A 60,948-nucleotide genomic window follows, 5' to 3' on the forward strand; every position below is an offset into this window, starting at 1 on the left:
GCAGTTATTTTCAAAATTACCTTCTTAGTCCTTGCTAAACTTCTAGAACTATTTTAATATTTCTAAAACGGGGCGGGAGGGTAGAGGTTTTATGACTGCGATTTCAGCTTACGTGTCCTTCTCACCCTTGTCTAGAAGCCCCTTACACAGAGCTCGGCCTACGTGGGGTTGTCCACACTCCAGAGAATTGTCTCTCTACCTACCAGACAGAATTAGAATTCTCTGACCCAGTGCCGAACCCCCCTTAACATCCTTGGCATCTCAGAAAGGCCCCGGGATTCCAGGGTTTTTTTTTTTATTTTTTAATTTTTACTCGTAGAAAAACACACATAGCACGAAATTCACACTCGCATTGCCGTGCGACTGATCTGCAGAACACTGCCGTCTTTCCAAAGCGAAAGCCTGTCCCCACGAAACACTAACTCCCCGGCCTCTGCTGCCCCTTCCTTCATTCCGCCTCTGTGAATCTGGCGACCGTAGGAGCCTCACATAAATGGAATCTTACACTGTTTATCCTTTTGTGACTGGCCGATTCCACCTGGCATCACGTCCGTCCGGTCCGTCCGCACGGTACCAGCTGTCGGAAGGCCCCTCCTGCTCCAGGCTGCGTAAACTCCATTGCGTGGACAGACCCTCATCCGATGGTAGACACCCGGCTTGCTTCTGTGTTTCAGCTCTTGTGACCTGCCACTGTGAACACAGGTGTGCAAACGTCAGCCCCGGTCCCTCATTTAGGGAACCAACCTGCCTGCCTCCCTCCCTCATTCATTCATTCATTCATTCAATCACTCATTCCTCGGGTAGGGAAAGCAGACACACAAACTCATACCTACAGACAAGGTGACCAGTGGTTCGACAGGACCTGTGGAGCCCCGTGGAGGACAGCTCCCAAGTTGGGGGGAGGGGGTGGGCCCGGCCGGCCCCCCCTCCAGCTCGTGAAGGAGAAGGTGGCTCCGGGGAAGGAGGGTGACGCAGGGGTCCCCCGGACGCTGGGGACCCACGGGGGGCCGAGCACACAGGTCCTGAAAGCCCCGCCTGAGAACCTGGGTCTTGTCCCTTCCATGATGGAATCAGGAGAGGGATGGGAACAGTCTTGCTTTTATAAAACTTTAGAGGAAATGGAAATGTTTTTCCAGGAGAACGCCCAAGAGGGCCCGAAGCTGGCAAAGTTACGAGCTGTGTCACTCGGCGGGCTGAGATCCTGGGGCAGGTGGGCATCAGCACGGCGGTGCCCCCCTCCCCCCCCCCCGTCTCCCTCCCCCATGGTGGTCAAGCCCACTGAGCCCAGGAAACAATCTGGTCTCTTCAGGGACCTCACCCTGCAGGGCCATCCCACCCACAGGACAGACCCCGCTCTTCAAAGGCAAACTGTCCCCACAGCCCCGAGCCCTCCCACCCAGCCCCCCATCCTGGCGTCCGAACAAGGCGGCCCGGCTGCCCTATCTCAGGACCCGACCTCCCTGCACGCCAGGAGGGAGGCCTGGGGGGAGGGGACAGCCTGCGAGGGAGGGGAGCACCCCGCGTCCCCAGGGAGCACTGCTAACCCACAGCACATAATCCTGTTAAAATATTAATCCTCATTTAGCTGGAGGCGCGGTGGCCGCTGCGATAAAGCTCCCGAGTGGTAATAAAAGGCAGCAGCAATTGATAAAGTGGATTGTGGCACTAATAAAATACTGCTGTCGTGAAGGTCGGGTCAGGCCCCAGTCATCGGGCACAACCAGCAGTGGGCAGGTCCCACCCGCAGCGGGCAGGGTGGGGAGCGCCTCCCACGACAGCGGGGGTGCTCGTCGTGGGGGCGGGGGCCTCTCCAGCAGACGGATGGAGGGAGGCTGCTCCGCTCAGCTCCTCTTCCCCACGGTGCCCCCGGATGGCGGCGGCCCTTTGGGAAGGAATCGCCAGGCTCGAGCCACCGTCTCTCCCGGCAGGACCGCCACCAAGGTCACAAAGTTTGTGGTGCCCCCTGGCGGCACACCTGCTGAGCCCAGGCCTGTCTGTGTGTGGCTCCTGATGGCCTCCCACTGCCCGCCAGACGTTTGTCCCAGGCTCAACGGCTCAGCCTCCCCCCCCCCCCCGCCCCCGGACACGAGGAAGAAGCACCCCATCCGGCCCCAAGCCCGGAGGGTCACAGGGCCTCCCAAGATGGCACAGGTTCAGGGACCCTGTCTGGGAAGGGTGCTCGGCCACGCCCCCGAGTCAAATTTTCATTCGTCTCCTTCCTGATGGCAACGCTCCTCTCCAGCTTAACTGCACAATCGGGTCATTCTTTGTCTCGTGTCCCCGAGAGCACGCAATGTGTCAGCAACACCCCCGCTTTCCCTCCACAGGGCGTGGACTGGGCGTGGGGAGACCTGTTAGAGCCCGGTTAGCCGCTTGTCACTGTGGAGAGTGGGGAGGGTGGACGCGTGACTTCCACACTTCTCCACGGAGGGGACAGCCCACTGTCGCGCCCACCCCGTCACCGGGCGTCCGGGGCCCCCTGGCGGCAGCAGCCCAGGAGTACGTGGCGGCCGGACAGGGAGACGGCGATTCCTGGTTTCAAGACATCGCTCCAACGGCCGCGCGGAGACAGAGGAGGAGCGAGGACATCCGTCAGGGGTCCAGACTCTGCCTGCGCCACCCACGCCTTCTTTCCTTCACCCCCACTGTGTGCCGGGCACTGCAGCCGTGTCCCTAAGCTGCACATCCACCTGACAGAGCCGGGGAGCCTGGGCTTCCGGGACAGCTGGATTACGACTTTAAAAGTAGTTTCTCGACACCCTGCAGCAGGGGCACAACCACACCCAGCCCGGGGTCTCTAACATCACCTGCCGATAAAAGGAACCAGGCTCCCTGAGAAATGCCTGATTGTAGGACGGGGGCAGGAAATACATGAGATGTGGTTGCCAGGGGGCAGGAAGCGCTCAGAGAAAGTGATGGGCACGCCAAAGGGACACCGGAGGTGTGAAAGAGCTCCTAGCGGCCTGGGACGGACTAGCAAAAATCAATCAGGCAGCAGTGGGTTATAATCCACAGTGTGAAACAAACATCCGCGAGTCTACACGGGTATGAATTATTGAACAGATTAATACATGGGGAGAAGAGACAAACGTCCTGCTCAAAATTCCAAATAATTTCTGTAGATACTCTGTCCCCAAGGAGGTGGAGCGCAGCCTCTCAGTCCTCAAGTGTGGGTAGCACACGGTGGCCTTCCTTCCAAAGAGCAGAGCAGGCAAAGAGAAAGAAGAAAGTGGAGACACCTGGAGATTCTATCTTGGCCAGGTGATCAAGGTCACAGCACCGTGATGAGTCACATTGATAGGATGTACCCTTGATAGGACATAATGGGAATGACACTTTATCTCTGCGCCCTTCCTCCCAAAAACCCATAACCCCTGTCTAATCAAGAGATAAACGACAGATAATCCCAACGGAGGGAAATTCTACAAAACACCTGACCAGCACTCCTCAAAACCGCCAATGTCATCAAAAGCAAGGGAAGTCCGAGAAACTATCACACCTGAGAGGAACACAGGATCTAGGACGATGACACAATGGGACCCCGGTACAGAGGTGGGACAATAGGGCAAGCACTGAGGAAATCCGAGAATACAGAGTTGTCGGTACTGAATCGAACAATAACTTATGAACATTGCTCATGTGTTATGCAAATATACCGCAGAATATAAAATGTTACTAACAGAGAAAACCAGGCATAGGGTATGTGGGAAGTCGATCTTTGCGAGGTTTCCATAAGCCTAAAATTGCCGTCAAAGAGTTTATCGTAAAAAATGTTCTCCCTAACCAAAAACATGACAGATATTTGCATACGTTTTCCCTCCACGCATATTTATTCATCCAACAAATACGGGTTCAGTGCCTCCTCTGGGCTGGCTGGGGCCAAGGCTCTGGGGATACAACCATGAAAAATATGGCCAGGCCTGCCTTCAGGGGGCTCCGGGTCGACCGTCTGCCTGAGAAATGACCGGTGCGCAAGACAGCGGGGAAAGTTACAAGAGGTAAATACAACTGGTCAGTACCTATGAAAAGTAGATTCCAGAATATACGTTCCAAGACACATACGTTGAAAGATACAAAAAAAAAAAAACAAACAAACAAAACTGATGAAGCCCTAAGATCCAATGACCTTGAGCAGTGGTCAGAGGTGACGAATAAACTGCACGTGGGAGCAGACAGAAGAAACTGTGACTTGGAAAATCTCGTCACACGCCCGTTAAGCACACAAAAGGAACACAAAATAAAACCCAGTGGAGACAGTGGGGCAGAGGAGTCACCACTCGTGGCTGGTGGGAGCGGCAGCTGAGAGCTCAGCCGTTCTGACCGCGACGCAACTGTTAAGGCCCAAGCAGCCGCATCCCAGGACCCCTTCCCAGGTAGCGGCCGGAGGAAACACCGCGAAAGTAGAAGGGGAAGTCAGCGATGTCACCATAGTCACAGCTGCACTATTTTTAAAAGCAGCCAACAGCCCCAAAGCCCGAGACAGGGTCCCAAGTGGCTGGTGCACCCACGGCCCCGTAGACGTGGTTCAAAGCAGGGTTGTCGAGCCTGGCTTCAAGGACCGGCTCCTCCGTCTGCTGAGCGACCTGAAACCTCGCTCTGCCTCAGTTTCCCCACACATAAAGTGAGGATATTACGAACTCCTGCCTTCCAGAACTATCTCCACACTTGAATGAGATCCTGGGTAAGTAAAGCCAGTGCCCTGTCACTTCTGGTTCCCGTCAGCTAGCACACCATCTTTTTGCTGAAGTGTTCTAGGAGACCACGGAAGGAAAAGGAAACTGAATGAAGGGTGACCCATGAGATCCAGGAAGGGAAAAAAAAAAAAAAAAAAAAGCCTGCCGAGACGTTGAGACGACAGGGAGCAGACCTTTTCCGCCATCTCCAGGCCAGACCCAGGCAGGCAGCATTGGGTGAACAGGAGCCTTGAATCCACACCCCCGCCCCCCCTCCCCCGGACGGGGATCAGCAGAAGAAAGTGCCCTGTGACAACAGGTCCTCGAGACCTCCGTCGCTCGCACCCCGCACGCACCCGCCGCCAGGACCAGCGCTGGCCCCAAGCCCCCCCCAATGTCCCGGGCCGGATCCCTGAACCCCCGCGTCGGGCCCACTTCCCTCCCGCCTCCCCCCCTGCCCACGCAGCAGCCTGCATTTCAGGTCACCTCCCGGCTCAGACCCAGCAAGGCCGCCCAGAGCCTGGGAATGGATCCTGCTGAGCCCGACAGAAAACCAAACAAGGAAACAGAAGCAAGACAGGTTGTGCGCACGACTCGCAGCGAGGACGCAGGCGACAGGCCACGCGACCCAGGACTCCCACGCGCCCCCCGGGAGACCCTCGGCGCCGGCCGCGGGAGGAGCGCTCCAGAGAGAAGAGGCTGGGGCTGTCACATGACATTTTGCTTTCATCCTATTGGCCATAACGGGGGTCACATGGTCGGATCTCGCTGAAGGGGATGCTGGGAAGTGTAGTCTTTATTCTTGGCAGCCATCTTACTCTGGAGGTCTGGAAGAACAGAACGTTGAAAGACAGCTACCCCAAAACCCGGGCTCCTCCGTGGCCTGCCCCTCTAGCCTCCAGCCCGACCTCGCCCCTCCTCCCCCTCTCCGCCCTTGGGAGCCCCGGCGCTTCTTCCCCTGCACGCCTGCCCCCCACCTGGAAGGCAGGCTTTCCTGCTCACTCTGCGGCCTGGATGTCAGACCCACAGAGCAGCCCTCCTGGGCCTGACCCCACACGGGTGTAAATGAGGCCCCGCTGTTCTCTCCCAGGGCACCTGCACCCACTCACACACAGCTGCCGCCTCCATCCCTGGAGCTGGGGCCCCGCGCCACACTCCCTGCACCTGCTCTGGCCTGGCCCACCACTTGGCAGGCCGCCGGTCGGCGCTGGTTGTAGGAGTCCGTGCGGTGCGCCTGTCCGGGATTCCCAGACTCCGGCAGACGGGAGAACCTCCAAGGCCGGTTGCTGTGTGGGGATTCCTCCCCAGCGTGTGTTTCAGTAGGGTTCGGGGGGCGGGGGAGGGTCCTGGTATCTGCCCCCGTGGTCCCTGGGCCGCACCGCGGAGGAGGCTCCGATGGCCTCTGTGGTGGTGAGCTGGGCATCGCTTGACGAGAACATCTTGCTGCAGCCGTCATAAGTCAGGCCTGCTGTTGACAGGTTTGTAGGTGAAGAAAATTTAAATCAGGACGTACTACCCACCGGACACCTCCACTCGGGCTGCCCGCGGGCACCCCCAACACGGGGTGGCTGAAATGGAAAGCCGGTTTCCCTCCACCCGCCATCTCCCCCACGTGCAGTCAGCCAGCAAGGCCTCCGTACTCCCCTGGCATCCGTCACCGCCACAGCAGCCGCCCTGGTCCGGGCCACCACCCCCTCCTGCCCAGACACTGGCAGGCACCTCCCTGCACGGATCCCAGCCCCCCGCCCCCCTCAGGCCTACCCTCCTGCAGGGGGAACACCTTGTTTCTTTAAAAACCATCAGGTCAGGGGCGCCTGGGAGGGGGCTCAGTCGGTTGGGCGCCCGACTTCAGCTCGGGTCACGATCTCGCCGTTCGTGGGTTCGAGCCCCACGTCGGGCTCTGTGCTGACAGCTCGGAGCCTGGAGCCCACTCTGGATCCTGTGTCTCCCTCTCTCTCTCTCTGCCCCTCCCCCGCTTGTGGTCCGTCTCTCTCTGGCTCTCAAAAATTAAAAAAAAAAAAAATTAGATCAGTTTTGTCCTTCCCTTGGCTTCGCCCTGACCTGCACAAGAATGCCCGACTCGGTACCACCACAGCCCGCCAGTCCCCAGGCCCCGCCACGCCGCCCTCTGACCTGCCCCTGGCTCCTACCCACGCCACCCTCTGGTGCGGCCCTGGCCGGCCACCTGTTCTGCTGCCCCTCCCCAGCCATGGGCTCCGTCTCACCCTCCTGCCTGCTTTCTTTCCGAGAACCTCACTGTTTTACTGGTCTACCTGCCCAGTCATTGTCTTTTGTGTGTCCCCAACCAGAATGAGAGGAGCCAGGAACAGGTCTGTCTCCTTCACTCTGTGTCCGCAGAACGGAGAACCGTGCCCGGCTCATAGAACGTGCTTCGTAGGTACGGAGAGAGGGAGAGAGAGAGAGACAGAGACAGAAACAGGGACAGAGAAGGGGGCTGCACACTGAACTCAGGGGTCCCTCTCCCGCGTGCACCCACCCCCGTGAGCACAGGTAACGAGGGAGCCCCCTCTTGCGAGTGCTCTGGGGTCAGGGCGAGCAGGGCACCGGGGCCGAGAGCGCCTAGGAGAGGTGGAGTGGGGACACAGGCCTTCTGGAGGGAGTGGCCCCCTCTGCAATCCAGGCCTTCGGGACCGGTCCCCATCCTCCCTGTGAGGACACACGGGCACGAGGTGGGAGGAGCACCCAGCCCAGGAGCTGTGCTGGCCATAAAAGCGGATGCCGCGTGAGGGCTGGGCCCGGGTGGCAGGTGCGGTGACCAGGGCCGCTTTCCGAGACGCAGGTATGTGCACGGTCTTGTGTTCAAAGAGGCACAGGATAGATCGGCCCGGCTGACCCTGGGACTTTGCTCTGCTCCTCAGCAGGAACGAGCCCGGAGGCTTTCCTGTCTGAAAAACCCATCATGGGACGCTCGGCTGTCCTCCTGGCCGTGGCCCTGGCCACCCTCCTGGCTCCGGGGACAGGGGCTCCCGTCGGCAGGAAGGTCTCCCGGAATAAGCTGCTGCTGGTGTCCTTTGACGGCTTCCGCTGGGACTACGACCAGGACGTACCCACCCCCAACCTGGACGCCATGGCACTCGACGGGGTGAAAGCACGCTACATGACCCCGGCCTTCGTCACCATGACCAGCCCCTGCCACTTCACCCTGGTCACTGGTGAGCGTTGGCCTCGGGTGGGGCCCGGGGCTGGGGAGGGGGCTGAGCAACCAGGGGGAACCAACAGAAGGCACCCAGTGTATGCACAGAGCCCTGTCCCCCCGGGGGGCCGCACAGGGACAAAGGGGACCCCCAGGAGGGGATGCTGTCACTGGGGAGACACAGCACGGCCGGTGACAACCGAGACAAGGCACAAAACTCCCCAGCCGTCTCGTTTTAAACAGTGACCCCCAACCAAGGTGGCGACCTGGGAGGGCTTCTGGAGGTGGTGAGTGTGGCTGGGTTTCAGACAGGCAGGCAGGAGAGATGAGCCTGAGGCTCCCTGCTGTCCCCGCCCCCGAGGTCCCCTCGAACCCACCGTCGCCCTATTTAGGCTGGGAGTCTAGAATTCAGGTGTCAGCAGGGAGACTCAGGGGGCCCTTCCTGCCGCTCCCCGCTTCCTGCCCGTCGGTCCAGCCCCAGCCGCCCCTCCCGCCTGTGCCTCCCCTCATCTCGTGAGGATGCTTGCCCATAGACTCAGGGCCCACCCTGACCCAGACTGCCCTCATCTTGACCTCACTAGTCGCATCTGCAAAGACCCCATCCCCAAGCAAGGTGACACGCTGGGGCTCTGGGGGGACGTGACCTTGGAGGGGGGACCCCCTTCCTTACGGATGGTTCATCCTGGTGCCAGCATTCTGTGACCACGGCTCCCACTGCAAACCCCTGCACGTCACCTGAGTCCTCAGTAGATCGCGGACGGGGGTGCGGGGGAAGGGGGCACACTCTTCATCGTCCCTCCTCTTGTGCCTTCTGAGCGCACGTGCGCGTGTGTCCCGTGCAGAAAGTGAACTTTAGAAAATACCTCGTGGATAGAGCTCCGCTGGGAGTTCATTTAAATTTCTGCCCGGGGTTCTGTGTTATGACCGGGCCGTGACTGATTAATTAGTTCCCTCCTGAGAGCCATCTGGGTCCCTCCCGGGCTTTGCCAAGACCCAGAGGCTACGAATGACGTCCCCGCACGGGTGGGGCTGCGCTGTGTGCACACTGAGCTGCAGGAAACGTCACCGGCACCGCGGATAGAACCTCTGGGTTGGGGAGGATGTGCCTGGGACCCCAAACCGGGGCTCCTGGGGGGCGGCACGTGAGAAAGCCCGCCCACCTCCCACCTCCCCTCTGCTGCCTCCTCCCCACAGGCAAATACATCGAGAACCACGGCGTGGTTCACAACATGTACTACAACACCACCAGCAAGGTGAAGCTGCCCTACCACGCCACGCTGGGCGTCCAGATGTGGTGGGACAATGGCAGCTTACCCATCTGGATCACAGCCCAGAGGCAGGTAATGCCCCCACGGACGGCAGTCGGGAGAGAGGGGAAGGAAGGACCAGGCCCAGAAAGACCTTTCGAGACCCACGCTGGCCCGCTCCCCGCCCTGGAGTCCTGGGCTCCCGGCATAGAGGGGCCTTGGGGGCGGTGGGTACCGCCCTGCCCAGTCCTCCCTGGAGCCCTGGGACCGAGCAGGGCGGCTCCGTCCTCCCGCCGGGGGGGGGGGGGGGAATACTGCACCCCTGGACCCCTGGCAGTGGCAGAGGGGTCCCCGCGGGAAAAATAATGTCACTCGACCAAAAGGCACATAACAATGAAACAGCCTGATGCCTTTCCCCTTCCCGACTCCTCTCAGGGCTGGGCGGCTAAGTTCCAGAGGGAGGAAGACAAAGTAGGAGGTGGGTTGTAGGGTTGAGCTCGGGGAGCTCACCATCCTGCAACGTCCTGGGAGCCTCCTGGCCCCACCACAGGCGTGGTTTCTAGTCAACAAGGCCCAACGGATGTTTGCAAGATGAGCCCAGGATGAACTTCGGAGCCTACACCCACCTTCTAGGCCGGGTGTCCACGCAGGTCGGAGTCCCTCCGCTCTGGAAGGAGCTACCCGGATGCCAGGCTCACTCACAGAAAGCAGGGGCTGAGAGCCTGGCCTCTCGCGGCGCTCCATCCAAACAGAAGGGCGCAGGGGGAGCGGGCAACCGCGGGCACGCGGTTGGGGGGCCAGATGGATCTGCAAATAAAGCAGCCATCGATTTATGGAGAGGCGGATGGGTGGCCAGGTTGAAGGCTGCAAGGGCAGGCCAGAGGACGCGGGGGAAGGACCTGGACAAGAATCCTGCGGGGAGGGGCCGGGCTCCAGGCCAGAAGGGGAGGGCCGTCCGGACAGCTCAGCCTCGGGGCAAGGGCCTAGGGCCGTAGTGACGATGAGGACGCTGCGTATCTGGGGACATGTCTATATCCATTATCGCACTAGTGCCGAGTCCACGGGGCACCTGCTGTCTCCTCTATAAAACCGGCATCGGCCCGGGAACATAAGATAAGAGTTGTAAAAGGGCTTCCCCCAAAGAAAGGCCCACGCCTGCAGCAGGTGCAGGGCGGAGCGAGCGGGCAGAGGGGAGGGCAGGGGAGGGCGCAGGCAGGGGCCGAGCCCCAGGAGGCCCGCGGCTCCCACGCCACCTTCCCTGGCAGGGCCTAAAGACCGGCTCCTTCTTCTACCCTGGCGGGAACGTCACCTACCAAAACGTGGCCGTGACGCTGAGCCGGAAGGAAGGCGCTCTGCACAACTACGGAAACGAGGAGGAGTGGAAAGCCAACATCGACACGGTGATGACCTGGTTCACGGGGGAGGGCCTGGACCTGGTCACGCTCTACTTCGGGGAGCCGGACTCCACGGGCCACAAGTACGGCCCCGAGTCCCAGCAGAGGAAGGACATGGTGATGCAGGTGGACAGGACCGTGGGCTACCTCCGGGACAGCATCAGGAGCAGCGGCCTGGAGGACAGCCTCAACCTGATCGTCACATCCGACCACGGCATGACCACCGTCCACAAGCAGGCCCAGGACCTGGTGGAGTTCCACAAGTTCCCCAACTTCACCTTCAAGGACATCGAGTTTGAGCTCCTAGACTACGGGCCGAACGGGATGCTGCTCCCCAAGGAGGGCAAGCTGGAGAAGGTGTACGAGGTCCTCAAGGACGCCCACCCCAAACTCCACGTCTTCAAGAAGGAGTCCTTCCCCTCGTCCCTCCACTACGCCAACAACTCCAGGATCACCCCCTTGCTCATGTTCAGCGACCCTGGCTACGTCATCCACGGGGTGAGCTGCCCGCAGAATCACGGCTGGGGACGGGCTCCCTCACTGGGCCGCCGGGCCTCCCTCTAGTTCCTTCTCTCACCGGCCCCCAGTTTGAGGGGCGCGGGCCGCCACGGGGACATACCCATCGCCACGCGGTGGGAGTGCGTCTGTCCACGTGCACATGCGTGTACGTGCGTAAGATCCGTGTGTGTGCTTCGTACACGTTCTGGGTGCGTGCGTGGACATACATGTACGCGCGTGTGCATGCGTGGAGGTCAAAGTGTGGGAAGACCGGCCAGAGGGAGGGAGGGAGGGACGGGGGCAAGGGGCCCGCTCTGCCATCAGCTGAGAGCCACGGGATGCTGGAGGGGAAGCCAGATGCAGGCTGGGAGGGGGAGTCAGGGAGGGGGCGCTGGTGTGCACGGGCGCCCCGGGCGGCCAACGCCACCCCGCGTCCTTGGGGTCGGCGCCTCTGTCACGTGGTCTTTGCTGAGGCTCTCTCTTGGGCCGCGGATCCTTGGGGGCTCAGAATTCAGAGAACCTCCCCTGCCCCTACGTGTGAACGCCTTCCGGGGGTCCTCTGCCGACACAGGGATGCGGCTGGCAGAGAGGGCGGGGGTGTGCTTCGAGCCCCGCAAAGACTCGGGACCTTCCCTCCTCGGCAGAGACTGAGCGTGCAATTCAACAAGGGGGAACACGGCTTTCACAACAACGTCACGGACATGAAGACCATCTTCCGGGCCGTGGGCCCCAGCTTCAAGCGGGGCCTGGAGGTGGAGCCCTTCGAGAGCGTCCACGTGTACGAGCTCATGTGCAAGCTGCTGGGCATCGTGCCCGAGGCCAACGACGGGTCCCTCAGCGTCCTGCTGCCCATGCTGCAGGAAACCAGCCACGGGCCCCTCAGCACCGTGCCACCCACGCTGCAGGAAACCAGCCACGGGCCCCTCAGCACCGTGTCGCCCACGTCCCCCTCAGGTAAGGTGCTGCCATCCGCCTGCACCTGCTCTGCCCCCAGGCACCTGCAGACTGTGTGCGCGCGCCTGCCCTGCCCTGACCAGGGATGGCCGTCAGCCGTGTGGGGCCGCCTTCTCCTTCCCCGCCCCAGACTCTGGAAACATCCAGAGTAGCCGACACCACGCAGCGCACTTGGCACATCTTGGGAGCAGCACAGAAGGGGAGCAGCCTTGTTGGGGGCGGGGAGACTGAGGGCCAGGGAAGTAGGTGGTTTGCCCACAGGACAGGCCTCCTGGTGAAGCCCACCTCCGGGCTTCTGATGCCACATAACCTACTGTCCCACATGGCCACGGGAGGCCTCCTTCCTGGATCGGCCTCCCCCCAGCACACCCTTACCCCCCCCCCCCCCCGACCCAGCCCAGGGGCAGACAAGATCGTGGACCCCAGCAGGGGCCTGGCTGGAGGTGGGGAGGGGCTGCTCAGCAGGGGAGGGGCCGTGGTGAGAGATGAGGTCAGGGGGCTCATGGGGGGGGGGGGGTGCAGAGGGCACCCGGGCCCCCATGGGGGAGTGGGGGAAGTGTTATGCTCTGGCTTCCCTCACTCACTGGATGCTCCAAATTTCCTCAGGGTTTGCCCTCATGCCACGTGGCTGGTGCCCCTTGGTGATGGGACTCTCAGTGGCTACGATTCTTCTGGCCAAGGTCGCATAATGCCGCTCAAGGTCAGAGGCCCAGGAGGGGAAGGGAGGGGAGAGGAGGGGAGGCAAGAGGAGGGGAGGGGAGGGTGGGACCGTGCTCCCTGCTGCCCCAGCCCGATGCCCCCACCATTGACCTGGGCCCCCTCACCGGGCAGAGAGGAGTCAGTCCTCAGGACCCTGCAAGCCCCTTCCAGCTGCCCTGCTCTAGGCCTGGAGCAGGTCTTTCCCAAGCAGACCACCCATGACACTGGGACCCTCCCAGCCTCCTCCCCACCCGGCCGCCTGCAAGTCCGTGCTGTGCCCGGGGACAAGGGAGAACTCAGAAGCCTTGGGGTTTAGGTTTGCAGGGCAGGTCCTGGGACACACAGGGAGCAGCCAGCCCAGAGGACTCAGCTTGCTGAGCGATAGCCCTGCCTGGTTTCTGCCGTGTGGTGCCACAGCCCTCCAGCCAAAGCAGAAGCCAAATCATTCATTCATTCCCAGACCACACAGTGGGAGCCTGTTGGGTGTCCCGGGTCTGGGGATCCCAGCCAAGACAGTCTGGGCCCCACACCCCGGAGTTTGTAATTTAGGGGCCGCCAAGGGCACACAACAGGCAGAGACCGCATCAGTGGGCAAGACGACTGAGACCGTCTAAGGGGGGAGGGGGAGACCTGAATGAGGAGGACAGCGGCCATGCCCAGCCCCGGGGGATGGGGTTCCAGGAGCGCAAGTGAGAGCCCCTGGGCGAGACTGCCTCCTCGAGTTTGTGGAAGAGAAGGGAGGCCTGTGCTTGGAGGCTGGTATTGGAGGAAGGGGTCCATGATGAGCTCACCACGGACAGAGGGGCCCGGAGCTGCCTCACCGGCCGCAGGGAGCTGCAGGGAGCCCCTAGCCGAGGGACATGGTGGGGGGAGGGGACACCTGATTCGACACCAATGATTAAAAGAACACAGGAGGCCAGAGCTTGGCCAGTTAGGAAGGTCCCGCAGGGGTCCAGGCAGAACATCTTGGGGACAGAGTGCAGATGATGTAAAACGGACGAGTTCACAATACCTTTAAAGGGCCTGACTTACAAGGTGTGTTTCTGGGGGTAAAGAAAATCGAGATATGAAGGCCGTGTCTGCAGCTCAGGGTCGGGCTGCCCCAGAAGGGCCACAGTCACTCACTGAGACGTGAGGAGAGACAGGGACCAGTGGCAGCTGAGATAGGCGGGAGGCCAGAAGGCAGAGGGGCTACAGAAGTGGGGGGGGGGGGGAGCACTTGCCACTGAATGGTAGAGCTGGAGGGAACCGGAAAGATCATTTTAGCCACCCCCCTCTTACCCAGACAGGACGCTGGAGCCTGAGAAGTTAGCGGGCTAGTCCAGGATCACCAAAAGGGACTCTGTCTGAGCACCGGTTTTTAAATCCCTCGTCTGGAGTACTTTCCACTGTGTCCATCACTAGCTTTCTGTGTGCAGGGGGATCGGGTCCTTGAAGTGGGTTTTCCGGCACGAGACGGTGACGTTATAAGATTCCCCAGCCCTCCAGCCGAGAGGGGGCTCAGACTTCACGGGCAAGGGAGAGGTTAGAGCACCTGACTCTGCTCATGGTCCCAGGGAGGTCTGCCCCAGAAGCGCGCTAGCAAACCCGCTGTCCGGCCCACCAGGCCAGTTTCCAGCCCCAGAGCAAGGTCACAAACGCCGGGTTGGGAAAAGCCTGCAGAATCAGCCCTCACAACGGAGCCGGCGCCCAGCCCAGAGCTCGGAGCCCCGGAGACAACCTGCCCCGTTGGGTTTGGCGTCACAGCTGCCGAGTCCGGTTCGGAACTACGGCTGCTGTCTCGTAGGCCATTTTCTCCGCTCCAAAGGCAGTGCCCAAAGGATTTGCCACACGTGACCGCCCTCCACTGCGACCTGAGTCCTCCTCACCAGGCTTGAGAGCAGGGGAAACCGAGGCACCCTCGGGCTCTCCCCACTTCTGGTTCTGCAGGACCCCCCAGCCAGGCCTAGGAAAGTGCCCCCACAAGCCATCCCCTACCCCAGCCCCGCCCCCACCTGCAGCCCGGAGTGCCCTCCGGGGTGGGGGTCAGCTGAGGGTCAGGAGTTCCCACGGGGGACCTTCTCAGTCACAGCCTGACATGAGTGTCCAGGCCACTATCTGCCCAGCCCATTTCCCACCAGTCCCTCCCTCCCTGCAGCCCTGCTTCCTCTTCTCCACCAGACCAGCCCTCCCTCCCGGCCAACAGGCACTTATTCTTCCAGGCCCGCCTCTTCCAGGAAGCCTCCAGAAGCTGCGCTCTCAATGCGTGAGTCCGCTGGACACGGATGGGCCTTTAATCCCAACTTGACCACAGACCTCAGTGTCCCCACAGCCCCAGCTCATGCTCAGTCGTTCTGGTGCTGGCAGTGGGGCCCCTGCCCAGGTCCGGGGCGGCGCAGGGTCCCCCTCCCCTCCCCTCTCCCCCTCTTCCCACAGGCCCCGCCCCACAAGCCGTGCCGTCTGCGGCCACGCGGGGGCGCGCGGGAGCCCCGCGCGGGAAGGTCCGGCGGCCCGGGCTCCAGCTTCCACCCGGGGCGCAGGGCCGGTGGCCGGGGCGCTTTGCCTGATCGAGTCCGCACGCCGGTCCCCGCCGGCTCCTGCTCCAGGGGGAATGAAGGACAGCCTAGCCGCTGCAGTCACAGTAGCCACCGTGGCTACAGGCCTTTTGCTCCAAAGCCTGCTGGGTTTTCTTACAGCCCAACCAGTTGGCCCCAGCGTGTGATGCATTCCTGACAACTTAGGACGACTAACCACCCCCCACCCCCACCCCCGGGAACCCATCCGCTCTTCCTGAGGGACAGGCCCTGGTTGGCCTTGCCAAGGAGAGGTGGCACAAGGGGGTGGGGCTAGAAGGCTCTTTGTGAACTGACAGGGAACCACATCATTGCTCAGCCAAAAAAATAAAAGTAATTTAAAAAGGCGAAGACATTGCAAATAGGAGACCCCCCCCACGGGTGGGCGTGGGGGAGGGGGGAGAGTATGTGTGCGTGTGTACGTGTGTGCGCACGCATGCGGGCACGTCTGCACGTAAATAAACACCCTGGAGCACTCCCAGAAACAGGGGAGCACTGCCGGCTCCAGAGACTGGCCAGGAGCGGGAGGGGTGCGGTCCGCCACGCCGTCCCCTGCGCACTGTGCCTACCAAAGCATTTCCGGACCATGCACTCAAAACCACTTTTAAAGAGCAGGGCTTTGGAGTGACAACTCCCACTCCAGTCTGTCCCCCACTCACAAGCTGCGACCTCGGGGTGCAGCCTCAGTGTCCTCATCGGAAAACGTGAGGGGACGAGGAGATGCGTACTTCCCTGAGATCTGCCCAGGAGAACGCTGGGAGGCAGGGGCCCCCCAGGTGAAGGCCGGGCCGCAGAGACTGCGTGTTACAAATCCAGCTGTAACACTGTGAGACACGACTCCGCAGGAGGGGTTTGCGGGACCAGACGACCCCTTGCCTGTGAGCCCCCCCCCCTCCCCTCCCTGGGCCTCATCTACCTGTGACTGGGTCCCCACCTTCACCTCCAGGGTCCATCCCAACCCACCCTCGGCGGCCGCCTCACCAGCTGCCCGGAGCCGGAGTCCTGCCCTGGCCTCACAGGCCCTGCACCCAGTCATTTCCCCAGAAGGAACGCCCCCCACCCCCCATCAGAGCCTACCCGGCGCAGGATACCCAGACCAGCCTGCCAGCCCACACACCAGCTTCTGACTCCGGACAGGCCCGAATCCGATCTTGGCCCCGGGGAGTCTGCCCATGTGGCTGGAGGGGACCCGGAGGGGGATCCGCGAGCATTCACAGCTGCAGAGCACTGAGCACCCACAGGGGCCTGTGTGACCACCACGACCCACAGGCCCCCGAAAGACCCCCAGCCTGCCTCTGAGAGCCCACGGTCGGCTGCTTTGCAGAGGATGGGCCGACAGTCTAAGGCTCGTCCGACTGACTTTTTCAAAGAGAAAAGAAAGAAACATGATCCGGGCTTCGTGCCGTGAGGCTACGTTTCTCATTTGTGCAGTGGTGGGGACCACCCTGCGCCCGGCGTGGCCGGGGGCGACCCAGCCCCAGCTCCCATGCTCAGACCCTCTAACGCAATGCTGGGCAGCCCCACGCGAGTTGCTGACCACTGGGCCACGTCCCCACTGTAAAATCAGGAACAACAGTAGTCTCTGTCTCACAGGTTGGTCCTAACGATTAGGTGAGTTACTGTTCGCAAGCTGGATCCGGCCCACGGGAGGCCCGCGAGTTACGCTTCAGGCCCGCGCGAACACACGCGGAACAGTGAGGAGTCACAGCTGCTCTCTTTTCCATTCGCCTCCAAACGTTGCTTCTCTCGCCGGAAGTTTCGGGTCGGGGACGCTGAGCCTTGAAGCACCTCGCTGCTATAGCACCCAGAGGAGCCAGGCTCAGGGCGGTGACGGGCCACCCCGTGGCCGCAAGGTTATACCTGCGTTGTCTCTGGTTTTATGATCACCTTCGGCTTGAGGTGAGAGCTACTGATCTTCCATTTATGTCTGGTATTTCACGGTTTTTCTTTTTAAGATTAACTTAAGGAGAAAAAGGACGCGTTGATGTAAGGGCAATACCTTGACTGTGGCCATAGCACAGGCGGCTGGTGGGCAAGACAAAATATACAAATAGTAAAGGAGAGGGAGCCAGAGGCACACCTCCGGGAGGTCGTCCGTGCTCCCACCTGCCTGCTCTCCCTTCCCCCCACGTGGCCAACCCAGGAGGCTCCTGGAGGGCAGGCTCAGTCTCCCCGGTGGCTGGTGTCCGAAGACTCCCGCCAGGGGAGTTCGGGACGCTGCCGAAAACTAACACTGTAATCCGCTGTGCAAACTCCATCTTACTATGGGCCCAACCGAAACAGTCGGGACAAAACCCCGGCTGAAACAAAGCGGCACTGCCGTCCCGAGCCCCGTGGAGGCGACTAAGGACACACACGGATACACCATTCGTCCACGAACAACCGTCTGCCCAAAGCCTTTGTTGACCTGAGCCAGGCAGTGATGGGCGACACGTGCAAGTACTGACTGGCCAGGTCATGAGCGACAGGGTGTCGGAGGGACCGTGAAAGTCCCCTTTGTCAGGAGGCCTCCCCCCTTTAGAGCCAGCGCCGCGTGCTGTCACCAGGAGGCGGCGCTCTTGGGCTCCTCGAACCCCTCGAAGCCTTTCTCCAGCAGCTTCTGAAATAGGAATTCAGAACCTCGGTTCCTCCAGCTTCTCCCCCCGCCCCCCTCGGAAATAACCACATCAGCCTTGGGGGAGGGGTCAGAGTATTCGTCTCCCCCCCCCCCAGTTGTAGAGGGAGCCCCAAGTGAACGCTGATAGTCCAGAGAAGGAGAACTTTCCAAATCAGGTTTGTTTTAGGATCCCATGAGGGAAGTGATCATGCAGCCCCGCGCCCAGCACGAAGGCCACCCTGGATCAGCGGTTTTCAAGTTCAAGGGTGCCTCAGAATCGCTTCGTTAGACCAGGTGCTGTGCTGGTGAGCCTGAGCGCGCACACGCCTTTCTGGATCGGAGGCCTGGAGTGGGCCTGAGAATTTGCACTTCTGACTAGTTACCAGGTGATTCTCACGCCGCTGGCCTCGGTACCACGCTTGAGAGTGGCTGCGCTTACTAAGGGTTATGAATGAATGAATAAATACAAACTGGTCTTGCCCAACCTTCTTAGGTAAAACAGGATTAGAATCGAGGCAGCCTCGTTGGCCGGCTGGCCCTGAGCGAGGGCGGGGGGCGGCAGATATCCCCAGGTTCAGTTCCCGGAGGGCCCGGCCAGCCCTTTCCTTCAGGTGCTACTTGCTGGCGTAAGTCAGTCTTTTTTTCCAGACCCCAGGGAGCTGCTGGCCCAGATGCTCTCCTCCCCACTGAAGAGCCACGTCGAACGCTTGGGGGTGGGAGTGGCGGGGGGCAGGGGGGCTCCCTTTGGCCCATCCTTCCGGGACCCAGCAGGAGCAGCTGTCGGTCATAAAACCAGACAGCCGTGCTTGTGACCCGGTCCAGGCTCGGTCCCCGGAGCAGGATCCTAAGACGCACCTGTCTTGCTGCGCCTTCGCACCCAGCAGCAGTAAGTGCTTTGCGCATCCACTCGCGGCAAAGCGAGACAGCAAGAAATGTTCGGCGCCCAGCCCCAGGCCTGCAGAGGACCCGAGCGAGGGGTCCAGGACCCCCAAGCAAGTAGCAGGGACCGAGGATGGGCCCGGGGCCGGGGGAGGGGGGGGGGTATCCCGAGGGGTGTCAGCCAGAGGCGCTTCGCAGGGGTGTGTCCCGCCTCGTCCGCGCGTTTCTGGGGGTGAGCGGCCTCCCCTCCCCCACGCCCGCCGTCGGGGGGGGGCGCAGCGCCCCTCACCCAGACCGCGGAGCTGCGGGAGCCTCTGTTGCCATGGCTACCCGCCGCGCTCCGGGCTCCGCGCCGCGCGGTGGGTGGTGCCAGGGCCGCAGGCGGTGCGCAGTCCCTGAGCGCGGCGCTGGGGGCGCAGGCGGGACGCGACGGGCACGCCGCGCGCTCCGCGCACACGCACGCCGCCCTGTCACGGCGCACCCCCACACCCCGTACACACGCACACGCCAGAACACGCGCCGCCTACAGGCGCGCACGCACCACTCACACCCCACACCGTACGCATTATTTCCCATCCCAGCCACACGCTGTAAATACTAGGACAACACGGGCTTGCGCGCCCGACACCCACCCGGGACCCGGACACCCGAAGATGCGCGGTTGCAACAGGCCCCCGGCGTCTACACTCGCAGACACAGCCCGCAGAGGGTGGCAGCCGGGTCCGCGCACGCGCAGCAGGCTGGTGCACCTCTCCTCTTTGTGACCCTCTCCGAAGACCCACCTTGCGGGGCCGCTTCAGAGGCGGGGTGGCCTCCTAGGCACGCACCCCCCCCCCCGACCGGACAGTCGGCGCGGCTGTCCGGGGAGGCCCCCACCATCAACCCTACCGGAGCGCCCAGACACCTGCAGCCTGCCCCCCCCCCCCCCCCCCACTCCCTGGCGCGGGCGCAGCTAAAGCGCAGCGGGCCGGGTCCGAGGGGGTCGGGATCCGGGTCGCTGGGTCAGCGAGGATCCGCAGCCTCAGACCGGGACCTCAAGGACACCTCCACTTCCTGAGGAGGGTGGGGGATCCTGGGGACCAGGGAGGGACCCGGGGCCACTCACCTACCGGGAGTGCCGAGAAAGCCCGCAATCTTGCTCATGTGGAGGACAACTCGATCCAATCAAGTTTTTAAAATGTTTTTGGTGATAAGTCGCTGTTGTGACTTTTGACTTAAATCGCTAAAGCGGTTCAGAAAGAGGAGGCACCTAGCCCTGGCGCCTTTCTCCCGTTACCAGGTGGGAATTATAGAAACAAGTCTTCTCAGAATCTTCACCAACACACGCACACCAGGGACGAAGTGATTCTGGACCATGTCTCAGATCGTAAGCAATAGTCATCCAAAGACACACGGACCGTTTGAAAACATGCGCCCTATCCATCCCATGAAGAGACGTTCAAACATTTAACTTTTATATATGTATGTAATAAATATATATACTATTTTTTAATGTTTCTTTTAATTCATTTTTGAGACAGAGAGACAGAGCATGAGCTGGGGAGGGGCAGAGAGAGAGGGAGACACAGAATCCGAAGCCGGCTCCAGGCTCCTAGCTGTCAGGACAGAGCCTGACGCGGGGCTCAAACTCACGGACTGTGAGATCATGACCTGAACTGAAGTCGGTGGCTTAACCCACTGAGCCACCCACGCGCCCCAATATATACACAATTTAATACACTTAATGTTGGTTCGGTCAATTGACTAATTCCATTACTCACTCGATCCAGAATAAATTTTTTTTTTAACTGAGACAGTCACAGGAAATAAAACATTTTCGATTTAAATTATGTTTTTGTTCCAGAGGCCTCTGCTTGAGTGATTAGTGAATTACTTTCAAACATAAAAATGTTTTTATTAAAATAAGATTCAGTGGAATAAGGGACACAGGACGCCCCTGGGGGGAAGGGAAAAGAACTAGGAACCCCCCCCCCCCCCAGTCTTGGGTATTGTGAGGTCTCATTGCTGCATTATTTACATTTCATTTGATATATTTAAAAGAATTGCCCAAGGGAGATGCGGGGGGCAGTTGCATTTAGGAAAAGAAAAGACCATTTTCTTGCCAAGAGGGCAGGGGAGACAGACTTCAGAAGGCCCGGCACAAAAATACCGTCAAGTATTTAAAAGGCAAAAAAGTTCGGGAGAAGACCTAGTCTCCAGCAGCCACTTTCTCACGATTGGGCCGACCCTGAAGGTCAGGACCCCAGGCTGGGAAGGGCAAAGGGCAGCCTGAGATTCTTGGTGTTATCACAGGTCCGCAGGAAAGAAACAGGATTTTATTACCGGGGGGACTCAGATTTGGGGTTCTCTCAGGGCGCAGAGTGGTTTTCTGGCTCGGTTTGTCTGTGACTTGCTGGATGACCTCGGAAGTGGGACAGAACGTCGGGTTTTGCTTCTAGAGAGTGAGGGACCATTGTATCCTTTTAAACTGGTATTTACGATACACCGGTAATCACACCCTTTGCAGCCTTGTGAACTTAATGACAGAAAACGGTGGCTCCCAACCTAAAAAGTTACCAAAGGACATTTTTCCAAATTCGTATAGGAGGTCCGAGCACAAAGCACCTTGGAGGCCACTGGCGCCGTTCCCCTTCCTTTTGGACCAAAGAGTGGGAGACGGTCGGTGAGACGCAAGTGGCCAGGGAGCACAGAGAAAGATACTCGCCTGGGAAATGCAAATCCATAACACAAGATGCCATTTCACGCCCAGAGGACGATTATCATAGTGAAGGAAAGGACAGGAAGTGGGAAGGGAAGGGAAGGGGGGAGGGAAGGAAGGAAGGAAGGAAGGAGGGAGGGAAGGAAGGAAGGAAGGAAGGAGGGAAGGAAGAAAGGAAGGAAGAAGGGAGGGAGGGAAGGAAGAAAGGAAGGAGGGAGGGAGGGAAGGAAGGAAGGAAGGAAGGAGGGAAGGAAGGAAGGAAGGGAGGAAGGAAGGAAGGAAAGAAGGAGGGAGGGAAGGAAGAAAGGAAGGAAGAAGGGAGGGAGGGAAGAAAGGAAGGAAGGAAGGAAGGAAGGAGGGAGGGAAGGAAGGAAGGAAGGAAGGAAGGAAGGAAGGAAAGAAGGAGGGAGGGAAGGAAGAAAGGAAGGAAGAAGGGAGGGAGGGAAGGAAGAAAGGAAGGAGGGAGGGAGGAAGGAAAGAAGGAGGGAGGGAAGGAAGAAAGGAAGGAGGGAAGGAAGAAAAGAAGGAAGGAGGGAGGGAGGGGAGGAAGGAAGGAAGGAAGGAAGGAAGGAAGGAAAGAAGGAGGGAGGGAAGGAAGAAAGGAAGGAAGAAGGGAGGGAGGGAAGGAAGAAAGGAAGGAGGGAGGGAGGAAGGAAAGAAGGAGGGAGGGAAGGAAGAAAGGAAGGAGGGAAGGAAGAAAAGAAGGAAGGAGGGAGGGAGGGGAGGAAGGAAGGAAGGAAGGGAGGAAGGAAGGAAGGAAGGAAGGAGGGAAGGAAGGAAGGGAGGAAGGAAGGAAAGAAGGAGGGAGGGAAGGAAGAAAGGAAGGAAGAAGGGAGGGAGGGAAGGAAGAAAGGAAGGAGGGAGGGAGGAAGGAAAGAAGGAGGGAGGGAAGGAAGAAAGGAAGGAGGGAAGGAAGAAAAGAAGGAAGGAGGGAGGGAGGGGAGGAAGGAAGGAAGGAAGGAAGGGAGGAAGGAAGGAAGGAAGGAAGGAAGGAAGGAAGGAAGGAGGGAGGGAAGGAAGGAAGGGAGGGAGGAAGGAAGGAAAGAAGGAGGGAGGGAAGGAAGAAAGGAAGGAAGAAGGGAGGGAGGGAAGGAAGAAAGGAAGGAGGGAGGGAGGAAGGAAAGAAGGAGGGAGGGAAGGAAGAAAGGAAAGAAGGAGGGAGGGAAGGAAGAAAGGAAGGAAGAAGGGAGGGAGGGAAGGAAGAAAGGAAGGAGGGAGGGAGGAAGGAAAGAAGGAGGGAGGGAAGGAAGAAAGGAAGGAGGGAAGGAAGAAAAGAAGGAAGGAGGGAGGGAGGGGAGGAAGGAAGGAAGGAAGGAAGGAAGGAAGGAAGGAAGGAGGGAGGGAAGGAAGGAAGGGAGGGAGGAAGGAAGGAAAGAAGGAGGGAGGGAAGGAAGAAAGGAAGGAAGAAGGGAGGGAGGGAAGGAAGAAAGGAAGGAGGGAGGGAGGAAGGAAAGAAGGAGGGAGGGAAGGAAGAAAGGAAGGAGGGAAGGAAGAAAAGAAGGAAGGAGGGAGGGAGGGGAGGAAGGAAGGAAGGAAGGAAGGAAGGAAGGAAGGAAGGAAGGAGCGAGGGAGGAAAGGAAACGCCAAGTGCCACAGGGGATGTGGAGGGACCAGAACTCTGCGCAGGTGCAGCCGGCGGGCCCCACGAGAAGGCACAGCCGCAGCGGAAAGCAGGCAGGTGCTTCCCCGGCGGGTGACGCACAGTCACCGTGTGACCCTGCGCTCCCACGGCTGGTAGGCGCCCCGAGAATGAAAACAGGTGCTCCAGCAAGCACTTTACACGGATGTTCATGGCCACGTTCTTGACATTTGCCAAAAGGGGGACACAGCCCAGATAACGGTGCGTGGACAGACATGAGGATGACAGAAGTGAGGTGTGTCCACACCACGCAACGTGCCTGAGCCGTGACAAGGAGTGAAGCCATGCCACACAGGCCACGCGGACACGCGGGGAGAAAGAGAGCAGTCACAAAAGGCCACGCGTCCTATGATTCCTTCTGTACGGCGTGTCCAGAAGAGACAAATCCTGGGCGACAGACAGCAGCTGGTGGCTGCAGGGGGCTGGGGCGGGGGGCGAGGGGAGACACAGGGGCGGGGCGGGGGCTGCTTGGGGGAGCACAGGTTCCCTTTGGGGGAGACGACAACGTTCAGGAACCGGATAGTGAAGGCGTGCGACCCTGTGAAATGTACTAAATGTTCCTGAATTATATGCTTGGGAGCACGCAAATGGTAAGTTTTATGTTATATGTACTTTAGCACGATTTTTTACAAACACAGATTCTGGGAGTCTGCCGAAACACAAACCAAAAATCAGGGAGGCTGCACAGCGGCTGTTTCAGGCCCCGGAGCCGCACCAGCGGGCCCCGGTCTACGTACCCGGCTTCCCTGGTCCTCTGGCTGCTAATAAATGCTCCTGGGGAGGGACCCGAAGAGGGGCTGGGGGAGGGGAGCCGGGAGGAGGAGCTGGGGTGTGCCCCCCCCCCCAGAGCCTGGCTGGAGCCCCGGCCCTCCATCAGAGAGGCTCAGGGAAGGTGGGCAGGGACCCTCCGGGGGGGCACTGTGACTCCTTAAGGCCGCTCTGGGCCCCCCACAGGTGTCAGCCAAACCCCGGGGAACAACGCCTGAACGACACCTCCCACCTTCCGATAAAACATGCGGGGTGAACGTATGCCCCAACTGGAATTAACTGGAGAAGTGGTTCTTTTAAGCAGCAGCCCCTTGGGAGAAACGCATTCTGGACAGCACACACAAGAGCCAGCCTTTCTGCCCAAGCACACGGCAGAGAAAAGCCCCCTGGAGAGTCAGTACCTTCCATGAAAACCTCAGGTGAACAGACCGGCTTCGGGCCGCGGTGCCTATTTGTGGGGGTCTATCCCTGGCCACGGGAAGGACGCGTGTCTGTCCGGGACGAGCCATTTCTCCTACAAAGCACGGACGGAGGGAAGGCCCTGAAAAGCCTCTGGCTTGGGGTTTGCTAATTTTTTTTTTTTTTTTACATTTATTTATCCTTGAGAGACAGAGACAGAGCGCGAGTGGAGAAGGGGCAGAGAGAGAGAGGGAGACACAGAATCCGAAGCGGGCTCCGGGCTCCGAGCTGTCAGCACCGAGCCCGACGCGGGGCTCGAACTCATGAACCGTGAGATCATGACCTGAGCCGAAGTCAGACGCTCGACCGACTGAGGGTGTTCGTCCTTGCTAAAGACCTACAATTTCTAACCACAAAGAGATGCTATGTGGACCTGAAAATTCTTTTTAAAGATAATCCGCAAAGCTAAGGCACTGCCATGTCTCCCCGAGTGAGAAGCGTTAATTGTCATCATCCACATTTTGGTCTTCTTTTTTTTGGGGGGGGGGGGGGGTTCATGTCCTGTTTTGCCACGGATTCTGTACAAGACCCTGGGCAAGGCGTTGCCCCCCCTCTGCGCCCAAGTTCCTCTTTGTTAAATTACCCTTTTGCACAGACTGAGCAAGTCCTCTCTGTCCCTGTTACGCTGACCACAAAGGCCACCATGCGGCCAAAAGCATTCCGTACGCCGTGTCGACTGTATCCGCAAGGATCCCACGCTTCCCTTTTATCCACAGAGATAATGTGGCCACCTGCTATGTTGGCTTCCTGTGGCCGCCCTAACAGAGTTGCACACACTTTTTTTTTTAATGTTTATTTATTTTTGAGAGACAGAGCAGGAGCAGAGGAGGGGCAGAGAGAGAGGGAGACACAGAATCCGAAGCGGGCTCCGGGCTCCGAGCTGTCAGCCCAGAGCCCGACGAGGGGCTCGAACTCACACACCGTGAGATCATGACCCGAGCCGAAGTCAGCCACTCAACTGACTGAGCCCCCCAGATGCCCTCACTCTTCTGTGTCTAATAAGGACCCTTGTCATTAGACCTAGGACCCACCCGGTTAATCCAGGATGATGTCATCCCTAAATCCTTAATTACACCCGCAAGCACCCTCGGAGTCACACTCGGAGGTAAGGAGGGTCACACTCGGAGGTAAGGAGGGTCAGGACTTGAACGTGTCTTCCCAGGGGCCACCGCTCAACCCCCTACACCTGCTTGCTTTACATGGCCCACAATGTTGTGGGAGGGACGGGCGATCAGGATATCGCCGATCAGAAATCAAGCCAATGATTCGGGTATCATGACGTAGATGACTGAATGGACCCACCAGCAGGAACCAAGCTGCATCCAGAACCTGCAATTCCTGAAGCCCCAACCAGAGGTCCACTGCAGGGGTCCTGGGACACCCACGTGGGAGGGGGCCGTGTCAGGGACCCGGCCCCCTGGGCTCTCGGCCCACAGACCTGCCCTGCGCGCGTGTTCCATACGCAGGAACGTTCTCCTCTCCCCGAAACGGGGAGATCCTTCCACCTGTTTTGTACTGTCCACGTTTGACAGAGACGCAGGTGATGGAAATATTTTGCTTTTTCCTTAACTCGACTGAAAGGAAAACGATGACGTGAGGGGTCCGCCTCTGGTCCGCGCCCGCATGACACTGTCCCGGGACAGGAACCGCGCGTCACCGGTCACCGACACACAGGACAGCAGCCCAGTGTGACCAGACCTCCTTGTTCTCCACGAGAAGCTGGGTGTTGGATAGTGGAGAAATCCCCCAAGTCGCAAATGCTGACCGCGAATTCAATATATTTAAAAGCCCCGGCTGTCTCCCGTAGCCAAGGGGTGGGGGCAGCCCAGGTGCCCATCGATGGATGACGGGATAAGCAAAGTGGGGTCCATCCACACAATGGACTCCAAGTCGTTTATGAACAGGAAAGACGTGCCGACACCTGCCACCCCACGGGTGGACCTCGAGGACACTGTGCCGGGTGAAACCGGCCAGCGTCAAGAAGACAAGTGCTCTACGATTCCACTTACGCGAGGCACCTAGAGCCGTCAAATTCATGAAAATGGAGAGGGCGCCGGGGGCTGGGGACGGAGCACAGGAATTGAGAGTTTCGTGGGGACCGAGCTTCGGTTTGGGACGATGAAAGGCTTCTGGAGACGGGGGGGGGGGGGGTGGCGGTGTTGTACCACACCGTGAATGTACTTAGTGGTTAAGGGGGTGAATTTTATGCTCGTGTGTATCTTACCACAATCAAAAACTTTTTCTAAAAGAGCCGCCTCGGGCTTTGCGTTGGCCCCACGTGACACGTGGATGCTAAATAAAGCCCACCGCCTCCCAGTTTGGGAGTTGGACAAAGATCGTTGAAGGCAGTGGCCCCGTCTTCTCTGTTGAGGTTCCCCTGGCACCCGGCCCACGAGCCGTCTCCTAGCAGGTGCTCGGTTGACAAACGTCATTTGATGCTCTGGCTTTTCCATGCAGTGTCTGTGGTGTTCGTACGGTGCAAAGGGATCGCGGAGAATCGTGTGAACCCGCATGCACATACACACACGCTCACGGAGGGGACGAGTGGGCGAGGAGTGTCCGGGGTACCGAATGCCATCCACTCAGCCACACCAAGAAGCCCAGACACTCAGGCTGCAAGCTCTGGTCATCTACACCTTAAAATTTCCCCTGAGACGATGTAAAACTCCGCCCTGATTCAGTGGGGTGAGAAAGCAGATGTTGAGGGGCACAGAGCCAGAGAACTAACCGGAAGGAGGTGCAAGTAGCTGCAGAAAGAGACTGCAGCATTTCCAAGTTCAAATCACAAAGCCACCTGGGAGCCAGCAGGGGAAGCCACTCTTCATAGGAAACAGAACAGGAAAATGTCCGGTCATGAAAGATCTTCAGTCTGAAACACAAGGTGCTTGAAAAGCCTGCAGCTTATACCCGAGTCCTGGCCAGCCCAGCCTACGAGACATCAGAGACTTTGGGGGAGGCTACAGCCACGGCCCCCCGTTGCCACCGAGGCTCCCACCCCCTGCCCCTTTCTCTTTTGTCCTGGGAAGGCCCCGATCTTGTCACCAAACTGAGCCACCTCTGGGCCAACAAGCATGGACAGGAACCAACAGACATGGTCCGCGCAGGTCTTGATCCAATAACTGGGTCTCCATATTTATCACGGATCCTCCTGGCCCACCTCCCCACCCTCCCCCTATGTCATCCTCAACCCGGCTCCCTCCCTCCCCTCCCCATCCCCTCCTCAACCCAGCCCCCGCCGCCACCTTCAGAATCCAATATAACCTCACGATCAGTACTCCAGAGCTGCATGGTACAAAATGTACTTATGTCTGGGTACTGTCTTCTAGACAGAATCCCCGCCCCCACTCGCCCCCATCCTCCTGTCCTCAGCCCTGTTTGGCCTGGCAAGCCCTGACGGTGCCTCCATTCTGTCCCTACTGTCCATTCACGTGTTGAATTAACTCCAACAGGAGGTGACATTCCACCCTGGAGGCAGACAGATTCCAGCTCAAGTCACTACCGTCCACAGGGAGCTTTGGGTCGGGAAGGATTCTGAGGTCCAGCCCAGGCTCAGAAGGCAGGGACGCTGTCTGTGGTAAGCTGGTGGACAAGGTGGAGAAACCATGGTGCCTGCCAGAAGCTCTGGGGTTTTTAATTCTAACACACTTAGCAAAATCAAACAAACTTTGCATTTTGATATTGTGTGATTAAGGTATATAAGCAACGGAACAGCGTGGTTGGACAGCTGAGTCCCAAAGCCCACGTCGGTAGGACCACCTACGGTTTGGCTCTAGGTATAAGATTAATTCCTTCCCATGCCTTTCCAATACAAGGTTCTAGTTTCTTAAAATACAAAGCGTGTTTACAGACGTAATAGAAAAAGACGAACCACCTAATATAAAATGGGTCAAGGGGGCACCCGGGTGGCTCAGTCACTTAAGTGTCCGACTCTCGATTTCGGCTCAGGTTATGATCTCACGATTACTGAGTCCTGAGCCCAGCGTCGGATTCTGTGTCTCCCTATCTCGGGGTCGTGAGTTCAAGCCTCATGTTGGGCTCCATGTGGGGTGTGAAACCTACTTAAAAAAAAAAAAAAGTAAAATATTTGGACAATTCTCAGAAAAGAAGAATGCCAGTGGCCAATGAATCCAAGAGAAGATGTCCCGCCTTCACCCACAGTTAAAGAAGAGCAGACCAACGTGAGGGGCCGTCTTTCTTTCACGGCCCTCTCTCCCCACATCGCCGAAGGTCTGGGGCGGAGTGGCGGGCTTCAGCTCTCCTCTGCCCCATAAATGTCACACCCGGAGTTCACCTAGATGCTCCCTACGCGGAGCTCCCCACAGCGTTATCTGTAACAGCTAATATGCGATACTACCCAAGTCCCATCGGCAAAACAAGGAGTCAGTTTGTGGTGTAGACATTCAAGGGCACACCACTCAGCAGTAAGAACGTCAATGATCTGAAGCTCACGGACAAACGCCGCGTGAAATGAGCCACCCAGAAAAGGGCATACGCTGCGTGTTTCCGTGTATACGTCTTTCGAGCACAGACCAACGAATCTACGGTGTTGGGAGTCAGGACAGAGGTGGCCTTGGGGGCCGGTGGACGCCTTCTCCGTGCCAATGTCCACCTCGGAGCAGCATCAACACAGATAGAAACGTACGTGAACATATGCTGAGTTTTTCCCTTAAGATCTGTATTCTTTAGTATATGGAAGTTACAGCTCGATTTTGTAAGTCACTTTTACTGGGAGCGTATGTTTTATATGGATGGAAAATACAAGACACAAAAGCATATTTAAAGTATCTTAAGGGGCACCTGGATGCCTCAGTCGGTTAAGTCGGTTAATACAGAAACACTAAAAAATAATAAAACCCTATAAAGTAGCTAAAATAGATATAAAACACAAAATATAAATATATTTTTATGGTGAGCATATGTGTCTCTTTTTTTTTTTTTTTTTTTCTTTTTAAGAGAGAGAGACAGAGCACGAGCAGGGGAGGGGCAGAGAGACAGGGAGACACAGAATCCAAACAGGCTCCAGGCTCCGAGCCGTCAGCCCAGAGCCCGACGCGGACTCGAACCCACGAACCGTGAGATCATGACCTGAGCCAAAGTCGGATGCTCAACCAACTGAGCCACCCGGGTGGTGCCCCTACGTGACTCTTTTTTAATGTTTACTTATTTATTTTCGAGACACAGACACAGAGTGCGAGCAGGGGAGAGGCAGAGAGACGGAGGGAGGGAGAGAATCCCAAGCAGGCTCCCCGCTATCAGCAGAGAGCCCGACTTGGGGCTTGAACTCACGAACCGTGAGATCATGACGTGAGCCAAAATCCAGAGTGGGACACTTAACCGACTGAGCCCCCCGGGGCGCCCCGAGCATATGTGACTTACTTAAATGGACGACACGATATGTGAGGGAACGAGGAGACCAGCCTCTTAAAAGAGTTCGCTCCCCCCGCCCCTCCCACGTGCAAGGGGGTCCCCTGGCGGGGGCCGTCCCCAGCCCGCTGTGCTCCTCAGTCTCGCCTCCCCCTCCTGGCACTTGGCCACCCCAGCTTCGGGGCCAGAGACATTGCTAGATACTTGCACTCCAGAAATTGTGAGATCGGGGGAATTTTTACCTGTGTTTCCAGGGGCCACGGCCAAGTTGCCAAAGACGGAGGGGAAGGGCTCTCGGGGGCTCCTGGGCCGCGTCCGGCACGTCGGAGGAGATTTCCTGCGATTGACCCCAGGTGGGAGGCGGGAGACCCAGGTGAATCCAGGCCAGGCCCCACGTGTGTCAAGACAAGCATGGCTTTTCCGTGACAGCTGCAAAAGCGGCCCCACGGGGTCGGGGCGAAGGAGGCGCCCACAGCGGTGCTCCGGGGTGAACACCGCACCCCACCCCCACCCCCAAGCGCCTATGTCCACGACCAGGAAAACGGGGTCTGGCAAGTGACAGACACTGTGTTCTTTCAGGTGGTCTCACTGCTTAGGCAGTCAGAGGGTCTGCTGCCCTGGCCCGGGAGGAAACAGGGAAGCAGAAGGAAAAGGAAACCAGGTCTCTTCCTGGGGATGGGGCCTCGGGGCTCCTGCTTCCCTCCCGGCGTCTCCGGCCTGGGAGCAAGCAGCGGGAAGGTGAGGACCACCCGGCCCTTTGCCGGAAGCCAGATCATCTGCGTGGCTCTTTGAGGCCCAGGCCGGGAGCAACTCCTCCTTCCAAAGGAGGGGAAGCTGGGATGTGGTGGGCTTGCTCACCGCCCCCCCAGCGGCAAAGGACACACAGGGCTGCTGAGAAGGCCCAGGGCACCCCCTGCCCGTTCCTACTCGCCGACATCAGCCGCCAGCCTAGGCAGAAGGCCCCACGCGCTCTACGACGCTGACGCCAGAGCGGCGGGCAGGGTAGGCACAGTGACACAGAAAAAGTACCAGTCGTGACCCGGGAGAAGCTTCCAGTCTAAGCCAGAGCCAGCTCCCGTGCTTCGACTCGAGTTCAAAAACTTCGGTAGCTAGTTCAAATGCCAATTCGACCGACCATCCCGGCTCCCTGGGGGCTCTCCCGGTTTTAGCACCGAAAACGCCTTGTGCTGGGCTCCTTTCCTAGGCCTGCCATGACCGATGGGCACAATTCCGGTGGCTTAAAACAACAGAGAAGTGTTCTGCCCCAGTTCTGGGGGCCAGAGGTCTGAAATTAAGGGGCCGGGTCTTTCTGGAGACCCCGAGGGAGACTCCTTCTTTGCCCCTTTCGGCGTCGGGTGGTTTTCCCGCGGTCCCTGGCTGGCATCCCTTGACCTGGAGACACATTCCAGTCTCTGTCTCCATCATCACGTGGCCTTCTCCCGGATTCGGGCTCAAATCTTTCCCAGATAAGGACAGGGGTCGTTGGAGTTAGGGTGGCCCTACATCTGGGGTGGCTCCATCTTGAGATCCCGGGCATCATTACACCCGCAAAGGCGCCTTCTCCAAATAAGATCGAATTCACAGGTCCCAGGGGTTAGGACTCGGAAATGTGACGCACACAAACCAACCCACTGCACAGAAGAAAAACCAGGCCAGAATCAGTCCCAGAGGAACCAGGAGGAGGGTCCCCTGTCCCCTCCGGCCACCTCTACTGTTGGTGCTGCCCTCGCACGCCCAGTACAGACCCGCTGCAGGAGGCGGAGGTGGGCGCCCTGATCTACCCCTATGTCCACCGCAGGGTGTGGACACCTGGCCGTCGTCGTTGGGCAAGGCCCGCGTGGCCAGTTCCTGGGCAGAAGACCCCCTTCCCTGGGGTAGAGAGATAGAAGAAAGCCCCCTTATCTGCCTGTGAGCATCTGGTAGGCGCTCCGTTGGGGTGCAAGGCCCGTGGGCCCCGTATCTGTGGCCTCTCCTCTGGCTCCCTCCTGCTCTCTGACACTCACTCACCACACTCGACTCTGTGACTCAAGCTACCTTTGGGACAGGCACATGATAACGTAATAATGACATCTGAAGCCCGCTGGGGACTCAGACCCACACCTGTTGGTCACCCAGGGTCTGGAGGCAGCACCGGAGCAGGCAGCACCCCTCCCTCCTGGGGGCATCCATGCAGAAGCCGGGAGCTGGGTAGCCCCTAAATCCAGAAAGGCGGACAGGGGTTGGAAAGAGGGAAAGCGGGTGCATGTAGGAGTCCGTGTGGGAACATCAGCCCAGGGTTACCTGACCTCCACAGTTTTCAGAGGTGGCCAAAATTTGACTTTCAGAAATATCCCATCTTTTAAACTTCAGCTCCAATTAAAAAGAACCTGAGGGGGGCGTCTGGGTGGCTCAGTCGGTTAAGCGGCCGACTTCGGCTCAGGTCATGATCTCACGGTCCGTGAGTTCAAGCCCCGCGTCGGGCTCTGTGCTGACGGCTCAGAGCCTGGAGCCTGTTTCCGATTCTGTATCTCCCTCTCTCTCTGCCCCTCCCCTGTTCATGCTCTGTCTCTCTTTGTCTCAAAAATAAATAAACGTTAAAAAAGATTTTTTTTAAATAAATAAAGATTTTTAAAAAAATTTTTAAAGAAACAAATAACTGTAAACACTGTTTTTATTATTTCTTCCCACTCTCTTGTCCATGCACATAGACATAGGTGTTTTCCCCAAACGGAGACCACACTGCAGATTTATCTAACTCACTTTTTTTCCTGGAACATTCCACAGGGTTTCACCATGTCATTGCAAGGAGCTCCCAAAACTTGAACTTTAAGGAGTGTAGTGAATTTCCTTGCATGAATACTCCACAGTCTAGTAAAGTCAGCTGCCCACGGATGAACACTAAGCCATTGCCATTGTATTTATCAGCTCTGCTGTGGTGAGCAAATCGGTACACAAAGAAATCTTTCTGTGCATCTCTGATTACTTGCTATTTCCTTAGGATATTCCTTAGGTGTGGAATTACCCAATAAAAGGGCACGAGTGGTTTTGAGGGTCCGGCAAACTGCTTTCCAGAAACATCGAAGCCGTTTATACTCCCACCCGTGGTGCCCGAGTGCCAGTTTCCTCACACGCTCACCCAGCTTTTACCAGGGACTTTTAAACGGATTTCTAATTGAACTGAGGACTTGAGGGTTTAAAATCACAAATATGCCCTGTCTGGGGATGAATCTGCCCCGTGCCTATCTGCAAACTGCTCATTTTTATGGGTACGGCTGGGGTCCCCGTTCTGTACCAAGCTTTGTGGTGAACGCTGCATTCCCGCTGTCGGGATTTATGCCCTGACGGGGACGAATTTAAACTGAGGCACAGTTAAAGAACAATACGCAGATTAAATAAGCCAAGAAACCCACATTGACCTGCAAGAGGTCATCAAGCGGGAAAGGCCTGACGGGCCTGCCTACGACAGGAGGGAAGCTGTATGTGCTGGGGGCGGGGCGGGGGTGGGCATAAGACCAGAAGGTCTTCCCACGGGGTATTTTGGCACTTTCTGTCAGAGCCATAAACACGTTTGAAAGTTTCAATGAGATTTTCAAACCAAAAAGAGCGATAAACTTCGATCACAAGGAATCGCGCTGATGAAGCTACAAGGAAGGGCATGCGTCCTGGTGCACACTGTCCCCTGCGTGACCGTGCCCTACTGCGTCCTGTCCCCTGGTGCCTCCAGTCCCCTCTTGGGTACTGTCTCCTACTGTACACTCTCCCTTGGTGCAAACTGTCTCTCCTACGTACTGTTCCCTGATGCACACTGCCCTCTGGTGCCTGCTGCCCCCTTACTGCATCCTTTCCCCTGGTGCACACTGGCCTTGGGGCATTCTGTCCTGTGGTCCATACTGTCCCTGGTGCATACTGCCCCTGGTGCATTGTGTCCTGTGGCCCATACTGGCCCTGGTGCATCCTGTCCTGTGGTCCATACTGTCCCTGGTGCATACTGTCCCTGGTGCATCCTGTCCTGTTGTCCATACTGTCCCTGGTGCATTCTGTCCTGTGGTCCATACCGGCCCTGGTGCAAACTGCACCTGTCATCCTTTTCCAGGGCCCATGGCAGCACATAAGCTCCCTGCACCACTGCCTTGGTAGAGGGACCCAGGATTCGGTGCTATCTCTTCCACACGAGGATGGTGTGTGCTCATGTGCAGTGAAGCTTCCGAGGCCACCGGCTCTCTGCGGCCGCTTCTCCTCCAGGTGGGGGAGCTGGGCTCAGTCCCAACACTGTCCCAGTGGCTTCCAAGTCTCCCCTGCCTCAGCCCCGCCATAACCCCGTCCTCCCTGGCTGTCTTCACCTTTGAGCGACAGAAAGAACCTTCTCCATTCATTCTACAAGTTTTTGAGAGTGCGCTGTGCCCCGAGCCCTCTCTACGGTGGGGCCACAGCAGCGAACCAGCCAGACCACACCCCCTGGCCTCTCGGACTTTACAAGACTAAACCACACTACACCGGTTACGTGTTTCCGGTAAATCTTGATCAGGGAGTGTGAGTTCTCCGACCCTGTCCTTTTTTGAAAGTGTATTGATGACTCCAATTCCCTGGTATTTCCCCCACTAATTTCAGAATGAGAGTTAGCTTATCAATTCCTTTGGTTTGTTTTTAATTATTTTTTTTAGGTTTTTCTAATTTATTTTGAGAGAGAGATAGAGAGCAAGCAGGGGAGGGGCCGAGAGAGAGGGAGAGGAGGGAGGTGCTCCTGTGCTGAGATTTGTAATGGGATTGTGTCACATCATTAGATCAATTTGAAGGGAATCAGCATCTTAGAAATACAAATCTTCCAATCCATAAACAGTCTTCTTTATTTAAATCTTTAATTTCTCTCAGCAATAAAGAAATCAGAGGGGCACCCAGGTGGCTCAGTCACTTATGCATCTGACTCTTGATTTCAGCTCAGGACATGATCTCACAGCTCGTGAGATGGAACCTTGCATAGGGCTCTGCGCTGACAGCGTGGGGCCTGCTTAGGATCCTCTCTCTCCCCCCTCTCTCTGCCCCTCCCCTGCTCCTGGGCGCACCCTCTCCCTTCCTCTCAAAATAAATAAATAAACTTCAAAAAAAAAAAAGAAATCAGAACATACAGAGGAGAGACCAGGACCTGAATATTTTTATTATAGAAAAACTTTATAAAATCTAAGTTTTAAACACTAGATTAAGCTTTTTTTTTAACGTTTATTTATTTTTGAAGCAGACAGAAACAGAGCACGAGCAAGGAAGGGGCAGAGAGAGAGGGAGACAGAATCCCAAGCGGGCTCCAGGCTCCGAGCCGTCGGCACAGCGCCCGACGCGGGGCTCGAACCCGTGAACCGTGAGATCGTGACCTGAGCCGAAGTCGGACGCTGAACCCACTGAGCCACCCCGGAGCCGAAAACTAGATTAAACTTTAGCAAAGCTCAAAGTAATTCATGAGCTGAAACGTTAGGTAACTCAGGAAATAGCGCCTTCCGGAAGCGTATACGTGCACAAGGTAAAACACTGCAGATGAGTCACGGGCCCATAAATTGATCATTAAAGGGCTCTTCACTGCCGGCCAAACACAGTCACTGCTATCAGTGTCTTGGGATCCTTGCAGAAAATTTGTACGCATCCGCCAACACACAGATTCCTTTTGGTTACACGGCAGAAGTAATAGCATACATTATTTGCAGAGGGTTGAATAGTGACCCCCAGAGAGACGCGTCCGAGCTCTGTCCATGGGGACCCGTGGATGTGACCTTATTTGGAAACAGGGTCTTTGCAGATGTGATTGAGTTAAGAGGATGTCACCCTGGAATTAGAGTGGGCCCTCAACCTAGCGACTGGCGTCTTTATAAAGGTGAGGAGAGGGAGGTCTGAGGCACAAGGACAGAGGGGACGGGACCCAGGGAAGGAGGCGCCGTGAGGATAGAGGCAGAGATGGGACGGTCCCAGTGCCAAAGGGACGCCGGGAATCACAGGCGTCCTCCTGCAGAAGCTGCAAGAGCCTGGAAGGATCCTCTCCTAGAGCTTTTGGAAGGAGCGTGGCCCTAATGACACCTCAACTTCAAACCCGTGCCCTCCAGCACGGTAAGAAAACTAATTTCTGTTGTTTTAAGTCACTGAGTTTGTGAATAATTTGTGATTCCAGCCCTAGGAAACACAAACAATATCGTTCCACAGTTAGGGTTGTTGTTTTTTTTTTTTTTTTCCAGATAATCCACTACCTTGGAGGGGCGCCTGGGTGGCTCAGTCAGCTAACTGTCCGACTTCAGCTCAGGTCATGATCTCACGGTTCGTGGCTTCGAGCCCCACACCGGGCTCTGTGCTGACAGCTCAGGGCCTGGAGCCTGCTTCAGATTCTGTCTCTCTCTCTCTCTCTCTCTGCCCTCCCCCGCTCGCACTCTGTCTCCCTCATTCTCAAAAATAAATAAACATTTAAACAATTAAAAATAAATAAATAAAACGCTACCTTGGAGATCTTATGGGTCTACTCGACTAGACGGCTGTCCCCAGTTGCTCAATCAAACACGAATTGAGGTGTTTCTGTGAAGGCATTTTTGTAGATGTGACTATAACATCCACAATCGGCTGACTTGAGGTAAAGAAGATTGTCCTGGAGAATCGGGGTGGGTCTGACCCAATCAGCTGAAGGACTTTGAGAACAGTGCCGAGGTTTGGGAGGAAGATATTCTGCCCGTGGACGGTGGCTTCAGCCCTAGGGCTCCAGCCCTCCCTGACAGCCTGCCCTGCAATTTCCAACCTGACCAGATAGCCCCCACGATGGCAAGAAATCTCTTTCAAGGAGCGCCTGGGTGACTCAGTCGGTTAAGCGTCTGTCTCTCGACTTCGGCTCAGGTCACGATCCCAGGGTTGCAGAACTGAGCCCCGCATCGGCCTCTGCACTGAGCATGGAGCCTGCTTAAAATTCTCTCTCCCTCTCTCTCTGCCCCTCTCCCCTGCTTGTGCTCTCCCTCTCTCTCTAAAATAAAATTTTTAAAAATTGTTAATGTTAAAAAAAAAAAAAGAAATCTCTTTAGGAATTGGCATTTCTGGTATTGGTTCTGTTCCTCTGGAGGAATACGACCCCGCCCTAGGTGCACCTGACGCCCTTATCTGTGTTTTATGTCCTCACGATTCCCTGGATGGCTCGGGTCACTGCTGGCCCTGCTTCCTGGCTCCCACGCAGTGGCCATCGCTCTGCCTTCCTGCACCGGCCTGGCAAAGGGCCGTCGCTTGGTAAGTATTTGCTGTGTGAGTCGTTTCAACCCAAAAGTCACCTTGCAAATTCCCATCGGCTGGCATCTCGCTACGCGGGACATCCCAATCCACCTACTGAAGTTGTGGGGACACCGCCGTGTCATTCTGGGGCACGTAGGCTCGCGGCGGCAGTATTCACACCAGGACGGGAGCCTCGGAAAAGCAGTGACCACAGGAGGCAGCCCGTCGAACCCAAAGAGACGTAAACCGGTGACACGGAGACTCTCGCTTCTGTAGCCAGAACGAAGGATCGGGTTTCAGCCCCAAAGAGGAAAATCCCATCAAAATACCCCGGAAAGACAGCGGCCACCACTGTCGGCACAGGGAGTTATTCCTGTGTGTTCACGGAACCCAGCCAGGACGTGCGGGGCCGAAGGGGCCGCGGCCGAGGACCAACCTGTGCTTCGTGGGTTCGATTAACAGCGTCTCAACCAGTGTTCACGCGGCCTCCTGGACGCCTTCGCGGCGCGCCTGTGCCTCTCCAAGTCCACTGTGCGGAGGAACTTGGTTTTTTAATTAATGCCAAGAGCTAAACATCGGGACAACTCACCACCTAGCGGTCAGGGTCCAGTTAAATAAGCCGCGATACATCCAGCTACGGAGAATCTTGGAGGAATCCGAAGGAACACGGCAGGTCGCCCCACTTGAGGGGCCATAACCTTCAGGCCACACTGCTAAGAGAAAACAGCAGCATCCAGAACACCGTGAGGTGCACGGCCGTGTGCGTGATCAAGGGAAAACCACTGGAGGGCACGAGGGGAAGAAAGGTTCCCGGCACCCTTGCTGGAGGGGACCAAATGCCCCCAGAAGCAAACCTAGGAAGCGGGAATGTGTGTTGCTTCTAGAATGGAGAACCAGGCTGCTGGGGACCGGAGGGACCTCCGGAGGGACCGGAGGGATTTCTCAGAGTGTATCTGCTGAACCTTCTGAATTTGGCACCCCTGGGGCACGTCCCACTCTCCCCGCTGGGTTGACAGTCACGGAGGCCCATGGCGGTGGAGGAGCGGAGCTCAGAGATGGCCGTGCGGCCGGGTGGCCGGCAAGACGCTGTCCCACACGAGCAGGAGCCCAGGCTCGGACAGTGACCCCGGGCCACCCTGTGCTGACCTGCAAAGTGGCATTTCCACAGTCCCTTCTGGTTTTTGTTTTTTTGTTTTTCTTTTTTGAGGGAGAGAGACAGAGAGAGATAAAGAACCTCAAGCAGTCCCCACACTCAGCACGGAGCCCGACGGGGAGCTCGATCCCCCAACCCTGGGATCATGACCTGAGTCGGAGGCTCAAACGACTGAGCCACCCAGGCACCTCCCCCCACCCCACCCCACCTTCGGGTTCGAACATTCCCTGACTCCAAATGCAATTCCTCTCGTTATCACTGAGATTTTTGCCAACAGGAAGCAAAGAAAGGGCTTTAACAAAAAAAAAAAGAAGCGTCCTTTGGACTTAATTTCATATTCTCTCATCAAAACGCAGCAGGATTTAAAAAGGCAACGCAAATCTCTTTTGCTTTGTGTGACCGAAAGGACATTTCTTTGTGTGGGTTCTTTTAGACAAAAAGGAACCCAGCTAACGACGGGGGTGGAACAGAACGAACACTTGATTCTGAGGGGGATTTGTAAGCAGGGTCTCAGAACCCCCATTCCCGAAGCCCGTGGGTTTATTGGTGGGGCTCGAAGGATTTATGAAGGACGTCCAAGATCACCTCCAGCAGCCAGAAAGAACAATTAGCAAACTCATAAACGTGCATTCGTTTACCGCTTTGAATCCCCGAACTAATTATCGGTTTTTAAGTAAGGGCGTCACCCTAGATTTCAGAACAATGTTAAGTGCAAGTTACTTTTGAATTTGTAAAATGATGCATCTCACACTGGCAAAGCACACTCATAAAACCATTTTACACTCGAACAATTCCGCACCAGGCAAAGGTCTTGAAAAAAAGCAGATGTGGGGCGTGTAACAGACATGATTGATTTGTGTTAGAACAGCACTGAAACCAGCTAAGTGTCCAGAAACGCCCTGGATGGACTTACAACTCCTAGGTCTGCGGAGAACACGGGGACAGAGTCAGCCCCGTGTGTCTGGGGCAGGCATGTAAATCAGCACACCCCTCGGGGACAGTTTGGCGATCTCGAGCAAAAATGAGCTCTTTGGTACAAAATCGAGGCAGGCTGTTCCAGATGTGCGAGCACCTTGCACGTGCAAAGATAAAGACGTTCATCGCTGCACCGTTTCTCACTGGCATCAGGGACCGATTTGCTTGCAAAATTAAGAAATGACACTCTTTAAAATAAAAGCCTGATGCAATGGGGGGGGTCCCGCAAGGGGCAGTGGGCTGGTCTCCAAAACACCATAAAGGGGTAGGTTAACCGTCCACTGCTCACCACCTGTAACCTTAACCTTCCCGGCCCCAAGAGTCCAAGGTGAGAAGTTCGAGTTTGTGCAGGTTTTTAAGGGCCCTGGGGGCGCCTGGGTGGCTCAGTCAGTTGAGCGTCCGACTTCGGCTCAGGTCACGATCTCGCGGTCCGTGAGTTCGAGCCCCGCGTCGGGCTCTGGGCTGATGGCTCGGAGCCTGGAGCCTGCTTCCGATTCTGTGTCTCCCTCTCTCTCTGCCCCTCCCCCGTTCATGCTCTGTCTCTCTCTGTCCCAAAAATAAATAAACGTTAAAAAAAAAATAAAAAAAAAAAATAAACGCCTTCCTGTGTGTGTTATAAACGTTCTCGAATGTAAGAAAGCGTACATGGGGGTACAAGTAAACTATGCACGTTCCAGGATGAAGTCAAGGCAGTATATGACTCTTTTGCTTGAAATGTGTTTAGAGTCTATCCCTGACATTCCTATGGACCTGTACTGTCCAGGCACATGACCACTAGCCACAGGTGGCTATTTAAATTTCAGTTACCTAAACTTAAATAAAATCAAAAATCCCACTAGCCACATTTCAGGTGCTCACTCTCTACAAATGGCTAATGGCAAAACTATTGAAAACGCAGGTACAAGGCACTTGCAGATACAAGAACATCGCTGAAAGCTCCTCTGAGACAGCACTTGGGGCCCCTGGGTGGCTCAGTCGCTTGAGCGTCCGACTTCGGCTCAGATCACGGTCTCACGGTCTGCGGGTTCGAGCCCCGCGTCAGGCTCTGGGCTGACGGCTCAGAGCGTGGAGCCTGCTTCGGATTCTGTGTCTCCCTGTCTCTCTGCCCCTCCCCAGCTCTTGCTCTGTCCCTCTCTCTCATTTTCTCTCTCTCAAAAATAAATAAACATTAAAAGAAAAAAAAAAAAGACTTTAGACAACAGCACTGCTAGGCACTCTCCATGCTGTGCCTACTCTTGCCGGGATGATAGCAAATGCTGAGTAACTCTTTGTTGAATGAGCAAGAAAATAATTACTTCTGACTTGTCTTAATAATTCTTAAATGCGACAGTCTGTGACAGTCAAAACGGAAGACAGAATCTGCTTTAGCCCAAACCCATGTTTTGACACAATTGGATTAGCTGGAATTATTCCTTGCTTCTGCCTACTTCCAGTGTTGTTTTTATGGAACATTTCACAAATTTTGGATCAACCACCACCCTATTTATCTGCTACCTTAATTCTACTCAAATCTGTCATATCTGTTTCTCCAAATAAATTATCTAAACATTATTTTACCCAAACTGGGGGTGCACAGTGGAATTGACGATGCACGTGTTACCCCTTTCAGGAAATTGATTTTTTTTAATAGGTTAGGATCAAATTCTAGACAAACTAGAAAAAAACTCCCCTCTTTAAGCTTCCTTTTCTTAAAAAAAAAAAAAAAAAAAATAAGCAAGTATCCCAGGGAACCATATATCACCAAGAGGAAACTGGAAACTTCCAGGGCAAAAACCTCACACCCAAGACAAATTCTGCAAGGAAACCTGAGTTGAAACTGACCCAGCTATTTTTAGGACTACAATAAATACACCTTTGGCTTCAGCCCCACAATTTACTGAGTGGTTCCACAAGATGGGGACACAGAAACCGCTGCAGCTTGCGAGCGGCTCTCTGCACCCCAGGAAGACGGGTTTCACCACCAAGCAGGGGTTCTGGGCTACAGCCCCTCCCACCTGAGCCATCACCTCCACCCAGACCCAAGCGAGTCCTCCTTCCTGCCTTCTTTGCAAGCAATATCTAAGTTTGCGAATGTTATCCAAAGTCTCTCCAGGATATCAAATGAATGAAACATACTTAACCAAATAAACTGGAAAACATGCCAGAAATGGAAAGATGGGGCCCCTGCAGTTCCCAATTTTTACAGCAGGCATTTCCGTTAGAACAACAACGACAAATACATTTCTCCTGCAGAATTTTTATAAATACAGCTTTAATGATCAAAAATTACTTTTAGACATTCTCCTGCGACAAGAAACGACTTTCTGATTTGCTCAGCAGAGAGAGCACTTGGCAGCTGCATTCAAGGGAGACGCCAACACCAGAAGATGGGTTTTCATTGAGTTAAACTGTATGGATGTGGAAAAAGTTAAGGCTGATGCACATCGCCTTTACTCAGCGTTTGACTTTGATTCAAGCTCTAAATGATTTAAGGGGGAGCTGCTCAAGGGAATACGGATCTCAGCAGAAGAAAATAAAAAGGCAGGCTGCCCACGATGACCCCAGAGAGGACTCCAGGCCACCCCACCCCCACCCCCACCCCCGCCTCCACGCGGTCTCCTTTCCGTCACGTGCAACTGATGCAAAGGACACATCGCCAAATCCCGTCGGGCCTATTAGAGACCTAGTCCTAGGTTAGAATCATCTCCTCAACCTCGCTCCCACCCCCACCCACCCCCACCATCACGTTCATTTCTTCAGAACCGGGAAACAAAGTAAGAAAAGGTGCAGCTGCTTTCCTCCCAACGGCGTGCCCTAAATCTTGGGGGGTGGGTCCCACTCTTCATGGCTCCAAGAAAACACGGAGCAATAGGCGTCTTCATTTGGTGCGTTTTTCTCTCCCGCCTTTGGGGGGGAAAAGGCTAGGCTGCTCCCCTGCCCCAGTACTTTGTCTCCCCTTCCTTCCCCGCCCCCGGCCCCGTTCGGCTGGCTGGCGCGCAAAACAGAGAAGACTTCTGCCCCAAGCAGAAGGGGCCCCAGTGCGGAAGGGTAGAGGGCGGGCGGGGCCCCGCAGCAGCGCCCCTCGGAGGCCGGGGCAGGAAGCGGCCGACTTCCCCCCGTTCGGGCCCGAACAATGGCTTTTTGCCCGGAAAACGAAGTTCGGAGGAGGCCGGGCGCGCCCCGGGGCGCAAGCGGGGCACGGCGGGCGGCTCCCGGGTCCCAGGCCTCGAGTTGCCCCTTCCTCCCCGCGAGGGACCCACACGCACCCCACCCCCAACCCCGGGCCCGGCCCCCGCGCGCGCGCGGGACCCCGGCCCCGGGCGCGAGGCCGAGCCCGCCGCGAACAATGCGCGCCCCGCCCCGCGCCCGCCCCCGCTCTCCCATTGGTCGGCGCCGGACGGGGGTGGCCCGCGGGGGCGGGCGCGGGCCGGGCGCGGCGCGGGGACGCGGCGGCGGTGCGCGTGCGCGGGGCGGGCCCTACGCGGGGCGGGGGCGGTGCTTTGTGTGCGGCCGGCGGGGCGCGCGGCGGCGGTGGCGGCGGCGGCGGCGGCGGCGGCGCGGGGAGCGGGGAGCGGGGAGCGGCGGGCGCCGCGGTCGGGGCGGGCGCGCGCGGCAGCATGGAGGAGCTGAGCAGCGTGGGCGAGCAGGTCTTCGCCGCCGAGTGCATCCTGAGCAAGCGGCTCCGCAAGGTGCGTGCGGCCCGGCCCGCGCCCTCCCCGCGCCCTCCCGCCCCGGCTCACGCGCCTCTTCTTTCCCTGCAGGGCAAGCTGGAGTACCTGGTCAAGTGGCGCGGCTGGTCCTCCAAGTGAGTCCCCGACGCGGCGGCGCCCGCCTTCCCGCCCGCGCCACCTCGGCCCCGGGGGGCGGGGGGGCGGGGGCGTCGGCGCGCTGGGCGGGAAGTTCGCGGGGTCCCCGCGGGCTCGGCGGGAAGGGGGCGCGCAGCCTGCGCGGGGCCGCCCTTTGTTTACGGGCCCGCGGGGCGCGGGGCTGACGGCCTCCCCCGGAAGCCCCTCCGGCCGCGGCCCGGACCCCGCGCCCCCGGCCCGCTTCCCTCCCGCGCCCATTTGTTGCTTGTGCCCCCGGGCCGCCCCGGCCCTCCGCGCGGGACGCGAGCCCCCCTCCTCCCGTCCACATTTTCCCCGCTGTAACCTGAGCTTTCTATTGATGGACGTAGGGCTCCTTTTTTTTTTTCTCTCTCTCCCCCTTTTAAAGTAAGGAAGGGTGTTTGGCATCCCCGGAAGGGGCTCTGTTTACAGCTCCTTGGGCCCACCCGTTTCCCGTTTCTTCCCGGCCCCCACTTTTCTTTCTTTGCTTTCCCCTCCCGGTGCCCTGGCCCGCGCTCACTTGGGCGCCAGCCACATTGTTCTTAATCTTTGGGCTGCGCTGCTGTGCCCCTCGGCCTTCCCCTCCCTGCATCCTGCAGCGGCCTTCCCTTCCCTTCCTGGATCCGGGCCAGGGTTTGGGGGCTTCCCTCCCGGCTACTTCCCATTTCACTGGGATTCGTTTTCCTCCCAGGGGGGGAGACCGTGGAGTTTTCCTGAAGCCTAATGTGAATTGGGGGTGGAGGTGGTGGTTTCCCTTTGAGTTTGAGGCTAAGGTGTTGGCTTCAAGACCCCCAGTCTCCAGCAATTCATCCTGGCCACGGGTAGGACTTGGGGGCACTCTGCCCCAGCACCCCTGTGCCCTTCCCCCCAGCAGGGATTGGAGGGCGACAGGGCAACCCCACTCCGGCTGTTTTCTGAAGTAGCTGGTCACTGCCTGTCTGGTGTTTCTCGACACCTTGTTTTTTCCTTTTCCAGACACAACAGCTGGGAGCCAGAGGAAAATATCCTGGACCCGAGGCTGCTCCTGGCCTTCCAGAAGAAGTGAGAAAGTTAACACCACGTGTGGGAAGGGGGACAGCGTTGGGGACACAGTGGCCTATCATAGAGCCGTGCTGGCCTTCCAGGGGTCCGGGGCTTGTGCTGTGGTCTGAGTTCCAGTAGCGGTGGTCACCAGAGGACCTTCTGTCCCATGTCTGAAGGTGCAGCAAGCCCCGAGGTCCCAGATGAGACCCTACCCCACCTTCCCTCGGCTGGCCCGCATGTGTCCAGACCTAAGAAGTCACTGAGTTAGTGCTGCTTTGGGCCTTTCTGACAGCCACGCGTGCAAAAACGAACCTTCTCGGTTCCTTCGTGAAAAGTTCTGGTTCCTCTGGTCGGCCTTTTCTGTTGAGTAATTTGCTAACAGCGCTAAGAAAAACCAGGATGACAGGTTTGCCATAAAATTAGTGACCTGGCTGCCCGGTGCTGCCTGAGGGTGCCGTTGGGCAAGAGAAGGCTCAGAGAGGGAGCCCAAACAGCATAGCAAAAAGTTACGGCTGCTGTGGTATTCTGTGCTGGAAACAACACGTCTAAGCTGTGAGCCAGGTGGGACTGAGCGCGTGCCCTTGCCAGTCTCGGGACGAATTTGCTCTTGTAATAATAATAGGTGTCATCTTTTCTTTTAGATAGGAGACTGGCGTTGAGAGAGACCTCCTTTGACCTCAGGCAAAGGGGGGGTGAGGGGCAGGCGACGGGTGGGCCTCCCACCCTGGCCCGAGGGTCCGGGGGTGGGGGGTGCTGTTCCCGAGCACGCTGGTGGAGGCAAGGTGTGGGTGCTTTGCTGGGGCTTGCCCTGTTGATAGAGGCAGATGGGTTAGTTGCCCAAAAACTTGCCCGTCTAGGGTCAGTCTGGCCAGCGTGTTCTCTGGTCCACTTTTTAACCCACTCCCCCCGCCCCCCACTGAAGCATGGTGTTTTTGGTCTTCCCAGAGAGGCCATGACAACAGGAAGAAAATAAAGCTAGGCTTTTGGCAGGGTGAGCAAACACGAGGTGAGCCTAAACTTGCTTGAATACCTTTGGAAAAGCTTATCAATAACCTGATATCTGATCATCTACTCTATAATTCATAATCCGGGTCTTGTAAGTGAGGTTGGGGGATGGGGGGGCATCTGGTCCATTTCTCTGCGAGACAGCATCCTAACTGTTGAGAGAGGGTGTGTCCTTAACTTTACTTTGGATTATTGCGCGGCAGGTAAGAACTGGGGGTTAGCAAGTGTCCAAGAGGTGTAAGGATCGAAGTACGGGGTAGTCTGGTTTCCATCATGGGGGAGAGAAATCAGAGGAGGTGGGTGTCTCCCTTCCCCTCTGCGCCCAGAAGAACCCGCACCCCTGGAAGCTAGGAGCTGGCAGTCACATGCTTGGTGTGGGGTAATGTGGCATTTTTAAGGGCAAGCCTGAGGTTCAGAATCTGCAGGTGAGGTTAACGTATCGGCAGAGGAGACCCGGAGACGGCCCTGCCCTTTTAGGAGACCAGTTAGGGGCCGCTTTGGACTCTGAGCTCTATCTGATTATACTCACTGGATTCTTTGAGAGATGCCCTTTTGGGCCCCAACGAGGTGATGTTTGTCTGTTTTAATTACCGGGAAGCTTCTCCGGATTGAGCCTCTTCCCCAGGGGTGCCCTGAAGTACAAGCTTCCTCTGGGGGTGGCAGGAGGCGGCTGTCTTGGCTTTACGACCCTGAGTCCCAGGGGTTCCCGAGCTGACTGGAGATGTCCTCCCGGAGGTGTGAGCTTTGAGCCCCAGCCACTTCGGGACTGGGCGCCTCCAGTGCTCCCGATCTAGAATACTGTCTAGGAACAGCGAGGTCCTAGGAAGAGGAACCGGGGAGGGAACTGTGTACCAGGGGCACCGGCTCTAAGAGCAGAGTCCTTGGTCCCCCCGACCTGTGCCCCGGGGACGTGTGAGCGTGGTGCAGCTGCGGAGAGGCAGAGGCTGGGGCCCGTGGTCCTTGTCTCCCTGCCTGGGTCTCTCGTTTGCAATGGTGGGGTCTCACCACGTGGGAGTTCTGGCCCCTAGCGGGCTGCGTTTTAGAAGTTCCATAAAACGTTTTTCCTGCAGGAAGTAACCGCGGTTAGCACAGGTTTGTCTGAAGGGGAGTCAGAAAACCGGAGAAGTGTTCCTTTCCCAGCTTTGCTGGAATTTCTCTCGCTTTTGCAAATGAAACGGAGGGATGGAAAACAATAAGCATATCGCACAGCGGAGGGTGTAGACCTCTGCGGTGGATACGTTAACTGACGGCCCAGGTGTTGGCGGTGAAGGTGGCGATCAGCTACCCGAGGCTCTGAGTGTCGGGCTGTTTGAAGCCCTGGGGTTCCCGTGTGGTGGGAGGGGGTGTGGGTGCGGGGCTTCTCCCACCCTGATCGGTGCCTGTCTTAAGGGAACACGAGAAGGAGGTGCAGAACCGGAAGCGAGGCAAGCGGCCGAGGGGCAGGCCCAGGAAGCACACGGTGATGTCCTGTAGCCGGCACTCCAAGCTCAAGGTGGGTGGCCGCTGGCCTGACGTGGCTCCTTCCCTCCCGGCGCTCTCTCTGGGCGGGGCGGGAGGGTTGAGGGCTTTGGGGAACAGGGATGGGGCTGCTGTGGCCGCAGAGGTGGTTCCCTTGCTCAGAAGACCCCGGCCTCAGGCTTCCTTCCTCACTTGTGCCTCTGCCAGCAGGGGGCAACAGCAAGCCCCAGCTCCTGCCCCTGCCCCTGCCCCCGCCCCCAGCAGGGCCCTGCGCTGGCCGACCCCCTCCAGAGCGGGTTTCTTGTTCGTTCTGTGTCCTTCCTACACTCCTTTCTAGTGGGCGGCAGAGTCAGACTTGTCTGCTGACCACTGTCTCACTGCTGGTGGCTCACAGGAACAGGAAGGACACCGTAGGCTCTTGTACATTCACTGAATAGACACAACTAACCAGGGCATTCGCGGGTACACGCGCACTTGGGGGCGGTGGCAGCGTCCTGCCTTCAGTTCTGAGGCAGCATGGAGCGAAAGAGTCAGGGCCTCGGTCTTGACCGTGTCTTACATTCCTTTCTCGAGGGCCCTGCCCCAGGATCTCAAAACGACACACTGTGGCCCAGAGCTCAGTCGCTTACAAAAACCGCCCTTGTGGGAGGCTGTGGAAACCTTGCTTTAAGCTTTGGGGGGGGGGGGGGGGGTCCCATGTGGGAGACTGTGGGGTGTTTAAGGAGGGAGGCGACCCAGGCCAGCCCTGTGGCTCGGGCTCCCACCAACTGGGGACCACGGAAGTGGCATCGAGGCGGTGGGCCTGGCTGGACGAGGAGGCCCTGAGGCTCTGGGCGGCCCTGGATTGTCCCCCGCCGAAGGCAGGCGAGCTTTGCCGCAGGGAGCCCGTGCTGGCTCGGCCTCCCTACGGTGCGCCTCTTGAGACGCCAAGTCAGTGGGAAGCGGGCTGCGTTACTTGCACGTGGGGAGACGCCCAGGAGATGGGAGGGCAGCAGTTTGTTTTCCTGGTCGCTGGAATGTTCTGAAGGGGTCACCTTGGGAAGCGTGACGACTGCAGCAGGGTGTCCTCTTGCGTTCGATGGCAGAGCCCTTGCACGTCTTCTCCTGCCTCCTGGCCCGAGGCCCGTGAGTTGGGTTGCCCTGCGCTTTCCCCTCTGACCTGTGTGCAGCGGAGTCTGTCCCCATCACGACCCTAGTGCCGGGGACGCGACCGCGCTGACTCTGCCCTGACTTCCTGACCCACCTGGGGTTTTTGGTGCTGTTGGTTCTGCTTTCAACTGCATTCCACGGACTCTCGGGAGGACTTTGCAAACTTTTCTGGAGCGAGGTACCGAGAAGTCGCTCCCTCTTGGCGGCTCCTCTCCTGTGGAACCCACCAGAGGTTTGGCTTGGAGGCGTCTGACGCCCTCTGGACGCCGGGGGCCCGGCTGTGGAGGTGGTGACCCCTCCCGTTCTCTTTGCAGGAACCCGACGCCCCCTCCAAGTCCAGCAGTTCCACGTCTTCGTCCACGTCTTCCTCCACCTCCTCGGACGAAGACGAAGACAGCGACTTAGACGCCAAGAGGGGTCCCCGGGGCCGCGAGACCCACCCGGTGCCTCAGAAGAAGGCCCAGATCTTGGTGGCCAAGCCTGAGTTGAAGGACCCCGTCCGGAAGAAGCGAGGCCGCAAGCCCTTGCCCCCAGAGCAGAAGGCGGCCCGGAGACCCGTGAGCCTGGCCAAGGTGCTGAAAACCACCCGGAAGGACCTGGGGACGCCGGCCGGCAAGCTGCCCCCGCCACTCAGCGCCCCCGTGGCGGGCCTGGCGGCCCTGAAGGCCCACGCCAAGGAGGCCTGCGGTGGCCCCGGCGCCGTGGCCAGCCCGGAGAACCTGGCCAGCCTCATGAAGGGCGTGGCTGGCAGTCCCAGCCGCGGTGGCATCAGCTGGCAGAGCTCCATTGTGCACTACATGAACCGAATGAGCCAGAGCCAGGCCCAGGCCGCCAGCAGACTGGCGCTCAAGGCCCAGACCGCCAGCAAGTGCGGCCTCGGGCTGGACCTCAAGGTGAGGACGCAGAAGGGGGAACTGGGGATGAGCCCCCCGGGAAGCAAAGCCCCAAAGGCCCCTGGCAGCGGGACTGTGGAGCAGAAAGGAGGAAGTGCGGGGGGGCCCCTCTATGTCCACAGCGGTGGCAAGGCCCCTGCGGGGTGCCTGGGCCCCCAGCCCGCACCCGCCCAGGAGCTGAGCCCCCAGGTCTTGGACTTACAGAGTGTCAAGAACGGCACACCGGGGGTGGGTGTGGTTGCCCGCCATGCTGCGGCCACCAAGGGCGTCCCTGCCACCAACGCGGCCACTGGGAAGAGCGCCGGGGGCGCCCCCCCCGGGGGGAGTGGGGCCAGCGTGTCCTCCGACACCAACAAGAGTGAGAAGCCGGCTTCTAGGGGGGCCGCTCTGCCCACCCCTGCAGGCAAGAGGGACTGTGTCAAAGGCAGCTCGGGCCCCGGTGGGCAGGAGGGCCACACGGGCCCCGGAGAAGTGCGCAAGGCGGCCTTGCCGTCCGAGATGAGCACCGGAGAGGAGAACAGCAGTTCCGACTCCGACCCCGACCCGGCCTCCCCGCCCGGCGCTGGACAGAACCTGTCTGTGTCTGTCCAGACCAGCCAGGACTGGAAGCCCACCCGCAGCCTCATCGAGCACGTCTTTGTCACCGACGTCACCGCCAACCTCATCACAGTCACGGTGAAGGAGTCCCCCACCAGCGTGGGCTTCTTCAACCTGAGACATTACTGATGCCCCGTAGCCGCCTGGCTGCCCGGCTCTTGCCTGCCCTTCTCTGGCCTCTGGCTTTGCTTTGATGATGGCCCTGTACCCCGGGCCCTTCCCAGGGTCCGGGTAGCCTCCTTCAAGGGCAGGCTTGGAGGGGACTCCCCGAGGCCCTGCCTGTGGCTTCAGGCAGGGTCATACCTTGATGCCTTGCCAAGGCCTGGCCTTGCCCTCGTTTCTACCTCTGGGCCTCTGCTTTCACTTCCCATATGCCTCAGGAAGTCTGCCTCCCGGGTCTCTGGCTGAACGTTTCTCAAGGCCGTCCCCTGTTGGCTGTTTGAACCGCTCTCCCTGGCTTGTGATGACAGAGTAGTGGTCAGCCTTCCTCTGGATTTCCCAGGGGCGCGGCTGTTAGAGGAGAGATCCAGTTGGTCGTTCCTGCCCGGCGGTGGGGAAGGAACGTGTACTGGGAAATTGGGGTGGAGGGGGGGGTCGGGCCTTGAAGGACGGCGTGCGGGCTCAGCTAGGTTTTTAGAAGATGGGCCGTGGGCCAGGTAAGGGACCTCACCAGTCAGGACTCCCCTCAGTGCCTGAGCTGCCAAGGACCAGGGGTCTGCCTGCCTCCTTGTCCCTGCCCCCATGTCGACACCAGAGGGCCGTGGCCTGAATGTAGGCTGGCTGTAGCCGTGCTCGGGAGCCCTGCAGACCTCCCTTGGTGCCCTGTAAGCCTGGTTCAGGTTAACGACTGCGGCACCGAAATGTCTTAGAAGTCAGATCTGGGAGGGGCCCGTCTCGTAGCTGTTTGATCTAGAGCCTCCCCATTATGGGGAGAAGCAGAAGGGTGTCTCTGGCTGCCCTCCTTTCTGCCGTTCGTGCCAGGACAGCCCAGCCGGGGTCCCACAGAGGGCCTCTGAGAGCCCCTGGAAGGTGGGAGTGTGGGCAGATGCTTAGCCCAGCTCCCTCCCACGGCAGCCTCTCCCCCCAGGTGGACACCCCCCGCCCTGCTCCCTGACAATCCCTCCCGCCTTTGGGGGTTCTGTGTGCTCCCTCCCAGCTGCAAGGCTGTACCCTCGGACCATTTGGAAGTGGGGCACAATCTGGGCGCCCCACCTGTTGGAGGGCCCCCAGGAAAGGGCAAATCTGCCTGCCCCCAGACAGCCGAGTCTGGGAGCTGTCTTGTGTGGCCTGTGGCAGAAAAGTGGGTCAAGGAGTGGGGACGCTGGGTCTTTGTGATGCCAAAAGAAAAGTGGAGGTGTGGGTCCTCCTCTGCCTCGGCTGTCAGTGACAGTGACGGCCAGCCAGCAGGTGTGGGCATGCCCTCTGTCCTGTTGCCTTGATCACAGGGGAGCCCAGACTTACACAGCGGGCTCTGCTCTCTGAGGGGCGCGCCTGCCAGACCTCCAGCCCCCCTAGTCCCTCACCCTGCGCGCCAAATAGAAAGATGGCTTTTGTGAACCTGAATCGATTTCAACAGTGTGCCTTTGGGGACAGACACGTGTCCAGGACCTCACCAAGGGGCATCCAGATGTAGCTTCCAGATTTCCTGCGCGGTAGCTGTGCTGGGCTGCGGCAGGGAGGGGTGCCCATCTGGGCAGATCCGGAGGGCTGGGGGTCCCAGACAGCCAGGCTAAAAGCTGGAAAGTGGGAGGAAGGGATCGCGGCTCACACTGCACGGTCTGGAAGAAAGGGGTCCCGGCACACTGGGCCACTGGCACCAGCTCCCCCTCCGGTTCCCAGGCACCCACGTGCTCCCTGGCTGTGAAGAGAGGGCTCCCCCTCAGGGGGGCTCACCGGCTCCTGGTTTTTCAGCTCCTTTTGTGCCAGGCACTGTGCTGCCTTAGAGGCCGCAAAGCCAGGCCAGCAGCGGCTCCCCAGGCCTCTGGGACAGCCCGGGCTCCCGTGAGCTGTCGGACAAACGTGTGTCTGCACCAAACCCCGATGCGGTGCCTTTCTGTTTACCAGCTACTATAATCCCAAAGTCGAATCTGCAAACACCTTACTCCCAGCCACTTTGCCTTGCTGTGTTGTGTGGTTTTCATTCTGGTGCTTCTGACTCCACGTGGTTCGTGTTTAAAAGGGTGTGTGTGTGTGTGTGTGCGCGCACGCGTGCAGGCATGACTGCCTTCACTGAAGAGTTGACCGTCACGTTTACCAATAAAAGTAGTACTTTTTTATTTGCTGCTATGTGTACATGTGTGTGGTGTGCGTGTGGGTGGGCGGGTGTGTGTGTGGCTGGGCATCCATCAGTTCCGTCTGGTTCGAGACCCCTCGTTTCTTTAATCTGCAGGGTCTTCTCCGTGGACCGCATCACAGTGTATGCTGAGTGGGTGTTTTTATACTGTCGTGTCTTTGTTTGCTCGTAACGGATAGGAAGAAGTGCCCAGTCTGTCCTCTTAAGAGGATTTGACCTATTTTTATATATATTTTTTGGTACCAAAAAGAGCGTTCCTTGTTTCGGTTACGCTCAAAGTTCTGACCTGGGCCTAGAGGTTTCATTAGGGGGAGATGGGAAGGACCAGAGCTTTGGACCAGTGCCGATTGCTGGCTTGATTTGTGTTTTTTAATTAAAAAAAGAAATTCATGTACGCCACTCCTAATTGCTTTAAACTACGGCTGTTCGCTTTTTTAAAAGGACAAAAGTGAATAGGTTATGGCCCTGGGAAGCTTACAATCTTTGTTGAAATCAGAGCAGCCCAGCCCCCATATTCAATCAGGACCTACCAGTTAGAATGCTTCCCCCAGGAAGCCCACAGTGGTTTGGGGGGAGGGGTGGGAGGAGGGGCAAAGTAGTGTGCCTAGATGACCAGATATTTTGCTCAAATACATCTAAAGATTCGGTTGCTTTTCTAGTATTTTTGGAGAACTAACACTAGGCATACGTTGCAGGTTTTTTGTTTTTTGGGGTTTTTTTGACGTTAATTTATTTTGCAGGGGAAAGACATTAGTGAATGGTGTCAGGTTTTTGTCTTACTTTCTGTTAATTTTTAGTATATCAATAAATACTGTTTTTCACTTGTCCGCCTGGTGTACCTCGTGAGTGATGCCTGGGAACAATTGCCTTCACTTTCCCTTTCTTGAGGCAAAAGCCATCTCTGGACACAGACTGAATCATGGGACCAAAAAAACAAAAACAAAAACCAAAGCTTTCGGAGAGGGTTATAGCCCCTTTCCCGGAGAGCAGAAAAACGTGTTTTGTTTTGTTTTGTTTTCTCAACAAAGGGATGGGGTTGATTCTCAAGGTGAACCCCTCCATCGGCAGTTTACACGGGGTGATTTGGAAACGTCTGGAGAGGATTCTGGCTGTCACAACTGGGGGGCAGGGGCAGTGTTGGTCGCTACTGGCACTTTGTGGGTAGAAGCCAGGGACGCTGCCATACAGAATAAACTCACTTTGAAACCTCTCCCAGAAAGTGACGTTTTAAGTAAAAAAGAAAAAAAAAAGATCCTGTGTTGGAAAGTTACTCAAACCCTAGAGTCCGCCACGTGGGGCACCGGCTATAAAGTCCCACGGGAGTCACCGTGGCGCTCCAGAGGCTTCCAGTCCCTGCTGCTACTGTGCTCCTCGCTCGTAGCTCATCATAAAGAGATGATTGCTCATTACGAACCTTCCCTGGGTCTGTAAGGTTTGCATCACCCAACGCACGAATTTGTTCATAAATTTCAGCCTCCAGGGAGAACCGAGCTCCCTTTGAAGTGGAGGCAGAAGAGGGGTCTGGCTGCTGGCCACCACTAGTTGAAAGGCTAGTTGGGGCAAAGGCCTGAACGTTTTCCTTCCGGCAGAGCTTCCCACCACAAATACCAACGCAGCCCACTCTCCAGAAGAGGCCTGAGGATTTGACGTGAGGCTCTTGCAGGGAGGGCTCCAGGCCTGTTCTTTTCGCTGTCCCTGCAGACGCTGGAGCTGTTTTGTTTTGGAGAAGGTGGGCAGGGATGACGCTAGGCGTCCTGTCCTCTCTCTATGGCTTTTGAGAGCTGCGGGAAGGGGTGGGGATGGCCGGGGAGGAGTAGGCGAGCCGAGCGGAGCCCGGTTGTCCAGAGGCTCCGCCAGACGGGTGCGGGGCCCTGACCCACACCGGCCTTTGTTCGTTTCTGCGCCGCTGATCTGATGGCCTAATCCACCGCCTTCCCAGAAGAATGGGCTGGGCTGCCAAGGGCCCCGGCCCGGCCCTCGGCCTCCCCCCGGACTCAGCCCCGCGCTGTCGGGTCCAGCCCCAGGGCGCCTGGCGCGATGGGTCAGCAAGGCTCCGAGGACGCGGATCCCGCCGGCTGAACACCCCCTTCCTGTCCGCAAGGGAGGGGCGCAGAGGGGGCGCCCACCGTGGCCCACTGTGGCGCGCTTTTGGGTGGGGGAGACGAGTCTTTCCCGGCTCATTTGGAAACCCAGGAAGGCACTTCGCGAATCGAAAGGCCGGGAGGGGGTGGGCGCCGGGAGAGGGACTGAGGCTATCGCCTCTAGAGGGCGCGCGCGACCCGCGGAGTTCGAGCCTCTGGCTCTTGGGACGCGCGGGGGGACAGTCCCCACCTCGGGCTCCGAGCTGCCCCCGGGAACCGAATGGCGCGATCCCCACCCCGACTGCTCCCGGGTGCCCCTGGCTACCTCCAATTCCGAAGTCTTGGGAAGAAAGCCCCGGCCCCAACCCACGGCCTCTTCCCCGTGTCCAGGCCCCCGAGGCTGGACGCCGTGGAGCGCCGCCAAGCACGGAGCAGCTCCCATCCCAGACTCCAGCTGGATCCGAGGCCCCCTCTGGGCCTGGAGGACTTTTTGGTGAGAGGAGGAAATCAGAGCTTGAGCCCCCGAAACGCCCGGTGCCGGCCTTCTCGCCGTCGGGTCTCGCGCGCACAGCACAGGGCCTCGACCAGGATCCGTGCGCTGTGAGCACCAAAGGGACAGAGAGCCACAAAGATTCCAGTTCAACCGGCGGCAGCCACAGGAGCCGGCCCGGCCCTAGGGACGCAGGCGAGCCGACCCAGGACGGAGGCGGCACCGCGGGCCAAGGCCTCCCCCGCTGGTCGCTTTCTCCGAGAACCTGCCCAGGGAACGGAGACCGCGGAAGGAGCTCTCGGTCAACGCAGAGGGTGCCGGTGCCCAGGTGGCCGGGAAGTGGGGGCTGAGTCGGAGCCCTCCATTCTTCCCGAACATGAGCCCACTCCGCTGTCCAGACGCCCAGGAGAGGTCGCTTGAGGGAGTCCCGGCCGAGCAGCTGGGCCACAGCTCAGGGGCTGGTCGCCCTCCGCGCCCCTCGCCGGCCTCCCCACTCCATCCCCGCCCCGGACTCCGCCCGCAGAGGGCGCGGGCCCCTCAAGCCCGTAGGGCGCTCAAGGCCCCGAGACCCGCTGCCCAGAGCCTCCCACCCCCACCACCCCCCCCCCCCACCTCCCCGCCGGCGCAGGTCGCTCCCCACCTCCCGGATCCTCCCACTGGGCTCTCAGAATTGGGGAAGGAGGCGCGGAGAGCACCGTCAAGGGCGGGGTCCCCAATCGGTTGGCCGAGGACAGAAGATGCGCGGGCGAACGCGTCCCCACGCCCCTCCCTTCGCGCTCTGCCAGGGCGCCTAGGTCGGGGCTTCCCTGCGCGACAAGGCCCGCGGCGGCTTCGGGGGAGGTATTGGGACTTTGCGGTGGCCGCCTTGGGGTCCGGGAGGCGGCTCTCCTCTGCCGCCCCACGCCCGCGCCCAGCAAAGTCTTCTTGGGCCGGGAAGGGCCGAGAACCCCCCCATCCCCACCCTGCGCTCTGCTCTCCCCCGACCGCGCCTCGCCCGGCGTTGGGGCTTTTACACCCCAAGAAGGCCGGGGACGGCGATGCTGGCGGGGGGCGGGGGGCGCGGGGCTGCGCCGCGGCAGCCCAGGTTCACTAATCACATCAGCCTGCTCTGCGCCGGCTCCAAGCAGTCAGTTGCCTAGCAATACCCGCGAATTCAATTCCTCAATCAATAGGCGCGAGGCGCTGCATTTCGGGGAGCGCTGGCGAGGCTGGGTGGGTCTGGGGGGCGGGTCCCGCGACAGCACCGGGAAGCAGGCCGAATGACCCGGGGCGCGCGGCTTGGGGGCGCCCGGGCCTCGGGGACCAGCGACGTCGGGCCTAGGGGTGGGGCGCGCGGGGGGAAGCCCCGCCAGAAGAAAGGGGACCCGAGAGGTCGCGCCCGTCCTCCTGGGGTCCCCGAGTTCCACCTGGGCCCCAGAGAAACGCGGCCGCTGGGTGAGGAAAGGCACGACCCCCACCCCCCACCCCAGGAGGCTAAGGAGGGTCACACCCCACTCCCTCCGGGGCCAGTCTCTCCCCCCTCCCCTAGTTGGGAAGTTCCCCCGGTTGGGGAAGGGCCTTTGCGGCGCGGGGATCCTCCCGGGCCCACGGGGCCCAAGGTGGGGTTGGGTGGGATGGGCAAGGAGAGAGGAAGAAAGGGTCCTCTCTCCCGGGGCTACGCTTCCCTCTGCTCGAGTTGGGGGGGGGGGGGGAGAAAACAATAAAACCGAGACACGTCTCTATTTACAAAGTATATATTTAAACACGTAGAAAGCGGTATTGGGTACAGACATTCACGACCGCAGAAGATAGGTACCGAAGCTTCACTCTTGAGCTGAGGCGGGGGTCGATTCGAGATTTGTACACATCTTAGAATTAAATAAACCCAACACGCGCGCACATCCCGCGCGGTTGCAGACTCCCAGCCAAGCGGCCCTGGCCCCCGCCCTCCCACCCCCCAGGTCAGCGTCGCAAGAGCGAGCGGAGAAGACACACACGCACGGCCACGGACAGACGGCGGACAGAGGGGGCTCCGGGAGCAGAACCAGGCTGGCCAAGGAACGTCGGAGGGAAGGGGCAAAGTCAGCCCCGAGGGAGGGACACGGGAGCCAAGAGGGCGAGGGACAAAAGGAAGGCGGCAGCCAGGTAAAGACACGCGTCCCCGAGTTACCGTCCACTGGGTAACAGACATGCCCCTTCGAAGAAGCTTCGTCTGAAAACAGCGTCCACATTTAAATAGATACACTTGGTCAACGGCGCTTCTTTATACAAAGTCTAAAATACCAGTCTGACAAATGTGAGCAGATAAAAATCCCCATTCGAGGGGCTTCTCTTTATAGGCGCAATTTGATATTCAAAAACAAATAAAATCATGTAGTACACCGTTTTCCCCTTTTTTTCCTTTTTTTTTTTTTTAAACCCCCTCTCTTTAAAGGCAAGAAAGTCTGGGGGAGAGAGGGAGATGGGAAGATGGGGGTGCGGAGGACAAGGCTGGCGTGCCCACTCTGTACCCCCATCCAGAAGCTCCCCCCAGCTCCGGCCCCCTGCCTCTCTCGTCCAGAGTCTGTGCTTCCTCCCGTGCGCCGGGCCCCCCTGCTCTCCCTCGACAAGCAGGGGGGCAGTCAGATCTCCCTAGCCCTTTCAGTGCGGGGGAGGCCGGGGAGGCCGCAGGATCAGCCCTCCAAGGGACGGAGGTGTGTGTGCGGGGGGAGGACAGATTTGTGCTTTCGAGTCAAAAGAGGGGCGCGCGTCCTGCGTCCCTGGAGCGCACGGGGGCGCCCCGGGCCCCGCCGCCGCGCACGGCCTCCCCCGCCGCGGGCCGTCTCTTTTCAACTCCCGCTCCTCCCGCCCCCTTTGGCGGAGTCTGAATGTCGAGTTCAAATAGAGAACACTCCGCGAATCGAAAAGGCCTATAAATTATAGCTTTTGCTCTTAAGAAGTTGGGGGGGGGGGGAGGAAAAAGCAAAAGTTCTGATGCGCATTCTTGGATGAAAACCTCGCCTCGCCCCTCCTTTCCCCTCGCCCGCCGGAGCCGCCGGGAGGCGAGTCCTGCCCGGCTCCTAGAGCCCCGAGCCCAGACCCTGCACCGCACTCCCGGCCGGGCCCGCCGCCGCGCCTCCCTCCGTGGGTCCCGCAGGGTGGGCCTGTGTGGCCGTGCGTCCATCCGAGAGCCGGCGGCCCGCCCTCCCCGAGGGAGTGAGGCTAGTCCAACTCTTCCTGGGAGGTGGGGGCCACCGTCTCTTCTCCTGGCGAAGCTAGAGTGCGCGAAAAGGAAAAGCCCGCCCCCAAACACTTTTCCTGTAAAACAACAACTGTCTCGAACTCTGGGCACTGACATGCAATCCTCCCAATTTATCCTGGCATTTCGGGAATGTAAACAGATTCGCTGGGTTTCTTTTCTTTCTGTGGAGTAAGGAAAGGAATCGAGGGAACTGGGCGAGTTTATCCACATTACATACACACGATCTGATCTGCGTGTGTAACACACACATCTCCCTTAAAGTGCATTTCCTGGTGTGGTCCCCGGGGCGGGGGTGGGGGTGGGGGGTAGCAATCTGCTGTTCCCCAACCACCTGCAACTCTCTAACTTTTTACCTTCAACATCACACACAAAAGTTATTCAAGTTAATACTTTTTTCCAACAGACTTCTTAATCTTAAAAAAAAAAAGGCAAAACAGACTGACCCCACCCCCTTTTTTTCTGATTGGGGAGCTAATCTTTTGTTGGCCTGGTGGGCCAATGGGAAGAGAGAAAAAATCCGGGTCCTGCCTTGGTTCCAGGGGTCTGCCTTGGGGCTGTGGGAAAAGGGAGGAGGGGCGAGGTGGGTAGGCCAGTCCCTCCAGACACGATCAGAGAGTCCAGTACCTAGGTCCCCAAACTCCTTAGTGCTCTGGGTGGCTGAGGGGCGGCGACTCAGCCCGTCTGCCCCAACTAAACCACGCTGAGTCTCTCTCTCTCTCTCTCTGCTTGTTTAAATAAAACAACTTCAAGAGTTGAAATATATATATTTAGATATTTTTTCTTAAATAACATATTTACATCTAATAGAAAATATAACTCTAGAGATAATCTTTCCAACCAAAACTGAGGGGAGGGAGGAGAAATGGAAAGGACTGGGGTATGTGAAGTTAGGGACAGGGCCAGCCCGGAAGGCCGCCTCCCACCCAGAAATAAAAAGCATTAGGCCAAGTTTGCACTCCCACTCTCTCTCCTGCTCTCTTGTCCTGCGATCACCCACCCAGCAATTCATCTTTTCTCTTTAAAAAAGCCTTGGTCCGTGTTACTTTCCTTAATGGTGACGGTCAAAAAGTTTGAGGTCACGTCGGTGACCACCACCTTCTCCAAGTTGGTCAGAGAGGGACTCCAGGATTCCTCCTCTGGGTCCCCCAGGATTCTGGCCACTGGGATCCTGGCGATGAGGGAGGGCCTTCCCCCCTGGGCCCCCATGTCCCGATACAAGCCCCCCACAGAGCCAGGAGTGCCTGAGCCATGCCGGACCCGAGGGCCACCAGGGTCCAGGGTGCCCTGGCCTCTGGCCTCCAGGAAGGTCGCCCTGTGCTTTATGACCCTGGCCGGAAAGGTGTCCACTGCCAGCTTGCCTGTGGCCTCGGCTGGGCTGGGGCTGGCCACACCGCACTGGGCCAGGTCCGAGTCCTGCCTCCGGGCCAGCTGGATCACGCTGTGGCCAGCTGGGAACTTTCCTGCCCCGGAAGGGGCCTCGTCCAGCTTCCTGCCCTTGAGGTAATCTCCGAGGCCATCACTGGGTTCTCCCAAGGGCCTCTGCGAGGGGTCCAGGAGCTCCTTCCGGGGCTTGGGGCCTCGCTTCTTGGAGCTGTCTCCCGGCGAGCTGGGCTTGTCATCCGTGCGGCTGGTACCCCGCTCACGCTCCCGCTCCCTCTCTCGTTCCCGCTCGCGCTCGCGTTCCCTCTCCCGCTCTCGGTCCCGGTCCCGAGGGGGCTCCACTCGGCAGGTGCTGCTGGTGCTGCTGCTGCTTCCCGGCGGGGACAGACCCATGTTCCGAAGGCCCTCACGTGCCCGGGATGTAGAGGCCAGGTCCTGGGGCGAGCGTCCAGGGTAGGGGATCCGGATGCCCCGGGCCGAGTCACTCCGGAACTCATAAGTTTTGGCCTTTGCTTTGGCCTGGGCCTGCAAGAGAGAAGGCATGTCGAGAGCAGACCAGGGCCCTGCCCACTCCCCCAGGACCCTTCTTCCAGCGGGGGTGGGGGGGGGCGGGGGGGGGGGCCTCCCTGCTTCACCCTCTGATGCCTCCGGATTTCTCTATGGGTGGGGGTGGGGCTTAGGGGCAGCAGTCTGGGGGAAGCAGAGAATTTGTCTGGAAGCAGCCATTTGCAGAAAGCGCACTTCTTGCTTGTATTTGATTATATGTCTATTTGGGATGGCTGTGGGCCGAATCCTAGTGTGCTGAACCCCTTCCCCCAAGACACCTCTGGGCACTGCCACTGACCTGGTGACAGCCTGTCTGGGGACTCCTTCCTAGATTACAAATAGCCAAGAGCAGTGGACACCCCCAAAGCTCCCTAAGCCCTCAGAGCCCCCTTCCCCACCCCCCCCAAATGACACTGTAACATTGCTGCCCACCATTGGATACTGCCCTCCTACCTTGAGAAGGAAGGTTTTGGGTTTGGGTCCTCGCTTTTTGGGGCCATAGAGCTCCATCTCCCGTTCCCTAGAGAAAGGAAGGAAAGAGAAAGGGGTGTGTGAGTAAAGAACCTAGTGGGACTCCAGTCCAGGTTGGACCCATGTTCCCAAGTGAGAGTCTGAGGCTTGAAAGGGCCTGTACCTTTCCTCAAAGGCTGCGAGCAGGCGAGCATCCAGGATGTTTTCTTCGGGTTCCCATGTGCTGTACCTAGAGGAAATCAGGAAGAAATGGGCGTCAGTCCCGGGAACAGGGAAAGAGCGGCGGGGGTGTGTGTACGTCTGTAACTTTTCTTGTTGCATTGTATTGTATTTCAATGTAAAGGGAAAAAGAGGAAGAAAGAAACCTCCCGAACAACAGTCTGGGGTTGAGAATTGCACATAACCTACTTACTTCTGCGACCAGCCCTTCCATTTTACGAGGTATTCCATGCGTCCCTGCGGATGCAAAGGGGGAAAATGCGTGTGTGCAAGGGGAGAAATGCATGACGAGGACACAAGAAATGCATGCAAAAAATGCATGCACCAAATGAATGCGCGAAATCCCATCGCGAAAGGCACGCGCTCGCTGCATCACCCCCTGCACGAAACGCTGCACAAAGTGCATGCACCGGCATTCATCCCCCCACCCCGCCCCCCACCCATGCAATCTGTGCATCGCTGCAAGTCTAAGGAAAGCGCTTGGGCTCAGAGCCGCCGCCGCCGCCGCCACGGCCGCGGCCGCTGCTGGGACCTGGGGGAAGGGAAGCTGGGCTGCAGCAGGAGGAGGGAACCCAGGCCGGGAGGGGAGGGCTCGGCCAGCCTCGGTCCAAGGCCCGGGGGTACCTACTTTCCGTATGCGCCGCTTCAGGAGGGCTTCGGCCGCGAACACCCGCTCCCCCACCGCTGAAAGCTCCATGTTGACTCGCCGCTTCCCCCCTTGGCCGCTTCCAGGAGCAGAAAAGCAGCAGCCAGCGCACGACAGACCATAATACTCTCCCGCTGACGTCAGTTCTCCTCCCCCTCCCGCGCGCCCGCTCCCTCCCCGCCCCCCTCCCGCGCGCCCGCTCCCCCTCCCCTCCCGCCCCGCGCTTCCTCCGGCCCCACGTGTTGCTAACGACGTTGCTAAAGCGGAGCGGCTGGGGCCTGCGCCTCTGCGCGCCGATTGGGCGAGCTCCGGGCCACGCCCCTCTCCCTTTCTCCCCCGCGTTGCTACGTGACCCGCGTTCCAATCGCCAGGGGGCGGAGTCCGAGGCTACTCCAGAGACTGAACGCGAGGGGGTGGGGGCCGCCGCCGGAAGTGACGTCGCCGGGAGGGCGGGCCCGGCCGCTGTCAGTCTGCGGGGCTGGCGAGGGGGCCGTCCACCCTCTGTCCTGGCCGGGGCCCCCTCCCCCGCCACCAAGATGTCCCTCCGGTGCCCCGCGTCCCCCAAGGCGCTCGCTGGGACCCCCGCGGTGGTGTCAGCCAGGCCCCGCCCCCTCTGCAGACCCCGGCCGCCCCACCCCCACCGCGCGGACTCGCGCCCTCCCCTCCCCCCACAGCCGCCGCCCGCGCCGCACAATGCACAATGCACAGGTGCTGGGGCTCCGCGGGCCGCGCCGGCACCCCGAGAGCCGGCCACGCGCCCCGACCCCGCTCCCTC

The 60,948-nt window shown here is 58.5% G+C and overlaps 3 protein-coding genes across 5 annotated transcripts; 2 read left to right on the forward strand and 1 right to left on the reverse strand.

Annotated features, from left to right (window-relative positions):
- The first annotated feature begins 7,346 nt into the window (after window positions 1-7,346).
- ENPP7 (ectonucleotide pyrophosphatase/phosphodiesterase 7) lies at window positions 7,347-15,534 on the forward strand. Of its 3 annotated transcripts, XM_081791135.1 has the most exons (8): window positions 7,347-7,473; window positions 7,553-7,846; window positions 9,022-9,167; window positions 10,340-10,966; window positions 11,611-11,857; window positions 11,903-11,920; window positions 12,527-12,620; window positions 14,821-15,534. In XM_081791135.1, exons 1-7 carry the CDS (start codon window positions 7,410-7,412, stop codon window positions 12,607-12,609), a joined length of 1,479 nt encoding a protein of 492 aa, XP_081647261.1. In that variant the 5' UTR covers window positions 7,347-7,409; the 3' UTR covers window positions 12,610-12,620; window positions 14,821-15,534. The 3 variants fall into 3 exon arrangements, with proteins under 3 accessions (XP_081647261.1, XP_060501181.2, XP_060501182.2); XM_060645198.3 differs by having other exon boundaries at window positions 11,611-11,920; XM_060645199.3 differs by having other exon boundaries at window positions 7,357-7,473; window positions 7,556-7,846; window positions 11,611-11,920.
- A 26,857-nt stretch (window positions 15,535-42,391) lies between these two features.
- On the forward strand, window positions 42,392-51,947 carry CBX2 (chromobox 2). The gene is made up of 5 exons (XM_060645197.3): window positions 42,392-42,567; window positions 42,640-42,683; window positions 43,678-43,743; window positions 46,120-46,222; window positions 47,652-51,947. Exons 1-5 carry the CDS (start codon window positions 42,496-42,498, stop codon window positions 48,954-48,956), a joined length of 1,590 nt encoding a protein of 529 aa, XP_060501180.1. The 5' UTR covers window positions 42,392-42,495; the 3' UTR covers window positions 48,957-51,947.
- Window positions 51,948-55,375: 3,428 nt separating this feature from the next.
- Window positions 55,376-60,334, reverse strand: CBX8 (chromobox 8). The gene is made up of 5 exons (XM_060645196.3): window positions 60,156-60,334; window positions 59,721-59,764; window positions 59,472-59,537; window positions 59,291-59,357; window positions 55,376-58,816 (listed from the first exon to the last, which is right to left on the reverse strand). Exons 1-5 carry the CDS (start codon window positions 60,222-60,224, stop codon window positions 57,917-57,919), a joined length of 1,146 nt encoding a protein of 381 aa, XP_060501179.1. The 5' UTR covers window positions 60,225-60,334; the 3' UTR covers window positions 55,376-57,916.
- Between the last annotated feature and the right edge of the window lie 614 nt (window positions 60,335-60,948).

Source organism: Panthera onca, chromosome E1, assembly GCF_046562875.1.
Source record: "Panthera onca isolate mPanOnc1 chromosome E1, mPanOnc1 haplotype 2, whole genome shotgun sequence".
Lineage (NCBI taxonomy): Eukaryota > Metazoa > Chordata > Mammalia > Carnivora > Felidae > Panthera > Panthera onca.

Excerpts from the sequence above, each read along its gene's own strand:
- ENPP7 (XM_060645198.3), top strand. The coding sequence starts at position 7,410 with ATGCCGCGTGAGGGCTGGGCCCGGGTGGCAGGTGCGGTGACCAGGGCC. Across the intron at positions 9,168-10,339 it reads GGATCACAGCCCAGAGGCAG|GGCCTAAAGACCGGCTCCTT; the intron begins GTAATGCCCCCA and ends CTTCCCTGGCAG. Across the intron at positions 10,967-11,610 it reads CTGGCTACGTCATCCACGGG|AGACTGAGCGTGCAATTCAA; the intron begins GTGAGCTGCCCG and ends CCTCCTCGGCAG.
- CBX2 (XM_060645197.3), top strand. The coding sequence starts at position 42,496 with ATGGAGGAGCTGAGCAGCGTGGGCGAGCAGGTCTTCGCCGCCGAGTGC. Across the intron at positions 42,568-42,639 it reads TGAGCAAGCGGCTCCGCAAG|GGCAAGCTGGAGTACCTGGT; the intron begins GTGCGTGCGGCC and ends CTTTCCCTGCAG. Across the intron at positions 46,223-47,651 it reads GCCGGCACTCCAAGCTCAAG|GAACCCGACGCCCCCTCCAA; the intron begins GTGGGTGGCCGC and ends TTCTCTTTGCAG.
- CBX8 (XM_060645196.3), bottom strand. The coding sequence starts at position 60,224 with ATGGAGCTTTCAGCGGTGGGGGAGCGGGTGTTCGCGGCCGAAGCCCTC. Across the intron at positions 59,765-60,155 it reads TGAAGCGGCGCATACGGAAA|GGACGCATGGAATACCTCGT; the intron begins GTAGGTACCCCC and ends TTGCATCCGCAG. Across the intron at positions 59,358-59,471 it reads CTCGCAGCCTTTGAGGAAAG|GGAACGGGAGATGGAGCTCT; the intron begins GTACAGGCCCTT and ends TCCTTTCTCTAG.